The sequence below is a fragment of the Microcebus murinus genome, chromosome 18 (assembly GCF_040939455.1).
Source record: "Microcebus murinus isolate Inina chromosome 18, M.murinus_Inina_mat1.0, whole genome shotgun sequence".
NCBI lineage: Eukaryota > Metazoa > Chordata > Mammalia > Primates > Cheirogaleidae > Microcebus > Microcebus murinus.
This window is the reverse complement of record NC_134121.1, coordinates 38,023,741-38,093,512: the sequence shown is the minus strand read 5'-3', so window position 1 is coordinate 38,093,512 and position 69,772 is coordinate 38,023,741. Positions and strand designations below refer to the sequence as shown.

General features: G+C 48.7%; 2 protein-coding genes and 1 long non-coding RNA gene across 4 annotated transcripts; 1 reads left to right on the top strand and 2 right to left on the bottom strand.

Annotated features, from left to right (window-relative positions):
• The first annotated feature begins 11,367 nt into the window (after positions 1–11,367).
• Positions 11,368–44,434, top strand: ABCC3 (ATP binding cassette subfamily C member 3). Its single transcript, XM_012789789.3, has 30 exons — positions 11,368–11,623; positions 11,986–12,111; positions 12,287–12,424; positions 13,301–13,426; positions 13,632–13,693; positions 14,388–14,519; positions 15,497–15,688; positions 18,887–19,064; positions 19,158–19,319; positions 20,383–20,475; positions 21,672–21,875; positions 21,997–22,143; positions 22,536–22,623; positions 22,903–22,969; positions 23,191–23,317; positions 23,403–23,579; positions 27,488–27,655; positions 27,976–28,165; positions 29,492–29,606; positions 29,778–29,922; positions 30,022–30,229; positions 30,401–30,711; positions 31,695–31,894; positions 32,045–32,171; positions 33,239–33,340; positions 36,917–37,063; positions 37,246–37,404; positions 38,006–38,172; positions 41,115–41,309; positions 43,831–44,434. Exons 1-30 carry the CDS (start codon positions 11,387–11,389, stop codon positions 43,937–43,939), a joined length of 4,599 nt encoding a protein of 1,532 aa, XP_012645243.3. The 5' UTR covers positions 11,368–11,386; the 3' UTR covers positions 43,940–44,434.
• LOC105885124 (uncharacterized) lies at positions 19,034–26,832 on the bottom strand. The gene is made up of 3 exons (XR_001160496.2): positions 26,687–26,832; positions 20,992–21,402; positions 19,034–19,194 (listed from the first exon to the last, which is right to left on the bottom strand). It is a non-coding gene; the product is annotated as an uncharacterized LOC105885124 (long non-coding RNA).
• Positions 44,435–46,477: 2,043 nt separating the features above from the next.
• Positions 46,478–60,772, bottom strand: ANKRD40 (ankyrin repeat domain 40). Of its 2 annotated transcripts, XR_012913069.1 has the most exons (6): positions 60,385–60,772; positions 54,208–54,356; positions 52,947–53,432; positions 49,904–50,085; positions 48,625–49,219; positions 46,478–47,717 (listed from the first exon to the last, which is right to left on the bottom strand). XR_012913069.1 is itself a non-coding variant. In XM_012789794.2 (5 exons), exons 1-5 carry the CDS (start codon positions 60,516–60,518, stop codon positions 49,073–49,075), a joined length of 1,098 nt encoding a protein of 365 aa, XP_012645248.1. In that variant the 5' UTR covers positions 60,519–60,772; the 3' UTR covers positions 46,478–49,072. The 2 variants fall into 2 exon arrangements, 1 of the variants encoding a protein (XP_012645248.1); XM_012789794.2 differs by having other exon boundaries at positions 46,478–49,219.
• Positions 60,773–69,772: the final 9,000 nt, after the last annotated feature.

Genomic DNA, 69,772 nt, shown 5'->3' with positions numbered 1-69,772 from the left:
GAGCTGCTGATCTGGATTTGGTGCTCCTCAGCACAATTTGTGAGCAACGATAAGAGACAGAGCCAAGGCCCAAGGTCAGAACTTGGGGGCTAGGGCCTGTGTCCACAGGCTGATACTAGGAGGAAGGAAAGGAGACAGCAAAGAATGTTTGCCAAGACACCAGGAAGACCAGGAAAGAGTAGTTTCTGAGGGATGAGGAAACTGTTGCAGGGAGGTCCTGCATAAAGGCTGAAAGGGGCCCATTTAATTTGCAGATGAAGGGAATTATGGTTCTATCGGGTGGACTGAGCATGAGACTTTATCCCACAACTTCCTGATTTTCTACTGAAATGACAGTAAGGAATAAAAGACACAAACCTACAAGGACAAACAGAAGAAGAGACAACAACAGACAAGATATCAACACATTTTTGGAAGGTGGAAAACAGGTGGAGGAATAATCACTGACACAGGAGAGGGAAGACAGCTGAAACCAAAGGCCATTTGGAGTCTGGACAAGGAGCTGGAGGGCTGCAGAAGGCAGGGGGAGGGGCAGGGCTGAGAGCAGGGGCTGACTGGGAGAGTGTGTAAGGAAAGGCTACTTCCCCATCCCCTCTCAAAGCCAGGCAGAGCCCAGCCGCCCCCACAGAAGACAAGCAGATCATTCTATGGCCTTATCTCCCAATGTTACCCTGAAAGAAAACAAGGCCCAGAGAGGTGAGAGATCAAGTACTTTGCCAAGGTCACATAGTTTAAAAGAGGTGAAGCCAGGACTCAAACTCCAGTTTTCCAGCTGCTCTACCTCTACCAAGAATCAACAGGACCTTTGTCCTTGTGGCTATCAGGGTGGCTGGGAGAAGGGTAGTGCCCTTGGCAGAGGCAGGCAAGGCCAGGGAGGGGCTGGTCCTGGCAGGGGGTAGAGGAGCTTAGTGTGAGAGGCGTTGAATCAGAGGTAGTCTGCATACTGGAGGATGGAACCCTCAGCCCTCAGCCCCACATCTGTCTCAGAGGTCTTCCCTAAAGGACCAGGTTCCTACCCGATCGCTCCAGAGTGAAGCCCAACAGCCAGCAAGCCCCACTCACCCCCAACACACGGGGCATCCAACCTTCAGCGTCTCACTCTAAAATACTGAGACAGCCAAGCCCCAAGAGTCACCACCACACATCTGAGGAGAGCTTCTGTTGAAAGAAAAGCTCTAGACAAATTAAATTTAGCAGAATGTATTTGAGCAAAGAGCAGTTCATTAATCAGGCAGCACCCTGAACCAGTAGAGGTTCAGAGAGCTCCACCCAGCGACATGGGCGGACAGTACTTACAGACAGAAAGGAAGTGACGTACAGCACTAGCTTGATCGGTTGCAGGTCGGCATTTGCCTTATTTGGGCATCACGTGATGAGGCGTGTGCTTTACGGAACGGATTCTGATCGCCTGGCAGCTTGTGGTTGGCTGAAAGCTCAGCCGCTATGTATGGCTGAGGCTCAGATACCTGTTGCAAGAATATACTCAAATTAGGTCGCTGCCTGTTTACATATCAAGTTCGGTTACAGCTCTCTATGCCTGGAGGCAGCTTTAGGCCAGATTTAATTTAACTTAATGATTCCCCCCTTTTGGTCAATCTGGCAGCATTTCTATCACCATCATAATGGACTTGTTTGGTCTCATGATGAAATTCACAATGTCAAATTAGTTGGATGATTCTTTATGCTTTCTTCATATTTTTGTTATTCTAACTGTAATGAGACCGGTCCATGTTCAAAGGACGGCCACACACAAGCATTTAGGACTCTTAAGGGGATACAACACACCAGGGAGACTGTCATGATAGCTATCAGTAGGATACTACCAAGAACCTGAAGTACACCCCTTAACAGGGTGTATGAACCAAACTCATCAAAATCAAACTATTCAAAGTTCAGGCAATAAGGACAGTTCAACATAGTTCATCACAGTTTTTGTTTGGGACATGACGGTGATTAAGGACCACAGTTTGCCATGAAATGGACTGATTTAAAGAGGTGTCTGCTTTTATAGTTAGCCTAGTAACAAGTCATAGTATCCTGGAGACCCACTAAAAGAAACATAAAGATTAGAAAATCCTGGACTGGCCAAGCTTGCCGTCCACCGTGCAGGATGCCTGCAAACCAGCTGTTAGCTGCTCTTGTAAGCACACCATGTGTTCCTTTCCCCTGAGAAATCACTTTAGTGTATTCATTGGCATTGTTTAGAGAAATAGCAGTATCAGCCATCTTTTTAATTAAGCTTTCTGTAGTAGTAAAATCAGGAGAAAAATAAGCGCAGCGTTCAGTTTTGTTTGGCACCCTAGACAAGCCCCCGAGATGGGCAAAAAGGAGATCGGAAGCTGCTTGGTGCTCCGTTAAGTGTTTTTGTTGAACACAAACATTCTCATCTGCCTTTCAGGGGGTGGCTTCTACCGTCTGAACCCCTGGGAGGTCCGATTGGCTCCAAAATCCAAGATTTTCCCCGATTTACAGATCAGCTTCAAATTCCACACAACCAGCACCCCACTTCCACCAAGAATAAATCCCCAGGAACCCCGTTGAAACCTTTTCTCAATGAAAACTAACTTATCTTCATGTATTTCAAGGGTTGTACTAATTTTGGTTATGGCCCACTTTGGCCTCTAGTTATGGGATGTTTTATGGGAACGTTCAGGAAAAGCTATTCAAATGGCAGGAGTGAGCCAGGCCCAGTAGCAAGACCCAAACCAGCAAGGAGGCAGAACAGAGTATGCAATTCTCCCAGGATAGGCCCTGGGGGGTGGGGAGGGGTGGAAAAGAGGGCCACATAATGGGCATTGGAGCAGAGGAGAACTAAATTTATTCATCCATAAGTCTATATAGTCCTGAACATGGTCCAGTGGTCAACTTATTTTTTTCTGGTTGTTTTATAGCATACTGTAAGGCTGTATAACCACATTAAGTGGAAAGGGACCTTACTGGATTTAATCCAGTGGCATCATACAAGCAATTACTCGTACCCACGTAGGTAGTCCCCAGGTCTTGGGTACACTATGTCTGGAAGCACAATATACCTTTTGCAGGCATCACTTAGATAAGTTTTCTATATTTGGTTGCTATGAGGTTATTAATTGGAAAGGTCAGGGTACTATTTCTAGCAAGTGTAGGAAAGCAAGTAGCAGTGGTGTGTAGAATATCAAGGATAGCTTTCTACTCCTCCTTTGGGGTTAAAATGTGACTCTAATTGGGAACACAGGCAATGGCATTAGTGAAACTGTTTCCTGATTTGGGGGCATTAGCCCACATAACAATCTCTGTGATTTCTTGCTAAACTGTAGGTTTTTGCTAAAGCCATCACAGATTATGGTCTCATAAGTCTTTCTATAAAGGAAGGGATGGGATTAGGGCAGCAGAAAATAAGGAATAAGATAAGGTTGTCATGAGGGCAGAGAAGTCTTGATCTGTAATCTTGGCCAAGCTGTCCATGTCTAGGAGGCCGTCTGCTTCTAGGAAAAAACTTCCCTGGTCAGCTTTACCGTAAGGTCTCCAGCAAGTGTACAGTTCCAGGAGCCTGGAGGGACCCTTTTGAGTTGGAAGCTGTAGAGCCAAGAGGCCCTGATGTTTTGCTGCAGAGAGGAACTTGGAATGGTCCCTTCCAATGAAGTTCAAGGACTGTCATTCTCTTCTGTCATTTCCAAAAGATTAAATCACCAGGTACCAGATCATGAAAGGTCTGGTTGTCATCAGTTGGTGGGTCATGAAGGACTTCTTTTACCTTGTGAAGATATTCTTTAGCATAATGCATTAAAGCTTTGCACTATAGAGTCAGGTTATGCAGGAGTCCTCAAACTACAGCCCGAGGGCCACAGGTGCCCCCCGAGGACATGTATCCGGCCTGCTGGGTGTTGTTGCCGCCGCTGCCTGTCCTGCTTAGCAGCCGACTCGTCCTGGGCCCACAGTGCGCATGTGTGGAATGTGCGCCGCACTCTCCAACGGCCCTCCAATGGTCTGAGGGACAGTGAACTGGCCCCCTGTTTAAAAAGTTTGAGGACCCCTGGTTAGAGCTTATAATGATGGGAGATAGGTGATGTTCTATTAGTATGGTATAGGCCTGCCAGTAACTATTTCATAAGGGGTCAAACTGTGTTTTCCAGTGGGAATGAATCTGGTGGCCATCCACTGGTGATACCTTTGACCAAGGCAACCCAGACGATTCAGTTAGCTTTGGCTAACACCACTGTGTTTGTAATACTTCTTTAACTACTTCACAACTTGTCCAATAAAACGAGTACCTCACTGGCTATTTCTCTAGGAACGCCCCACAAGGGAAACACAGTTTCTAATAACTACTGTTATAGCATCAGCCTTCCTACATGGGAAAGCTTCTATACAACTAGAACATGTGCACTAAAGGTGGCAATAGAATGAAATTGATCTGTAAGGGTTTAAATGACCCAGCAGGCACTGCAAATGTATCACCTGAGGTTTTTATGGTCTAACCAGACTTATGGGTTTGACAAACCAAACATTGGTTATGAACCATTTGAGCAATTTCAGAACTGTAGCCCCACCAATATTTTTCCATAGTTTGGATCATTTTATCTCTTACATGATGAGTCATGGAGTGCAGAACTTTTAATATTGGAAGCTTAAAGGACTCGAGAAGAAAACCAGGCAGCCATCCAGGCTCTCCATGAGTTCATGCTTAACATTGGATTTACATCGTCTCAATAAAACCAATTTTGTTCCAATTTGGGTACATAGCACTGTTTATTATTAAATAAATAGGTTATCTTAGTTTATTTAATTTGAATCAATCTTTTGGAGTTCATTCAAATTGCTTACCTTGATAATTCAGTACTGGCTGACTTAGCATCAAATCTGCCAAATCATTGCCTTGGTATTTAGTTAATTCTTGTTCTGTTTGTTGTTGGTTAGCAGTTTTCTAAACAAGTCAGTTTCTTCATTAGAGTTCTGGAAATTCCTACTCTAATTAATGGCATGTTTTAAGGTTATCAGAAACCTGTACTTGCCAGTGTTCTTTCCAGGAATCTTCTTGTAGATGAAACGCTTTGGGCTTTTTGTTATTTAGGAAACTACCAGAGTAAATAATTGTCTGTGAATGACAACACTTAAAACGGTCATGGTCTGATGAGAGTTCACTATAATAGTGACATAATTGACAAGGAGCTTGGCTATTTCTGTTGCATACAACATTTTAAGATAATAACTAGGATTATGACTGATAGCATTATACCAGGACTATCAGATTTCTCTGAATTTTATGTAATTTCTAAAACACATGTTGATAACACATCCATACAAATGTCGCACAAAGAAAGTTTAGCATTATTTATTATCTGATAATGCTTTCTGCATAATTTAATATATCAAATAAGCCCAGTTACTTTAATATCTCTCTTTTTATAAAGAGAATTATCCTTTAGAGATGTTCCAGGGTCTCATGTGGAAAAATTCTAAAGTTAATTCAAGGTCAAGAAAAAAGATTTAATTTAGAATTTGATTTGGGGAAGTTCTCCAAAAATATCAAAAGCTTAAAACACCTGATCAAAATAGGATCACAGTTCCCTGTGAACAACAGTCATTCGTTTAACTGAAGTGATAATTAAAAGACTTTGGGGGCAAATACAGGAAGATACATAGTTGTAGAAAAACCTTAGCCCTTTTAATAGAGTACTCAGCTTTCTTAAATAATCAAAAACCTAATAAGGACAACATGAAGCACAGGAAATTTTTTTGATAAAACACAAAATCTTTATATGTTTAGGCCAATTACCTAAAGATAAAGAAAAATCTTTTGCAATTTCCTATTAAGACCAGACCAATAACCTAAGAAAACCTTGTTGTTTAACAGAGAGGACTAAATTCTAGTTTTGTATCAGTATAATTTTGATATTAATGCTCAATTAAAAAAAACTTATAAATAATTCCCTTCTAATCATAGCCAACTTGATAACACATAACATGCCTTTCACAAGATTCTTCTTCCAAAAACTTTCTACAGCTCTCTTGTCCATTCATTTTTTTGTCCTATACTTTTCCTCTTATCATTTTGTAACAATTAGTCATTCTACTTTAAAATAAAAATTATTCTCTTTTTTCCTTAACATAACAAAATATCCTCACACCTTATAGCTTTTCCTTGCCAAAAGCACATCTTACCATCCTTGTATATTTGCATATAGAGTTTTTCCCTTATGGTTTCTAATAATTTTAGTTACACACATTAATTAGAATTGTTAACCCTTAGTAATCTTAATTTCTAGTGGACACTAAACTGCAAGCAATTGTCAACTGTTTGTCACAGCAACAATCTATAGATTGGCAAATCTGTGAATGATAATTTCTAGAATTATATGCTTTCTTGTAGTAAAATGTGTCAGTGTGGCATAAAACATACTTATTTATGGCCCCAAATAGCTTTAGTCTCCCTGTAATAAGAAATTGCAGAGGAGGGGCTGGGCATGGAGGCTTCTGCCTAGAATCCCAGCACTTTGGGAGGCTGAGGCAGGAAGATTGCTTGAACCCAGGAGTTTGAGCCCAAGCTGGCAAGATGGTGAGACCCTGTCTCTACAAAAAAAAAAAACATTTTTTTTTAATTAGCTGGGCATAGTGGCATGCACTTGTAGTCCTAGCTACTCAGGAGGCTGAGGCAGGAGGATTGCTTGACCCCAGAAGTTGGAGGCTGTAGTGAGCTATAATCATGCTACTATACTCCAGCCTAGGTGACAGAATGAGACCCTGTCTCAATAAATAAATAAATAAACTGTAGAGGAGGCAAAGTTTTATTTCTATCCTCGGGTTTTTGTTTTGTTTTGTTTTTGCTAGGCTTGAGGATTATTTTTTGTAGAGATAGAGTCTTGCTATGTTGCCCAGGCTGGTCTCAAACTCCTAGACTCAAGCCATCCTCCTACCTCAGCCTCCCAAAGTGCTGAGATTACAAGCGTGAGCCACTGCACCTGGCCAAGGCCTGAGAATTAAATTGTTTGTATAGATACCCTCAGCCTCAACTTTCTATTCTTGATAAGAATGTTACAATCTTTCAGTGTAAGAAAGACATCTTTTATATGGGAATTTTACCTTACAGCCATTTAACTCACTTATTTTTAACAATTATGCGTGGGTTTGTTATGAAGGTAAGATATTAAACAGCTAGCCATCATCTTAAGTTGTTTTTCTTGCTGACAAATTTTGTCATATAGACATAACATAAGCTTATTTTACCAGTAAACTTAAGTAGGAAGTCATGCATTTGTATTATGTTTTATCCCGACAACTTTGAAGACATGCCTGTTTAAATCAAGCCAACAATGTTGTTTGCCAAAGATCACTCAAGTCATATGAACTTGAAAAGCATTTGGGTTGTTTTTTGAGAGAATACTTCATTTATATAAGCAATTATTTTTCTTAAAGCCCATTAAATAGAGCCCTTTGCAAGTTAATTTGGTGATATCATAGGATATAGAAAAGTATCAAACATATATATCATACATACAGGCATGTATCAACATATAAACAGAAATAGACCTTATAGCTTTCATTTACAAATTTTAGCCATGTACCAGGAACAATGATACAAAACTCACCAATTTTTTGTTTGTTTGTTTGCCCAGGCTAGAGTGCCGTAGCGTCAACCTAGCTCACAGCAACCTCAAACTCCTGGGCTCAAGCGATCCTCCTGCCTCAGCCTCCCGAGTAGCTGGGACCACAGGCATGTGCCACCATGCCTGGCTAATTTTTTCTATATATATTAGTTGGACAATTAATTTCTTTCTATTTTAGTAGAGATGGGGTCTCACTCTTGCTCAGGCTGGTTTCGAACTCCTGACCTTGAGCAATCCACCTGCCTCAGCCTCCCAGAGTGCTAGGATTACAGGCGTGAGCCACCACGCTCGGCCCCAAACTCACCAATTTATTAAAGCATATATGGATTCAAATTGTTTTTCTGGCTAATGAAACAAGATTTCCTGACCAGATGGCTAAAACTTTTGAATAATATTTGCGAAAAAGACTTTCCAGTTTTTTTATTTGCTTTCTGTAAAGGAACCTTATAAAGAGGCAACTTTTGATTCATTGACTCTTTTAGATGCCTCTGTGTACCAATTAAAGAATACATCCCATTGCTTTTATGGCATTTTGGATTCTTTCTTTTCTAATGTGCCTCACAAGTGAACAATTTTATCTAGGTCAGAACTTCCCCACTGTGGCCACTGTCATTCTAAGTTGTCCTTAATAAGGTTAACCCTTTTTTCCAAAAATACACAGGTTCTGGGCCCATAATTTTTGTGCACAGTTAGCCAGAGTCCCAGACTCCTCAGATTTGGAGGAACCCATTTTCAAAAGGTAATTCCTGAGGCTCCTAATTGAATTCATTTCAGTTAATTAGTAAATCTGATTTAATCCTAGACCAAATCCTGTCCAAGAATTGCTCAAATAAATGTAGAAAACTCAAAACACAAATTTGTGTAGCTTGGAATGCAAGAGCAAACTTATCCACAATCTGGCAGGTACCTTCACTTGCTTACTCAATGCTTCTGAGGATTTCTGGATTTCTACTTCAGATCTCACTTCTGACACCAAATTTAACAGAGTTTATTTGAGCAAAAAAAAAAAACGATTCATGAATTGAGCAGCAGCCTGAACTGATAAAGGTTCAGAGAGCTCTACCCAGTTATATGGGCAAGCAGTATTTATAGAAAGAAAAAGAAACTGATATACAGAAATAGCCAGATTAATTACAACTTGGTGTTTGCCTTATTTGGACATATCTGAGCAGTTTTCAGCCAGTGATTGGTTGAAAGCTCAGCTGTTATCATTGGCTGAGATTCGTCTACTTGATACAAGAATCTACTCTCAAGTCAGGTTGCAGTTGGTTTACATTGTAGGTTACAGTTTGCTACATAAGAAGGCAGGTTCAGGCCAAATTCAATTCAATTTAGTACCTCCAATTTGAAAGTCAGAAACCAAAGAAAACCACTTGAGAAACAAAAAAAGGAAAATCTGAATATTTGTGTGCATGCATAACTTTGATAAAAGTAAAAATGATAATTTTTTTTTTTTGAGACAAAGTCTCACTCTGTTGCTCCAGGTAGAGTGCAATGGTGTCATCATAGCTCACTGCAGATTAAAACTCCTGGGCTCAAGTGATTCTCTTACCTCAGCCTCCCGAGTAGCTGGCACTACAGCCATGTGCCAAAATGCCTGGCCAATTTTTCTATTTTTAGTAGATTTTTGGTAGAAAGGTCTTGCTCTTGCTCAAGCTGGTCTCAAATTCCTGACCTCAGCTGATCCACCTACCTAGGCCTCCCAGAATGCTAGGAGTACAGGCCTGAGCCACCTCACCTGGCCAAAAGCAATAGTCTTTCAGATTGGCAATTAGAAGGTAGGTAATATAACCTCAGATAACAGTTGTCTCTAGGGGAATGGGATTGTGGGTGGTTTTTCTTATTGTTTATATTTTCTGAGCTTTCTGGTAAAAAAAAAAAACAAAAAACAACTTTTAATGCTTTGCAAGAAGGATAAAATAAGATTAGTATGTTGGTAGCCTTGGAGGAAACAATCTCAGTAAAACATGTGTTTGTTAATGAATTAATTCCCCATCTATTTCCAAAAAAAATTCTAGGTATAATTATAGGCAAAGGTAAGAGACAGTCCTGTCAGATGCCAGTAGAGTAACCAAGCATCCTGGTTTGTCCAAGACTAAGCAGTTTCCCATGACACTGGACTTTCAGTACTAAAACCAGAGCAGCCCTGTCCAAACCGGGGGATAGTTGGTCATCCTAGCCTGTGTAATTTGCTAAGATCTCCCCATATTGCCTTATCCCTGAGTCTCACACCCACCCAGTGGGTTAGGTGGGCCACTCCCATTTCAAAGGAGAGGCACTAAGGCTCAGGGAAGCTCCTTCTCCCTTATCCTTAGGAGAGGCCTTAAGAGGAAGGGGGCTTTTAAACTATGTGCATAATATATTACTTTGATAAAAATTTAAAAAAACATTTTTTTAGGGCTGGGCGCAGTGGCTCACGCCTGTAATCCTAGCACTCTGGGAGGCCAAGGTGGGCGGATCGCTCAAGGTCAGGAGTTTGAAACCAGCCTGACCAAGAGTGAGACCCCGTCTCTAGTAAAAATAGAAAGAAATTAATTTACCAACTAAAAATATATAGAAAAAATTAGTCAGGCATGGTGGCATGTGCCTGTAGTCTCAGCTACTCGGGTGGCTGAGGCAGAAGGATTGCTTGGGCCCAGGAATCTGAGGTGGCTGTGAGCTAGGCTGTTGCCACGGCACTCTAGCCCAGGCAACAGAGTGAGACTCTGTCTAAAAAAAAAAACAAAAAAAAACTTTTTTTAAAAGAGTGGGAATGTAGAATGATAGAGAGCAGATGAGCCTGGGAGGAACAGGTGCAAAGGAGGACAAGGGGACTTGTAGAATGGTGGAAATCTTCTTTCTATATCTTTATTGTGGCAATGGCTTTGCAGGTGTATACAACTGTCAAATCAGCCTCCTGTATACATAATGATCTTTCAAGACATCTTTCTCAGATTATATATGAAAATAGCTTGATGTGTGAATATGTAACTAAAAAGATAACTATTACATTATATACATATTTTTCTGTGCATTATGATGTTTTGACATCTTTAACAAACAAAAACAAAACAAACAACTCAAGCTTTCTGGCTGGGGAGACATTGCTTCTCCTGGGGCTAGTCAATTTGCAGAGATAATAAACGGCTCAGCCAGGGGCGTGACCTTGATATATAAACTAACTAATCCAGAATTATACCTCCTCTATCTGGCTCATGTACCATAGGAGGCAATATTTCTCTGTCTTAAACTGTCAAAACTCATTGAATTGCACGCTTTAAATGGGTGCAGTTTTATTGCTCTTAAATTATACATCATTGAGAGAGAGAAAATGTGAAGAAATGGAGGCAGCCATGGCCTCCTTGGAGAACTCACACTCAGGACAGCACCTGCTCATTTGCATACTTAGGCTCCCTCCTCCTCACCTGCCTTCCACCTCACTCCTATCTTTTTTTTTTTTTGAGACAGAGTCTCGCTTTGTTGCCCAGGCTAGAGTGAGTGCCATGGTGTCAGCCTAGCTCACAGCAACCTCAAACTCCTGGGCTCAGGCAATCCTGCCGCCTCAGCCTCCCGAGTAGCTGGGACTACAGGCATGCGCCACCATGCCCGGCTAATTTTTTCTATATATATTAGTTGGCCAATTAATTTCTTTCTATTTATAGTAGAGACAGGATCTCGCTCTTGCTCATGCTGGTTTTGAACTCCTGACCTCGAGCAATCCACCCGCCTAGGCCTCCCAGAGTGCTAGGATTACAGGCGTGAGCCACCGCGCCTGGCCCTCACTCCTATCTTGGATGGAGCATTTCTCTGACCCACCCAGAGAGATGCTGTCAAGGAACAGCCCAATTCTAGAGGCTGCCACTGAATTGTCCTCTCTGTCCCAGGATTCCAACCTGTCTGTGCACACGGACAACCCGGACCTCACTCCCTGCTTCCAGAACTCCCTGCTCGCCTGGATCCCCTGCATCTACCTGTGGGTTGCTCTGCCCTGCTACCTGTACTACCTGCGGCACCACCATCATGGCTACATCATCCTCTCCCACCTGTCCAGGCTCAAGACGGTCAGGGGCTCAGGGCTCTGCTATGGGTTGGGCTGGGACTAGAGGATTCTGCTTTTAATGAGCCCCTCTCCCACCCATCCACTCCTCGGCTGGACTTTGTTCCCCAGCCTCACCTGGCCTGCAGCCTGGGGCATGGCAGCCAGCCAACTGGGTCTACAGCCAGCTGAGATATTCCTGGTTTGGGAAAGTTCAAGCAAGTTCAGCAATGTTCTCCCCACTCCCAAGAAGCTTCTGGCCAACACCCTTCCCAGCCCTCAGGGCCAGGCCCAAGCAGGTCTGGTGGCTTCAGGTGCAAAGACACCACCCCAGCAGGACTGTCTCTGTCTCTGGGGATGGGGGTCCAACCTGTTCCCTGTTCATAGGTCCTGGGCGTCCTGCTGTGGTGTGTCTCCTGGGCGGAACTTTTCTACTCTTTCCACGGCCTGATCCATGGCTGGGCCCCTGCCCCCATCTTCTTTGTCACCCCCCTGGTTGTGGGGGTCACCATGGTCAGTGTGGGGCCCAGGATGCTGGGTGGGGCTATGGGTTGTGATGGGAGAACCCCGGGCTCTGTGGAGAAGGCTGGACGCCGGGAGTGGGAAGAGGATGGGGGTGGACGGGGAGAAAGGAGGCAGGTCCAGATGTGTGTGCTCTGCCCGAGCCTCTCCTGCCCTCCCTGCACAGCTGTTGGCCACTCTGCTGATCCAGTATGAGCGGCTGCAGGGCGTGCAGTCCTCGGGGGTCCTCATCATCTTCTGGTTCCTGTGTGTGTTATGCGCCATCGTTCCCTTCCGCTCCAAGATCCTTTCAGCCAAGGCAGAGGTAAGGGGGGAGGGTGGGGAGAGAGGGAACCTGCCAGGTCCAGCCCTGTCTAGGAGGGTGACCTCAGAGCTCAAGGTCACTGATGGGTCCCAGGCCCCTTCCTGCTGTCCCCAGGACCTTGTGTGCAATCCGTGTTCCCTCGCTGCATCTCTGCCTGGAAGCAGGCTGGGGAGGGGGCACTGGTGTAACACACGGGAATGGGGCAAAGATGCTGCCGTTGTTGATGGTCGTGGGAGTGCAGAGGGCTGTCCGCCTCCCCCCCCCCGCCCCCCCGTCCCCACCCCCTGCACCCGCAGCAGCACCAAGTGCAATGTCTGATGTGGGTGTCAGTCAGCGTCTGGGTAATGAAGACATGTGTAAAGTTCTGTCTTACCTAGAAGTCCCATTAGCACATTGTGCCCCTCTCTTCCCACCTTCCTTGGTCCCTGGCCTTCCTCTTGACCTTGGATGGAGGTGGTGTTGGGTGGTGGATGGAACCCTGGCAGTCCTCTAGTGCCTCCCGTTTCTCCATCTCGTTGGGACGCAGTCAAGGAGAGTGGCCGGGAGCACAGGCTCTGGACGATCCACTTACTCCCTATGTGATCTCAGGCCTGTTCCTTAGCCCTTTGGGGCCTCACTCATTCCCTCACCTGCAATAGGAGTCTTGAGATTTCCGGCCTGTAGGCTGTTGTCCCGGTTAGACGAAGGTCAAGTGCTGGCACAGTGTCTGGCCTGGGGCAAGTCCTCACTGAACCCCAGCCCTGTGGTCCTTCCCTCTCCCCAGAATCCTGCAGGTTCTACCTCCCACCCCAGAGGGCTGCCGCCCGGCTCTCCCCAGGGCAGGGCTGCAGGCCCAGGCTCCCCTGGTGCTTCTGACACCCCCTCCCTCTCCCCCAGGGCAGGATCTCAGACCCCTTTCGCTTCACCACCTTCTACATCTATTTTGCCCTGGTGTTGTCTGCGCTCATCCTGTCCTGCTTCAGGGAGAAACCACCGCTTTTCTCCCAAAAGAATGTCGAACCTGTGAGTTTGCCGCAGAGGGTGTGGGGGTGCCGCAGCTCACAACTCAGCCCTTGCAAGCAGCCCCCAAAGGGGGAGAGATGTCACCTCCACAGTCTGTGTGCTGGGGCTTGGAGCAGGAAGCAGAGAGGGGATCCCCCCTCCTCTCCCCTGCTTTGAGAGGGTGGTGGGCATTTCTTGATTCCACCATCCCATTCGCACCTTCTAGAACCCCTGTCCAGAGGCCAGTGCTGGCTTTCTCTCCCGCCTGTCTTTCTGGTGGTTCACAAAGTAAGTTGGCTCTTTGCTCAGCCTGGGCCAGAGGGAGGGAGGGGGAGAGATTGGAGGTGAGGTTGGGGAAAGGGAGCAGGTCAGAAGTTCAGGGTCCTGGCTGGCCCTGGGGCAGGTGACAGTGGGGAAGAGTGTCTGGGCTGCGTGGCTTGGTGCAGAGGCCTGGCCTGGCCCAGCTCTGCTCCCAGGCTGCCGGCCAGCCCTGCACCTGGCAGGCCCGGGGACAAGCCCAGGGGGCTGGAAGGAGACTGTAATTAGTTCCCAGCGCTTCCGTCTGGGATAAACCTGCAGCTTGTCATCTTCTTGGCTGTCCCTCAGAATGGCTTGGGCAGGATAATTGTGTCTGTGACCTGGGTGACAGCTCATTAACCTGCCGCACTGAGGAAGCACCTGAGGCCAGGGCTGACTCCACCAAGCGTGTCCTCACGCAGGGCCCAAGCCAGCTCGGACTTCATCCCCAGGGCCTGGGGGAGATGGGGCATGTGGGCAGGACGAGGAGCAGGCTAGGGGTAGGACCTTGGGAGGGGGATGCAAAGACCTCCAGCCTGTTCACCATGGGAATGGAGACACCTCCCTTGGTCACACACCCAAGGGAGACCCTGGGGCCCTGGAGACACTGGCCCCCAGCTCGAGGCTGCCAAATTCTGACCCTATGTGGGGCTGCCTGCCTCCTCCACCCTCACCCCCCATCCAGGATGGCCATCCTCGGCTACCGGCGTCCCCTGGAGGAGCAGGACCTCTGGTCCCTCAATGAGGAGGACAAATCCTACAAGGTGGTGCAGCGGCTGCTGGAGGCGTGGAGGAAGCAGGAAAAGCAGGCACCAGGGTGAGGCCCGCCCTGTGTCCCCGCGCCCCCCCCCCCAGCCCCTCACATACCCAGGTCCCCTGCAGATGACGCTAGTGGGCCTGGGATGGTCACATGGGATGGCGGACAGAGCAGGTGCAGGTGATTTTTTGGTGGCCTCACAGCCATTATGTGGGAAGCTTATGCCTGGACAGGGCTAGTTCTCTCCAGCAAGGCAGGAGAACGGCTGGCTCTTCCCTACACTACCTGCTAGCCAGGCCCCGTCCTAAGAGATTAACTCATTTAACCTCTCAGCAGCCCTACAGCATGGGTTCTGTTGTCCCCATGTTACAGATGGGGACAAATAGGCCCAAGGTCCCCTAGTTGACGGTGGCAGAGCTGGACTCCACACCCAGCTCTCTGGCCCCAGAAGTCCAGCACTCGCCACTGCACTACACTGCCTGACTTACAGGGTAGATTCCAGAGACTTCCTCCAGGACGGGAAGGAGCTAGCACACCCCCAACCCAGCCCGGCCTCCTGTTTCTGTCTCTGGCCAACTGCCCGGCCAAGAGAGCTGGGCTCAGCGTCATCCTTCCCCAGCCACTTCTGCCCCCAGGACTGACCCTCTTTCCTCCCACTCGTGCCCTCAGAGTTCAGTGCTCAGTCAGCCCAGGCTCCTGGTTGCCACTAGCTGCTCAGCTGCCCACTGCCTGGGCCACTAGTCTTCCTTGCCCTCATCTCCCCTTCGCTCCAGCGTCCGCTCTGGAGCCAGCCCTGGGGCGCTAGGGAGAGGCCAGGGGCTGGGAAGAGTGAGGCCGCAATCTGTCCCCGCTGGGGCCCTCTAGCACCTGAAGACAGAGGCACCCACACAGTACTCACGTTCTCTGTCCCCTCTCAGTTCTGAGAGCCAAAATCCAGCTCCCTCCTCCCCCTCCTCGCTCCCAGCCAGCCCAGCCTGGCCCCTGGCTCCATGGGGCCCCGAGCCCATTCCACCCACTGCTCCTTCCTCCCGGACCAGACGCCAGGCTGCGGCGGCGTCTGGGAAGAGCGGCTCCGGTGAAGATGAGGCGCTGCTGCAGGCGCGGCCCAGGCCCGGGGGGCCCTCGTTCCTGTGGGCCATGCTGGCCACCTTTGGCCCCAGCTTCCTCATTGGTGCCTGCTTCAAGCTCGTCCAGGATCTGCTGTCCTTCATCAACCCGCAGCTGCTCAGGTGTCCGCTCCCTCTTGGCAGGGGCCTGCGGGGGGGGGGGGGGGAGGGGGGCTGGGCCCCGAGGAGGGAACGACTCACAGTGAAGAGAACCCCAGGATCGGGAGGGGCTATCTCCACTTCCTGTGTGACCCTTGGCAAGTGTCGCAGCTCCCGTGCGCTTTTCACCACCATCGGGCTCTGCCATCTGTCACAGCAGTGGCTCGGACTGGAAGGAGCTCTCAGATGAGGGGCAGGGAGGGAGAGCTGCCTAGCAGCCGAGCCCGGAGCCCCTCCAGGTGTGTATTCATTTGTTCCATGAACATTTGTTGAGCCTCCAGGGTACCACGATGGTGCTAGTCGCTAGGGACACAGAGATAAACAAGATATGGTCTTGAGGGCCAGGCACAGAGGCTCACACCTGTAATCCTAGCACTCTGGAAGGCCGAGGTGGGCGGATTGCTTGAGGTCAGGAGTTCAAGACCAGCCTGAGCAAGAGCAAGACCCCTGTCTCTACTAAAAATAGAAAGAAATTAATTGGCCAACTAAAAATACATAGAAAAAATTAGCCGGGCATGGTGGCACATTCCTATAGTTCCTACTTGGGAGGCTACTTGGGAGGCTGAGGCAGGAGGATCCCTTGAGCCCAGGAGTTTGAGGTTGCTGTGAGCTAGGCTGACACCATAGCACTCACTGTAGCCCAGGCAAGAAAGTAAGACTCTGTCTCAAAAAAAAAAAAAAAAAAGATATGGTCTTGAGGTCTGCAGGAGAAACCAGCATGTACATCAGTTGGAATAAGTGGGGGCAGAGCTGTACTCGGGTGTCTGGAAAGGCCTGGGAGGCCAAGCAAGCCAGCCTGGGACAAAGCGGGGATGCCAACTCAGGAAGTCACAGGTTTGGAGGAACAAGTAGGCGGAGATAGAGGGGAAAGTTCAGCCTAAGCTAGTCACAAAGGCCTGAAACAGCATGACTCAGGGATTCCAGGTGTTTCTGAGTTTAGAGGCTCTCCTGCCAGCAGGGCGGGGAGGCAGGGCAGGGCTGGTGGATGGAAGTGGGCCAACCTGTCAGATCCAGGCCAGGCATGAGAGAAGCCTCCCTGGGAGCTGTTCCAGAGCTGGGTGTGTGGCCAAGGAGAGGGGGAAGGCAGGGGCTACCTGGGCTCTGGCCTGGGGGACTGGAGGATGATGGACCTCTTGCTGAGATGCTGGGCCCAAGCAGGAGTGAGGTGGCCGTGTTGGGTGGGCGGTGCTGATGGGCCATCTGGGATTGGGAGGGTGCCCAGCTAGCTGGAGGTCACATTATCAGGGCCAGCACTGGAAGCCCACAGTCCCACCTGTGTGGCTCAGCACTCCCAGAGAGCCCATGCAGGGGACAATGGCGGAGCACCTCCGCAGAGTGACAGGAGCACAGGGCAGACTGGAGGGGCCAGAGCTGAGAAAAGAAAAGAACCTGGAATGAGAAGTGAAGTGCAGAAAGTGCTTCCGGGGGTGGGGGGATGAGGGGAGTAACCTCCAGTGAAGAAAGCTGGCCAGTAAAATAGAGCCTGTGGGAGGCACCATGGAGTTGGTAATTGACTTTGCAAAAATAGAGGCTGGGACAGAGCGGAAGGGCCTGAGAGCAGGGGCTGCAGGCCTAGAAACTTGCTGTAAAGAAAGGGGTATTGGCCAGTGGCTCACGCCTATAATCCTGGTACCCTGGGAGGCCGAGGCTGGAGAATCACTTGAGCTCAGGAGTTTGAGACCAGCCTGAGCAAAAGCGAGACCCTGTCTCTATTAAAAATAGAATAATTAGCCGGGCATGGTGGTGCATGCCTGTAGTCCCAGCTACTAAGGGGGCTGAGACAGAGGAGACTGCTTGAACCCAGGAGTTTGAAGTTGGTGTGAGCTATGATCATGCCACTGCACTCTAGCTGGGGTGACAGACAGAGACCCAATCTCAAAAAAAGAAAAAAGAAAGGGGTATTCATTTCCTAGAGCTACGGTAGCAAATCACTGCAGATTAGGTGGCTTAAAACAACAGAAATTGATTCCCTCACAGTTCTGGAGGCAAAAGCCCCAAATCAAGGTGTCGGCAGGGTTGGTTCCTTGCAGAGGATCTGGAAGAGGATCTGTCGCATGCCTCTCTCCTAGCTTCTGGTAGTGTCTGACAACCCTCGGCACTCCTGCCTAGTAGGTGCATCTCTCTGATCTCTGTCTTCACGTGGCGTTCTCGTGTGTGTGTGTGTGTGTGTGTGTGTGTGTGTGTCTGCAGTTCTCCCTCTTCTTTCTCTTATAAAGACTCCAGTCACTAGATTAGAGTCTACACTATTCCAACATGACCTCATCGCAAAGACCCTATTTCCAAATGAGGTCACATGCACAGGCAGCAGGGCTTGGGACCTGAGCTTACCTTTCAGAGAGACACGAATCAGCCTGTAACCACAGGGAGGCCGGGCTGTGACCCTGGCCGGAGGGTTCCAGGGTCCCAACCTGTCAAGAGTGAAGGGCAGAGCGGCTGGCAGAGGGGAAGACGGTGGGGACCAAGGGAAAGGGGCAGGAACGGAGTGCGTTCCGGGGGGCAGGGCCAGCAGGACAGTCGGAGGGCACTCATCTTCCGAGGCAGGAGGAAAGGAAGAGGGCGGGTGCTTGGAGGGCAGAGTGTGGGTGGCAGGGAGTCCTCGTGGGTGGCTGAGTGGGGAGACAGCTGCTGAGAGGGGCAGGGCATGGGGACAGGCCAGAAGGTAAGAAGAGAGGGGTGAAGAAGGCCCTGGAGCGGGGTGGGTTAGGGACCTGCAGAAGGTCACCGGGCAGCGCGGGAGGCCGCTGCAGTTGGGAGGATGGATTTGGGGGCGAGAGGCTGTTGTGGTCCTGTGGCGGTCTGTGGGGCCCTCGGCAGCCCGCTTTCCTGCCGCGTGGTTCAGGAGGTGAGAGAGGCTGGCAGGTGAGGCTGGTGGTGACAGCCACAGACAGAGTGGGCAGCAGGGCCCACGGGGGATAGGGAAGGAGGTGAAGGCAGCAGCCTGGCGCAAGGATGGAGGTCATGGTCTTGAGGCAGCTGGGCTGACCCTCCCGGCCTGGGGTGGGATGGGGAGTGGGGTGTGGGCACGGGCTGGCAGCCCCCACCTGAGAGGGTGCAGAGGCAGGGGCTGCTGGGGGGCTGAGTGTGGAAGCAGAGGCCGCAGAGAAGGGAGACGCTGGGACATCGGACACCCTCGCTCACCTCGTGCCTCTCTCTTCCCCACAGCGTCCTGATCAGGTTTATTTCAAACCCCTCGGCCCCCACCTGGTGGGGCTTCCTGGTGGCTGGGCTGATGTTGGTGTGCTCCGTGATGCAGACGCTGGTCTTAAATCAGTATCACCAGTGCATCTTCGTGCTGGGCTTACGGTTCCGTACGGGGATCATAGGTGTCATCTACAGGAAGGTCAGCTGGGCATGGAAGGATGGGGGCAGGCCAGCCCCGGGCAGCCCGTGAGAGGCTTGCAGCTGAGTCCCCTGCTCTGCTGTCCACCTGCAGGCTCTGGTGATCACCAGCTCGGTCAAACGTGCATCTACTGTGGGGGAAATTGTCAACCTCATGTCAGTGGATGCCCAGCGCTTCATGGACCTTGCCCCCTACCTCAACCTGGTGTGGTCGGCACCCCTGCAGATCATCCTGGCAATCTACTTCCTCTGGCAGGTAACTCAAACCCTGACCTCTGCCCCTTCCTCTGACCTTGCTGAAGAAGGGACAAGAGAGGACTGTTCTGGGGCCCAGGCACGTGCCTATAATCCCAGCTACTCAGTAGGCTAAGGCAGGAAGGTCGCTTGAGCCCAAGAGTTCAAGGCTGTAGTGTATAATGATCATACCTGTAAATAGCCACTGCAGTCCAGCCTGGGCAACACAGCAGACCCCATCTCTAAAAACAAAGAGGTCGGGTGTGGCTGCTCACGCCTGTAATCCTGGCACTCTTAGAGGCCAAAGCAGGAGGATCGCTTGAGGTCAGGAGTTTGAGATCACCCTGAGCAAGAGCGAGACACCCCCACACACACCCCCTCTCTACTAAAAATAGAAAAAAGTAGCCGGGTGTGGTAGTGAGTCGAGCCTGTAGTCCCAGCTACTCGGGAGGCTGAGGCAGTAGGATTGCTTGAGCCCAGGAGTATGAGGTTGCTGTGAGCTAGGCTGACGCCACAGCACTCTAGCCGGGCAACAAAGGGACTCTTGTCTAAAAAAGAAAAAAAAACAAGGAAGAAAGGAAGAGAGGGAGGGAGGGAGGGATGAGGGGAGAAGGGAGAAAAGTAAGGGAAAAGGAGAGAGTTATTCTGGGTGGGCAGAGAGGATGTGGATAGACACGAGAGCTTCCCTAGGTACTGGGGGCAGGGGAGGAGGAGCAGGACTTCGAGGATGCTGGTGTCTGCAGTGAATCCTTCCAACCTGCCTGTTACCCTTCGCCCAGAAGCCATGGGAGGAAAGAGGGTCTTGGAGGCAGGGTGGGTGTGACTGCTGTCATTGTCTATGTGTGCCATGCTGTGTGTCTGGACACCCTTCTATGTCTGCTGTCTGTCCCTGTGGTCATTATCTGATGACTGGCTGCTTCTGCAAATGTGTGGTCGTTCTGTCCCGATCTGTTTGCCGACCACCATCTCTGGCTTCTTGCCCAGCTCCATGTTTTGGGTCAACAGGCCTGTTTGTCTGTTAGGTTCTGTCTGTAGACTTTGGTTATTTGTTCATCTGTCTCATCTATCTGTCTGTGCCTCCTCAGAACCTGGGTCCCTCTGCCCTGGCTGGCGTTGCTGTCATAGTCTTGCTGATCCCACTCAATGGAGCTGTGGCCGTGAAGATGCGTGCTTTCCAGGTAGGCGCTACCACAGGTGCACGGGCCCTGCCTGGATCACCTGGCCAGCTGCCCGGGCAAGGCTGCTCACTAACCTGGGGGCCTCTCCACCGCCTTGCTCACTGAGTATGGACGGCTGCTAGCCATTGCACAAACCATAGCTCACTCTGCCCTCACAGCTCTGAGAGAGTTTTAGTAACATTCTCATTTTGAAGCTGAGGAACCAAGGCCCAGAGAAATTATGGCAGTCCAGAATCACACAGAGTTGGGACTCAACCTGAGTCTTCTGGTCTAATGAAATCTTTCTCCACTAATCATAAATAGCCAGTCATTCAGTCTGTTATTTGCAAACATGTGTTGAAGTCTTCAGTAGCTTCCCACTGCCTGTAGAATAAATGACAAAGTCCCTAAGACCACCCACCAGGCCCCTGCTTACCTTGCCAATCCCTCACCCCCACCCCTACCACCCAGTGCCATGGCCAAGTTTCAGCCAGCCTGGACTTCTTTCTTTTCTTCAAAGCACCAAACTCGGCATACCTCTGGGCCACCACGCATTCTGTTCCCTCTTCCTGGAATGCTCTTCACCCCTTCTCACCTGCCAGCTCCTTTCCTTCCTTTACATCTCAGCATAAATGTCACTTCCTCCAGAAGCCCATGCTGATTACTCAGTTTGTTTCCCCACCCCCACCCCATTGCTGTCTTGCAATGTTATTTTCCTCTAGAGCACACATAATGATTTCTAATTAAGCATTAATTTGGGTAATCATTTGCTCGTTATCCGCCTCCTCCATCAGACTGTCAGCTGTATCATGGTCCGGGCCTTGTCTGAATTGCTTGTCAAGACATCCTCCATGTCCAGCACATGCCCTGGCACATAGTAGGCGCTCAATAAGTAGGGGTTGAACGAATGCACTAACTGATCCGGTGTGCCAAGCCTTGGGTTAGCATCTGGAAGAACAAAGAGAAATAAACCATTCATACGTCAGGAGGCTCACAGTCTGATGGGGAAGGCTATGTGAAAGGAGTGTTATGGAACAAGAGGAAAGTGCCACATGCCTTAGAAACCCAGGGAAGGGGTCAGTGACAGTGGCGCCGAGGGTGGAGCTGGATTTGGTGAGGCAGAGGACACGGGGGAGGCAAGGGCTGGGCATTCTGGCACAGGGTGGAAGGCCGGGGAGGGCAGCGGATGTGCCACCGCGACTCTTTCCACCGTGTAGGTGCAGCAAATGAAGCTCAAGGACTCGCGCATCAAGCTGATGAGCGAGATCCTAGCTGGCATCAAGGTGCTGAAGCTGTACGCCTGGGAGCCCAGCTTCTCGGGGCAGGTGGAGGGCATCAGGCAGGGCGAGCTCCAGCTGCTGCGCAAGGCGGCCTACCTCCACGCCCTCTCCACCTTCCTCTGGACCTGCACCCCATTCATGGTAAGGCTCTCTGCCGGGGCTGGGCTCCTGCCCCCCGCTGGGCCAAACCGGGGCTCTGGGTGCCCGGGTATGGCTGGAGCCCAGCAGACTCCACCCCGACACCCGCCCGCACTCTGCCCAGGTGACCCTGATCACTCTCGGGGTGTACGTGTCCGTGGACCAGAACAATGTGCTGGACGCCGAGAAGGCCTTCGTGTCCGTGTCCTTGTTCAATATCTTAAAGAATCCCCTCCAAATGCTGCCCCAGTTAATCAGCAACCTGACTCAGGTAACCTCGCGTGGAGCTGGGGATTCCCCTGGAGTCAGGGCAGGTTGTCGGGGTCAGGGAGAGGTCACTTAGGGTCAAGGGATAATCAAGGAGAGTAGCTGGAATCAGGGAAGGGCCATTGGTGTCCTGATGAGTAGTTCAAGGTTGAATGAGGTCGCTGGGATCAGGGGTCATTTGGAGGTCGGGTGAGGTCCCCGGAGACAGCCTCCTCTTACCAGCCTGGACTTGACCTTTGAGTGGTGGGAGCCTTGGGAGACTCAGTCATGGAAGGGCCCAGGTGTTATTGTCTGGGCCCTCTGGGGCCCTGCCTAGCGCAGGAAGCTGGGGAAAGGGCAGGGGTAGGAGGAGGGGTGGAAAAGCACAGTCTCCAGGGCTGACTCCCCCTCCTGCAGACCAGTGTGTCTCTGAAACGGATCCAGCATTTCCTGAGCCAGGATGAACTTGACCTCCAGTGTGTGGAAAGGAAGACCATTGCTCCAGGTCCAGAGACCCCTCTCCTGGGCTGTTCACCCCAGTCCTGGCTCCGGAAAATCCTCTGCTCCAAGCTTTCTCATTGTCCTGTCGCAACCCTCCTCTTCTTCCTCTTCACATCTGCTTTAACTCTGTGACCCCCTCCTCTTCTGCCCCCCAGGGCTCTCTGTACCTCTCCCTCCCTTCCTCCCCACAAGGGTTCCCCTCCCCTGGCCCAGGCTTTCCTCCCCTCTTCTCTGTCCTCTTCCCCCCACCCCTCCCTGACCCTGTTCACCTTGGTCCTCCCAGGCTATGCCATCACCATACACTGTGGCACCTTCACCTGGGCTCGGGACCTGGCCCCCATCCTGCTCAGGTACCAGCTTCTCCCGTCCCTTCTCTGACACCCACAGTGGGCTGAAGATCAGATCAATAGCAGCCCACAGCCCCCACCCCAGGGTCTTTGGATGCCGGAAGAGCCTCAGCTGGCCAGGGTGGTGTCTGCAAGGGCGGAGGGCTTGAGTCTCCAGGTGGAAGACTGGAGACCAAAACCCTGGTCCCCACGTCTGACTGGACTCCTGGGTTCCTTGCCCCTAGGCTAGACATCCAGGTCCCCAAAGGGGCACTGGTGGCTGTGGTGGGGCCTGTGGGCTGTGGGAAGTCCTCCCTGGTGTCTGCCCTGCTGGGAGAAATGGAGAAGCTGGAAGGCACAGTGCACATGAAGGTGAGAGGGACAGGGGCTCCTGGGCAGGGCATGGGGCTCAGCCACAGCTTGGGCAGGCCCCAACGTAACCTCCTCCCGTGGCCAGGGCTCCGTGGCCTACGTGCCCCAGCAGGCGTGGATCCAGAACTGCACTCTTCAGGAAAATGTGCTGTTTGGCCAAGCACTGGACCCCAAGCGCTACCAGCGGGCGCTGGAGGCCTGTGCCCTGCTAGCTGACCTGGAGATGCTGCCTGGTGGGGACCAGACAGAGATTGGAGAGAAGGTACAGGGTCCCCTCCCATCCCTGAGGAGCAAGCACATACAACTGTCCTCAACCCAGCCCAGGTCCATATATTCATTCACTCATGTAATCATTCATTCACACATTTATGTAACATCATGCCCAGCTCTGCCAGGCACTAGGGGGAAAGGTCTATCACCTGTTTAACGTGTGAACAGGTAAGGGCTATAGAATGCCCTGGGGCCTGGCGGAAGCCTGTGCAGGATACAAGGAGAGCACTGGGGGGATCTTGCACAAGGAAGCAAATTTTGAGCTGAATCTTAACAACTGAGGAAAAGGAGCTCATCATCCATCTAGTCATTCATTCACCTGATTTTCATTAAGCACATACTATATGCCAGGCAATAGTCTACACCAGGCTAAAATCTCCGCCTTCATATAGGTTACATCCTAGTGGGAGAAAGAGACAATAAGCAAGATAATTAAGTAAAACACATATTAGATAAATGCTCAGTGGAAGAAATAAAGCAGGGAAAGAATACAGGAATACAGGCAGGGCTAAATTGTCAGGGTAGCTTGGAAAAGACCCGCTAAGAATCAGAGACCCAAACAAAGAGCAGGGCTGGGCACTGTGGCTCACATCTGTAATCCTAGCACTTTGGGAGGAGGAGGCTGGAGTATCACTTGAGGCCATGAGTTCAAGGCTGAGTTTGTGCCACTGCACTCCAGCCTGGGTGACAGAGTGAGATTCTGCCATAAATAAATAAATAAATAAATAAATAAAACAAAACACCAAATCAAAACAACAGCTAGAGTGAGCCCTGTCTGGGCCACAGAGCCCCACTGGGAGGCACAAAGCCCCCCATCTGCGGGCTGTGGAACCCTGTCTGAGGGCAGGCCACCAGAGACAGGAAGAGCAAGCAGTGCAGAGCCTTGGGGGCAGGAGTGTGACTGGGAGTTGGAGGACCAGCAAGGAGGTGAGTGTGGCTGAAACGAATTGAGCAGGAGGCTCCAGAGTGGTGACCAGGTAGCCAGGTCATTTGGGTTCCATGGGTCACTCAAAGGACCATGGCTTTTCCTCAGAGTGATGAAAGCCATTGGAGGGTGTGAGCCCAGGAACAGTAGGTGGACCTGGATGGGCATTCTGGTGCCCCTTAGTGTTACTGGAGGTTAGGAAGTAGAAGGAGGGTTCAGAGTGAGGCAGATCCTTACTGACATTGGTTAAGAGTTTGGACTTTAAAAAACATGAGACATTGGTGAAAGGTTTTGGGTTTTAATTAATTAATTTTTAACTGTGGTAAGATACACATAACATAAAATGTAACTTGTTAACCTTTTTTGGGGTGGGAGTGGACAGAGTCTCACTCTGTCACCTTGGGTAGAGTGCCCCAGTGTCACTGTAGCTCATTGCAACCTCAAACTCCTGGGTTCAAGCCATCCTCCTGACTCTGAGTAGCCTTCTGAGTAGCTGGGACTACATGCATGCACCACCATGCCCACCTATTTTTTTCTATTTTATAAAGTACAGACAGGTTCTAACTCTTATTCAGGCTGGTTACAAATTCATAACCTTTTTTTTTTTTTTTTGAGACAGAGTCTCACTCTGTTGCCCAGGCTAAAGTGCTGTGGTGTCAGCCTAGCTCACAGCAACCTCAAACTCCTGTGCTCAAGTGATCCTCCTGCCTCAGCTTCCTGAGTAGCTGGGACTATAGGCATGCACCACCATGCCCGGCTAATTTTTTCTATATAGTTTTAGTTGTCCAGCTAATTTCTTTCTATTTTTAGTAGAGATGGGGTCTCGCTCTTGCCCAGACTGGCAGGAGTGTGAGTGGGAGTTGGAGGACCAGCAAGGAGGCCAGTGTGGCTGAAACAAATTGAGCAAGAGACTCCAGAGTGGTGACCAGGCAGCCAGGTCATTTGGATTCCACGGGTCACTCAAAGGACCATGGCTTTTGCTGAGAGTGATGAAAGCCATTGGAGGGTGTGAACCCAGGAACAGTAGGTGGACCTGGACAGGCTGAGCTCCTGAGCTCAAATGATCCTCCCACCTCAGCCTCTCAGAGTGCTAGGATTACAGGCATGGGCCACCGCGCCTGGTCGAATTCTTAACCATTTTTAAATGTATAGTTCAGTAGTGTCTATGCAACCAATCTCCAGAAGCTTTTCATCTTGTAAATGTGAAACTTTGTACCTGTTAACCACTTCGGGACCATGCTCACCGGCCACGAAACCTTGCTCACAGCCAGCACTCACAGGCTGATAGTGTGTGTTGTGCATTGATGAATCCGTTTTGCTCTTGAGTGATGAGGAAAGCTTTAAAGCACTGAAAGCTTGTTTTACTTTACAGGCAGCTTTACTTGTAATGTAAATCAGAATAGGTAACATATATGTTTTCATTACGTTATTTTTAAATGTTCACAATTTTATTTTGATAAATGAAAAATTAGAAAAGTCGTATCACAGCTGTCGGCTACAGCCAACGCTCACACTGAAGTGGTTAAACAATAACTACCCAGACCCCCAGCCCTTAGCAACCACCATACTGTTTCCTGTTGTTTTTTGTGTTTTTTGTGTTTTTTTTGAGACAGAGTCTCGCTTTGTTGCCCAGGCTAGAGTGAGTGCCGTGGCGTCAGCCTAGCTCACAGCAACCTCAAACTCCTGGGCTTGAGCGATCCTGCTGCCTCAGCCTCCCAGGTAGCTGCGACTACAGGAATGCGCCACCATGCCCGGCTAATTTTTCTATATATATTAGTTGGCCAATTAATTTCTTTCTATTTATAGTAGAGACAGGGCCTTGCTCTTGCTCAGGCTGGTTTTAAACTCCTGACCTTGAGCAATCCTTCCCGCCTCGGCCTCCCAGAGTGCTAGGATTACAGGCGTGAGCCAGCACGCCTGGCCTGATTTTTTCTATATATATTAGTTGGCCAATTAATTTCTTTCTATTTATAGTAGAGACAGGGTCTCGCTCTTGCTCAGGCTAGTTTCCAACTCCTGACCTTGAGCAATCCTCCCACCTCAGCCTCCCAGAGTGCTAGGATTACAGGCATGAGCCACCATACCCAGCCTGTCTCCTGTTTTTAGGAATCCGACTATTCTAGTGTCTTAGTCCATTTTCTGTTGCTCATAAAGAAAAAGAATTTATTTCTTACAGTTCTGGAGGCTGGGCAGTCCCAGGTTGATGGGGTGCACCTGGTGAGGGCCTTCTTGCTAGTGGGGACTCTCTGCAGAGTCCTGAGGCCGCGCAGGGCGTTGCATGGTGAGGGGCTGTGTGTGCTAGCTCAGGTCCTTCTTCTTCCCGTTCCACTCCCGTGATAACCTATTAATCCATTAACTCAATAATCCACGAATGGATTAACCATTCATGAGGGTGCACTTCTTAAAGGCGCTATCTCCCAATATGGCCCCATTGGGGATTAAATTTCAACATAAGTTTGGGAGTTTTAATATTCAAACCATATTATCTAGGCATCTTGCGTGAGTGGAATCGTACATACAGTATTTGTGTCTTATTTCATCAGTATAACGTTGTAGCATGTGTTAGAATTTCCTCACTTTTTGAGGCTGAGTGATATTCCATTTTATGTGAATATCACATTTTGTTTATCCACTCATCTGTCAATGGGCACTTGGGTTGGGCAGGAAACCGGCTGGGCAGGGTGGTAGAGTAAGGGAGGAGGATGGCCTCATCTGCCCCAGGAGGACTCTGAGAGCCACTGCCCCTTCCTCTGTGGCTTTTCAACTTTGCAAGGACAGCCTCCTTCTCCACAGACCCCAAAGGGAAGTTTTTCTTGTTGTGTAACCCAAGTCTTTCTCGTTGCCCTTTCACTGCCTGTGAAATGTAGGTTCAGAGGCCTGCCTTGCTGAATGACAGTGGACAGGCCTTTGTCCCCCTGGGCCTGTCAGACCCCCTTCCACTGAGCCCCCACCTCCCATCACCCTCCTCCTTCCAGGGCATTAACTTGTCTGGGGGCCAGCGGCAGAGGGTCAGTCTGGCTCGAGCTGTCTACAGTGATGCTGACATTGTTCTGCTGGATGACCCGCTGTCAGCAGTGGACTCCCATGTGGCCAAGCATATCTTCGACCAAGTCATCGGGCCAGAAGGTGTGCTGGCAGGCAAGGTGAGGCCTGCCAGGGGCTAAGGGGGCTAAAGTGAAATCTAGGGCCCGTGGAGAGAACTGGTGGGAGGCTGGAGGTTTAGGGGAGACCTGGAGGTGTAGGGGCCTAAGAAACAGGCACATGGGTTGGGTGGCAGGGGACACCCATGGAGACACACACCCCTGAGGCACTAAGCAGGCTGTAGCTAGCACGGAGTAAGCCGCCCATGTGCCTGTCCAGCTCCCTGGCACACGGCACCTCGCACTCACTCTGTGTCTCCATGCCTGTGCCAGGGGTGTGTGCTGAGGCCAGTGGGGGTGACAGCCTGCTGCCTTCTCCCCAGACTCGGGTGCTGGTGACACATGGCATCAGCTTCCTGCCCCAGACAGACTTCATCATAGTGCTCGCTGACGGACAGGTGTCTGAGATGGGCCCCTACCCAGCCCTGCTGCAGCGCGACGGCTACTTTGCTAACTTCCTCCGCAACTATGCACCTGATGAGGACCAGGAACACCTGGAGGACAGCAGGACTGGTACCGCCATCCCTGGCCCTCTGATCCCCATGGCCTCCCGGGATCTTCCCTGCCTGGGAAGTCTCTGAGTGTCTCAGGACTGGCTCAGTGTTGCAGCAGGGAGGTTTTGGGAAACTTGGGCCATCTGTGTGACAGCCACCAGAAGGAAAGTATGCTGGACATAGTCAAGTCCTACCTCCTCCCGTTCCCTAACTCTGGGACCTTGGAACAGCAGCTCAGGTCTTGAAGCCTCAGTTTTCCTATTTGTCAAAAGGGTATAAGAGCCCAGGCCCAGCTTGTGTGGCGAGGCTGTTTCATGGATAAATTGACAGTCGTGCAAGAGCTTGGTGAAGTCATTTACTTATCAACCAAGATTTACTGAGCAATTACTATGTCCAGGCACTGTTCTAGGCACTGACACATAGCTGTGAGCAAACAGAAAAATCCCTATCTCATAGAACCAACTGAAGTCTCTGGGCTCACAAGGCACCCCCGCCCCCACCCTCTTGTTGCCTGGTCCCAGCCCTCCAGCCCCAAACTCTGGATCGGCTGGCAGACCTCTTCCCGGACCTTCTGCCTGCTGCCATATAATCGGCAAACATGCCTCGAGCATTTCCAAGTGCTGAGCCCCTTGCTCAGCATCTGACGTGTTTCCCTTTAACCCTCACGATGGTGCAATGAAGTAGATACTCTCACCCGCTTTTTACATGCCTGCCTAAGGGGGCACAGCAAGGGAGTGGGCTTTAAGCTCAGCCAGTCTGACTCCCAAGCCCAAGTTCCCAACCCTTATATTGGAGTCTCCTCCATAGTCCTTGAAGGGAAGTGTTTCTTGTTGTCTAACCCAAGTCTTTCTTTTTTTTTTTTTTTTTTTTTTTTTTTGAGACAGAGTCTCGCTTTGTTGCCCAGGCTAGAGTGAGTGCCGTGGCGTCAGCCTAGCTCACAGCAACCTCACACTCCTGGGCTCGAGCGATCCTTCTGCCTCAGCCTCCCGAGTAGCTGGGACTACAGGCATGAGCCACCATGCCCGGCTAATTTTTTTTTATATACATATCAGTTGGCCAATTAATTTATTTCTATTTATAGTAGAGACGGGGTCTGGCTCTTGCTCAGGCTGGTTTTGAACTCCTGACCTTGAGCAATCCGCCCGCCTCGGCCTCCCAGAGAGCTAGGATTACAAGCGTGAGCCACCGCGCCCGGCCCCAAGTCTTTCTTGTTGCCCTTTCAATCCCTCACTGTTTCTCATGCTTGTCCATTCGGGCCCTTTCATTGGAGTGGGGATTGGCGGGTTCCAGGGGCTTGCAGGGAGGGCCAGCCAGACTCTGGCTACTTCCTCCCACCCCACCACAGCCTTGGAAGGCGCAGAGGCCAAGGAGGTGCTGCTGCTGGAAGACACGCTCAGCAACCACACAGACCTGATGGATAATGAGCCAGTCATGTACGAGGTCCAGAAGCAGTTTATGAGGTGAGCTCCTGAGAGCTCCCAGCACCCCCAGAGAGGCTGCAGCAGGGCTCCCCAAGCCCTGCCAGGTGGGCTGCAGGCAGGTCTTTCCCTGACACTCATACCCTGGGCCTGTGTCCTGGGGTGGCAAGGGTTGGGGGCCTTCTCCCTGGGCCTGACCAGTTGCCTCCCCAGACAGATGAGTGCCATGTCCTCTGAAGGAGAGGACCAGGGTGAGCCTGTGCCCCGGAGATGCCTCATTCCATCACAGAAGGTGCAGGTGACAGAGGCGAAGGCTAACGGGGTACTGATCCAGGAGGAGAAAGCGGAGATTGGCACTGTGAGTAGGGTGGACCAGAGAGGCTGGAGAGGATGGACAGGCCCTCCAGCATCCCCCGGACTCATAGAGTCCTCTGTCCCCGACTGCCACTCCCTACAGGTGAAGCTGAGTGTGTTCTGGGATTATGCCAAGGCAGTGGGGCTCTGGACCTCGCTGGCCATCTTTCTCCTACATGTGGGTCAAAGCGCGGCCGCCATCGGGGCCAGCGTGTGGCTCAGTGCCTGGGCCAATGATGCCACGATGGACAGCAGACAGAACACCACTTCCCTGAGGCTGGGCGTCTATGCAGGCTTGGGAATTCTGCAAGGTGAACTGCGGGGGTGCCCCAAACGGGCTCCCACGTCCCTTCCTCGCCTCTAGGCTGCCATGTTCCTGCCTTGGAGCCTCCCTAACCCGCTCTGGCCAAGCCAGGTCCGTGAATCTGCCCCCCATGCCCGCCCCTGGCCCAGGGAAGCTAGCCATCCTCTCCCTCCAACAGGGCTCCTGGTGATGCTGGCGGCCCTGACCATGGCCGTGGGCGGCATGCAGGCTGCGCGCTTGCTGCACCAGGCACTGCTGCACAACAAGATGCGCTCGCCACAGTCCTTCTTCGACACAACGCCCTCTGGCCGCATCCTCAACCGCTTCTCCAAGGACATCTATGTCATTGATGAGGTTCTGGCCTCCACCGCCCTCATGCTCCTGGGTTCCTTCTTCAACTGCATCTCCACTATGGTGGTCATCGTGTCCAGCACGCCGATCTTCATTGTGGTCATCCTGCCTCTAGGGGCGCTCTACATCTACGTGCAGGTGCGTGGGCAGGTGGGCGTGGCTCTGATGTGGGCGGGGCGTCCGCGTGGGTGGGGCAGACAGGGGCGGGGCGCTTCAGGCCCCCAGCATTGCAACTGGGTTTTGCTACTTCATCTCTTTGTAACTCATTTTCCTCACCTATAAGATAGACTTGAACAGGCATCCTCAAACTACAACCCGCGAGCCACATGCGGGTGTTTTTATTTTTTACTTCAAAGTAAGATATGTGCAGTGTGCATAGGAATTTGTTCATAGTTTTTTTAAAACTGTAGTCTAGCCCTCCAACGGTCTGAGGGACAGTGAACTGGCCCCCTATTTAAAAAGTTTGAGGATCCCTGGACTTGAACCTACCTCATAGCATTGGTGTGAGGATAAATAAAGTGAGATAAACTGTGACTGGCCCTGGGGCTCCTTCCTGTTGGCTATTTTTTTAATAAAACATTCTTAATGGCTTGGGACACATTGTCCTTCCCTTCTTTTTCTACCTATCTGAACATATGTGTGTTTGTATGTGTTCAACATGAATGAATTGATAATGTTCAGATACAGATACAGCCTAACTGTAAAAGGCTTTTGCAGATGCTAAGCTCCTGTTCTGCAATGAATTAACCGTAGCAGAAGCTCGGCCCCTGGTACAGAAACCGTGATCTGGGCTGTGCTCTGTGCTGGGCCGGGGGAGCCTCAGAAACACATGCTGCGTGGTCCTGGCCGTCTTGGGCCCACCGGGGAGAGGATGGAAAGTGGGGACAGACCATGTTTTTGTGGGGCTGGAGCAGAGATGAGCAGAGGGGAAGAAGGGTAAATGACAGACGCGCCAAGGCCCCAAGCCTTGGGTCTTTGGAGGCAGGGGCAGGCAGCAAGGTCTCAGGGTAGGAGCAAGGCTGGCTGGGAGGAGGCCAGGGGAAACGGATGGGTTCAGAGACAGGCAGGACTGAGTTGGGGGTTCCCGGGGCCTGACCGCACTCTTTCCCCATCCCCGTCAGCGCTTCTACGTGGCCACATCACGGCAACTGAAGCGGCTGGAATCGGTCAGCCGCTCGCCCGTCTACTCCCACTTTTCGGAGACGATGACTGGCACCAGCGTCATCCGGGCTTACAACCGTGGCCAGGACTTCCAGGTCATCAGTGATACTAAGGTGGACATCAACCAGAGGAGCTGCTACCCCTACATCATCTCCAACCGGTAAGGAGCCGCCTCCCCCACCTTCTGCTCCTCTAGGAGTTCCCACTAGACTCTCTGGCACTCAGGGTCCTGGCCCTCCCTTTCCCCGAAACAGGAAACTGGCCCCTTCCTCCACCGGGCCCCGTTTCCTCCTTGTGTGACCCCCGACAGGTGGCTGAGCATCCGAGTGGAGTTTGTGGGCAGCTGTGCTGTGTTCTTTGCTGCATTATTTGCCGTGATTGGGAGAAGCAGCCTGAATCCAGGGCTGGTGGGCCTTTCTGTGTCCTATGCCCTGCAGGTACGGAGGGACCTAGGCTCCAAGGTGACCTAGGGCCACCCCTGGGGCAGAGGTCACATAGGCACCACAGGCATCTCCTGAGTGCCCCTCTCTGCTAAAGGTGGGGACTAGCCACCTAGAGGTTTTGCTCTCAAGGACTGCGACTTCACAGCCAAGCATGGAGAGACATCAGCTTGGGATTGTGATTTCAAGCTGAGCAGGTCTTTGTGGCTGGAAAAACAATATGTTTCAAAAGCCTGGAGGAGTTTCCCTGCTCTGGGGTGTTAGAGAAATGATCCTGGAGTTTGGCCCCAAAGGACAAACAGAATTTGTCCTATCTGTGGGCAAGATGACATGCAGGAGGTTCAAGGGCAGGAATACACCTGTTCACAGGCTGCAGAGAAAGTACGCAGGTTAGGTAACTAAAGCCTTGGCTGGAGCTTAGGCAAGTCACTCTGATACCAGTCTGAATTGTCAAAGAGTGATCTGACTGCAAATGGAAGTTTTGTAAAGCAGAGCATATTTTTAATACCTCAGGTGGCTCAAATCTTGAATGCATTGGTAAACAAAGGGCAAGCCAGAAAGGCCAGTTTTCTTAAACTTGCATGTGCATATGCATCACCTGGAGATCTTGTTAGAATGCACATTCTGATTCAGCAGGCCTAGGATGGGGCTCAGGATTCTTCATTTTGATCAAGACTCCTTGGTATGCAAAGTGTGGTCCCTGGGCCAATTGCATCAACATCTTTTGGGAGCTTGTTAGAAATGAAGAACCTCAGGTTCCAGGTCCTACCTCCAACCTACTGAATCTGAAGCTGCATTTTAACAAGATTCTCTAGGAAGTCTTATACATATTAAAGTCTGAGGAACGCCGGGTGAGGCAGTCCATAGGTAAGTCTGCATTGTCACTGTTTGAAGTACAGTCAATTAGAGCCCTGGTTGGCACAACTGTGGGTTTGCCTAGGCACACCTGGGTCATAGGTGGGCTAGGCTGTCATTAATGGGAGCATGATCTCTGGACTCTTCCCAAAGCCATTGCGGCGGGGAGGGGGAGATCACCCTATCCATAACACAGTCCCTTTGGCCAGGTGACATTTGCTCTGAACTGGATGATCCGAATGATGTCAGATCTGGAGTCTAATATTGTGGCGGTGGAGAGGGTGAAGGAGTACTCCATGACGGAGACAGAGGTGGGTGCTGGGATGCGCCTGGGACAAGGGGATCTGAAATGGCTGGGAAAGAACACTGGGTGGCCTGCCACCCCTAAAACTTAAGGCCATCTGCCTAGGTGGCTCTTCATGCATTCATTTATCCATCCAAACCTTACTGTGCATCAAATAGGGGTCTATGCCAGGAGGTATAAAGGGTTCAGAGTTGAGTAAAACAGGGTCTTCCCTCAAGTAGATTTGGATTTAGTGGGAGGGGTAAGACATATTGCATGGCTCTGCAGTGGGTGACAAGAGCCCAGCATGGTGCACCCCAGGAGGGCAGATAAGGGAGGTCGTTCAGCTGGGGTGATCAGGGGAGGTGAGCTTAGATTTGAAGAACGGGCAGGTTTTGCTAGACCAGGTAAGATAGCAGGGTGGGCAGTGGGAAGGTGAGCATTCCAGCCAAAGAGACCAGCCTGGGCAAAGGAGCAGAGGTGGGGCAATGTGCCCTTTGTTGGGGAAAAGGAGTTGTTCTCTAGGGGGGTGTCCAGACTTTTCTCCACCACCCCCTCCCATGCTCACAGCCCAGACCTCTTCATGCCCAGAAGCTATGCCATCTCCTCGATCTCAGTGTCAAGCATCCCACTGTTAGACCACCCTGCCGTCCTTCTCAGCCCACTTGTTCCAAGTCTTCCACGGTCATAGCACTTTGTCCTCATTGGGTCCCCAGTCCCGTGACCTGCCTTTGTCTCTGTCTACCAGCTCCTCTGGCATCCCTTTGTGGCTGCCCAACCCGGTTCGTTTGCCTGCTGCACAGAGAATGTGCTGAGACAGTCGGGGTTGCAATGGAGGAAGAGTTTTATTCTGCAGAGCGCTAAGCAGGGAGATGGGAGAAAGTTTCTGAAATCTGCCTCCTCAAGAATTTGGGAGACAGGGTTTTTAAGGATAGTTTGGCAAGGCAGGCAAGGGGTCAGGCAATTAGGTTTGTTCATTGGGGCAAAATTATTGGGATATAGAAGTCATCTTCTTGCATTACTCCAGTCCCTGGGGTCATAATTCCAGTTGAGTCGGTTTCTCGGTATGGGCTAGTGGTCCACTGGGTGGGTCAACCAGCCCTCTGGCATGCGGGGCCTGGGAGATGTGTTAGAAACTCCCTTTAGGTTTCAAAAAGGTGATGTTACCTATGGAGAAAGTTAAGAATCTGTATGGACGCCAGCTATGGGGAGAAGTTAAAAAGCTTTATGGCCACCAGTTGTGTGGCTCTGGAGTGGCAATTATAGAGAAGCAAACAGAGGGACAGTGGCTAATTATTATCATTACTTATAGCTAGGCCCTTACCACAGTTCTCACCTTGCACCTTGTTTTATTAATGTGTAAGGGCGGTTTCAACTTCCCTCCATGGCTAGGCTGGAGTCTGTGCTCTGCCAACACACATGCTCTCAGCCCCCTCGCCCTTCTCCCTCTCTTAAGTGGTACCCGCCTACAAACCCGCAGCCCAGGTCAACCCACCTATCTACCTCCCTTATACCTGCACTGAGCACCTAAAACCTTGCCGGAGAAAATGGCTGATTTCACTTCAAGTTTAAAACCACACACCACTGCCGGGTTTTCCTACTTTGCTTCCCCAAGAAGCACGTGTTCCCACTTTCAGAAAGATTTCTCTCAAACATTCTCCCTCTGCAAACCCCACGTCTCCTCTGTTGTGCTCAGGGGTCGGCCTTGCCTGACACTCCCATGGGAAAATAGGTTATAAGACAGGAATGTCCTCCAGCTGCCCCCCTCCGGACCGTTAAACCTGCCTGTGTCTCCTTCATCTTCTTGCTTTCTCTGTTAGCAGGACTTATGCCCGTTTGTTGCAAAATCCAGCCCCTCTGCTCCTTCTCGTGGTGCCCGGGGACTTGACGTCCTCGGTCTGTCCCCCCATCTCCTATGCTGTCCGTCTTGCTCCCTCTGTCGGATGTTTCCCATCCGCACGCGCATCTTCCCTTGCAGACACGCACGGCACGAGCCCTCCCTTCCCGCTGCGTTCTCCGACCCCATTTCTCTGCTCTCCTTTGGCGTGAAACTTGTTTTAAAGTTACGGTCCGCACGTGCTCTCGCCACTTCCCCGGCACCCTTTATCTCATCTGCCCCCGCAGTCTGCTGTCTGGCCCTGTCACTCCGCTGAGATGCTCACCAGGGACCTCGCTGCGTTCAAATCTAAGGGACACTTTTCTGTTCTCATCTAATTCAACCTCTCAGTGACGCTCGGATGAAATGACACCTCCCTTCTTGGGCTCCTCCCGGATTCTGTGACCCTCACCCTATCAGTCTGTCTCTGCTGAGCGCCCACCCCAGCCGGCCCTCCTCCTCCCAGCCTGGCCTCTCCTGCCCCTGCCTTCTCCAGGCTTCACCCGCCAGCCCCTCTCGCATGGTCCCGTCTCCCTATTCCCCTCCTAGCAGCCAGAGAGAGCCTTTAAAAACACATCAAATGACATCATTCCTTTGTGTACGGCCCTCTCATAACTTTGCATCTTGCTCAGAGTAAAAAAGCATAGTTCTTAACATGGCTAGGCCCTCTGTGATGGGGCTGCCCACTGCCTCAGCCTCCTACCTCTCATCTTTGTCACTGTGTTCCAGAACATACCTGGAGGTATTTGCACTTGCTATTCCCTCTGCCTGGCCTGCTCTTCCCCCAGATATCCACTTGGCTTGTTCCCCCAACTCCCTCAGGTCTTTACTATCACCTCCTCCAGGAAGCCTTCCCTGACCACCCTGTACGGAGCAGCAACACTGAGCACTTCTTGGCCCCTAGCACTCATCACTTCTTATATTAAGATTTGCTATATGGGTGCAGTAGCTCACACCTGTAATCCTAGCACTCTGGGAGGCCGAGGCAGGAGGATCGCTCAAGGTCAGGAGTTCAAGACCAATCTGAGCAAGAGTGAGACCCCCGTCTCTACTAAAAATAGAAAGAAATTAATTGGCCAACTAAAAATATGTAGAAAAAATTATCCAGGCATGGTGGCGCATGCCTGTAGTCCCAGCCACCCGGGAGGCTGAGGCAGGAGGATCCCTTGAGCCCAGGAGTTTGAGGTTGCTGTGAGCTAGGCTGATACCATGGCACTCTAGCCCAGATGACAGAGTGAGACTCTGTCTCAAAAAAATAAAAAATAAAATAAGATTTGCTTATTTGTTGGTTGTATGCCTTCCTGTACTAGAATGCAAGCCTCAGGAGGGCAAGGACTTTGTCTCATGGTGGTGTCTCTGTGGTGTCCCCACTGCCTGGCACGGGGTAGCCACTCAGTAATCACGAATGGGTAAAGGCTATGGGAGGGGATGGAGGGCAGGCATGGAGGGCACCTCAAGGAACATGGGGCACAAGGAGAGATGGGGAGCAGGCAGGAAGGGGAGTTTTAGGATGGCTCAGCAGAGAATAAAGCGAGAGGGATACAGAAACCATCGAACTACAAAGTTGAGCCACAGGGGTGCTAGCAAACCCACCCCCCCCCCCCCGTCCTGCAGGACCATGGTGGGTGAGGGTCGAGGGGCCTTGGGAGAAAGAGACTGAAAATGAGGGGGAGGGCCAGGCTGGGGAGGTGGTGCCATCCTATGACACCCATTTGGACCTTCCACCAGGCGCCCTGGGTCGTGGAGGGCAGGCGCCCTCCCGAAGGCTGGCCCCAGCGTGGGGACGTGCAGTTCCAGAATTACTCCGTGCGCTACCGGCCGGGCCTGGACCTGGTGCTGAGAAACCTGAGCCTGCACGTGCGCGGTGGCGAGAAGGTACCCTGCGGAGGGTGGGTCCTGGGTGTGTCCGTGCCTGGGCACGTGGCCACAGCCTTGGGGCGGAGCGTGGGTCTTGGAGGGAGCAGGTGCTCTGGCCAGACGTCTGCTTGGCCTCCAGGGGAGTCCCCGAGATGCCCGTGAGCTCTCAGCACCCCCTGACAGCCCTGCCACCCCTGCAGGTGGGGATCGTGGGCCGCACTGGGGCTGGCAAATCGTCCATGACCCTGAGCCTGTTCCGCATCCTGGAGGCAGCAGAGGGTGAAATCCGCATCGACGGCCTCAACGTGGCAGACATTGGCCTCCATGACCTGCGTTCTCAGCTGACCATCATCCCCCAGGTACGAGCCTGGCATGGACTGGCCACACTGACCAACAGCCCCGGGGCAGGCCTCACGCCTGTTCTGAGGATGGGGACTGGGACCTCGGTCTTGCGGCTGGGGGTGGGGGTCGGGGGTGCCTGGATGGCAGGGAGCAGAGCCACCAAGGAACCAACCCAGTCACAGGTCCGGAAGGGTCAGACATCCCTGCCCAATTAGGCCCTGCCCTTTGCCCTCCTGGACCAGCAGATGGGGAGGGACCACAGGACCCCTCCAATGCCCCATCTCCTGAGACGAGCTGTCCTGGTCTCCTGTTGTACAGCTTGAAACACATTTCAGTTTTTCTGGCTCCTCTAGACTCTAGAGTGTATTTTTCTGCCGACTGGACACTTTGGAGTCAGCTTAGTGGCTCCGATTCCTGCGTTAGCAGAGCGCTTGGTGACTGGCAAAGCCGAGCGTTATCATCCCCGCAGGCTGCTGTCTCCCCGCTGCTGCCTCCCTCCTGGAGGACTGGGGCGGCGCGGGAACGCTGCCACCCTAATCCCTCTTTTTCCCTGGTCCTGGGCCCATGGCTCCTTTGGGGCCCGAGCCACCTCTCCATGAGGCCATGTTGTGCCCCCAGGACCCCATCCTGTTTTCGGGGACCCTGCGTATGAACCTGGACCCCTTTGGCAGTTACTCGGATGACGACATTTGGCAGGCCTTGGAGCTGTCCCACCTGCACGCGTTCGTGAGCTCCCAGCCGGCAGGCCTGGACTTCCAGTGCTCTGAGGGCGGGGAGAACCTCAGGTAACAAGGCTGGGTATGGACAGGTCGGGAGCAGCAGTCCCCTCTGGGGACCCTGTGGGGGCACCGCGTGACACAGAGTCGAGACCAGCCAGGGTGCACAGAGGGGCGTTACTTTGTATTGAGCATATTCCGTGTGCCAGGCATGGTGAGCCACCTCGCTGACCCCTCACACGGCACCAGAGGTGGTCCATCATCCCACTTCACAGGTGAGGAAACTGAGGCTCAGAGAGGGTAAGCGGCTTGGCCAAAGTTATGCAGTGAGGAGAAGGCATGCCTGGGATTTGAACCATCTCTGAGAGATTCCAAAACCTTCCTCAGGCATGTTGTGTGAGGTTGTCAATGCTGTGCGTGGGCTGGGGAGGGCGGCTCTGGGTGGAACCGTGGAGCAGGTGAGAGGAAGCCTTCTCCCCTCCAGAGCTTTTTTACAGCCCCAGACTCTATATCCCCAGCCACTGAGCATCAGGAAGGGCCAGGAGTCACCTCTTAGAGTCCAGAGGCTTAACACACTCATACCTGTGTTAGGCCGGGCGCAGTGGCTCACGCCTGTAATCCTAGCACTCTGGGAGGCCGAGGCGGGTGGATTCTCAAGGTCAGGAGTTCAAAACCATACCTGTGTTAGCTGTGTGGTTTGGGACAAGTGCTTAACATCTCTGTGCCTCATTTGCTTTCACTGTAAAATGGGGATAGTAACAGTCCATACCTCTTCACATCACACTGCCCAACAAAAATATAATGCAAGCCACATGTATGTAATTAACCATTTTTTTAAAAAGGAAAAAGAGGTGATGTGGTGGTGCATGCCTGTCACCCCAGCTACTCGGGAGGCTGAGGCAGGAGGATTGCTTGAGCCCAGGAATTTGAGGCTGCAGTGAGCTATGATGATGCCACTGCATTTCAGCCAGGGCAACAGAGCAAGACCCTGTCTCAAAAAAATAAAAAAAGAAAGAAAAAGAAAAAGAAACAATTTTAGATACATTGGGCTAAGTAAAATATATTATTAAAATTTATTTCATACATTATTTGCATTTTTTCATACAAGTTTGAAATACAGTGTCTATTTTACATTTACAGTGCATCTCGATTGGGCCTAGCCACCTGGGGCCAGTGGTTACCCTTTGCGTGGAGCAGTTTTAGGGCCAGCGTGGTGAAATGGAAAGCACTTAGCTCGGATATGCTTCCGTGAAACATCAGCTGTTCCCTTCCTCCTCTCCTCCCCCTTCCTCTCCCTTCCCTCTCCTTCCTCTTCTCCCTCCTTCTTATTTTCATTTTTATACTCAGTGCATGCTCGTGGCCCCTCCCCAGACCTTGAAAACAAAACCAAACATCTTTACGTTTGCCTGGCACGTCAGTGTTCAAAACACTTTGGCCTCCACTATCTCATTTCATCTTTACCACAGTCCCGTGGGCGGAAGTGAGGCTTACACGCTATGAAATCATTTGCTCAAAGCTGCTTAGCTAGTGAGGGGCAGGGCAGGGACTCGGGGAAGGGGGCTACTTTTGTCCCCAAACTTTCCTTGCTGCACCTCCTCACCCAGATGACCCGTGGGACTCACCCACCACCCAGGCGGCTCTTAGGACTCAATGAGCATCTTAGCTGAGTTCACGTGCAGAACCACCTTGGGGGCAGCTGGCAGACAAGCATGGCTCTCTGGGCCCGTGCCCGGTGGCTGTGTCTTGGTCCGTTCTCCAATCCTGCTTGCTGTCAGCACTTCCCCCAGCACACGCATGCACACACGCGCACGCACGATCAGAGGCAGAAATCCGCTCCCCTCCCCCCTCCTCCTTGTAGCCACTTGAAGTATAGCCTGTGTCCTGTGCCAGTCCCACCATAAATCAGCCCTGAGTTCTATCGGGCGGCTCATTCTGCTGCCAAAACCTTCATTAGTTGCAGGAATGGGCCAGGGAGAGAGCCTGGCCTTGTCCGGCTGTGGTGACTCACCCCTTTGGGAAGGGCTGAGGTATTTGTCCTTGGATGTGGGGGTGCTGTGGCCTCTGTGGTTGGGAACACAGCCTCGCTTTGTCCGCTGGCTCTGGCCTCCAAGGAAGGAGGTTGAAGGTATGCATCTGGCCCCACCTTCAGCTCCCTGGTGACCAGATACAGGCAGCCCTTAGGTTCCCCCCTGCTTTGCCCCTTCCTTGTCCCCAGAGCCCTGGCCTGTATTCCCTGTGGTGTGGGAGATGACTGCCTGAATTGTGTAGCATTAGGCTCAGCAAGATGGCATAGTGTGGATTATATGCAAATACCAAGGAAAAGAAATGCAAGTGTGTTCTTACTAAGGTGTAAATGACTGATAGAGCGAAGCAGAGAAACATCACGGCACTGGATGAGAAGCGAGGATAGGGAAGAAAGCATAGAAAGAGGAGGCTGGGGGTGCTGAGAACAGACCAGGGATTTCACAATGCTCTTTAGCCTGGCTCTGTCCCTAAGGTCCCTTGTTATCCTGTGATGCCCAGTCCTCTACTCCGTTCCAGGAGGACAGGGCTGTGGCAGAAATGGGAGAGGTTAGACGGAAAGCCAGTCCAGGCCGCTAAGAAGTAGAGACAGAAACAGGGCTGGAGGCCAGGCGCGGTGGCTCACGCCTGTAATCCTAGCTCTCTGGGAGGCCGAGGCGGGCGGATTGCTCGAGGTCAGGAGTTCGAAACCAGCCTGAGCAAGAGCGAGACCCCGTCTCTACTATAAATAGAAAGAAATTAATTGGCCAACTAATATATATATACAAAAAATTAGCCGGGCATGGTGGCACATGCCTGTAGTCCCAGCTACTTGGGAGGCTGAGGCAGGAGGATTGCTTGAGCCAGGAGATTGAGGTTGCTGTGAGCTAGGCTGACGCCACGGCACTCACTCTAGCCTGGGCAACAAAGCGAGACTCTGTCTCAAAAAAAAAAGAAACAGGGCTGGAAGCGAGGCCCCACCTGGTAATGCCTGCCTTCCCCATTCGCAGTGTGGGCCAGAGGCAGCTCGTGTGCCTGGCCCGAGCCCTGCTCCGCAAGAGCCGCGTCCTGGTTTTAGATGAGGCCACGGCCGCCATTGACCTGGAGACTGACGACCTCATCCAGGCTACCATCCGCACCCAGTTTGATGCCTGCACCGTCCTGACCATCGCACACCGGCTTAACACCATCATGGACTACACCAGGTGGGACACGGAAACTGGAACAAGGGGGCCCTGGTGGGGCCCAGGGCATCAGGACGGGGCCGGGCAGATTAGGGTTATCTGGGCATCGAATGCTCCTGGGGAATGGGGGGCAGAACAGTTTCCCAAGATACAGGTAAGGGGCAGATGAGAGTGCAGGTACCTGGGTGCAGGGGTGGGGCACACAGTGACATTTTCCAAGACACATGGGGCAGGGACACAGTGGGGATCCCCAGGCATTGTGAATTGTGCACAGTTCACCTCCATCCTGCTCCTGTGGATGATATGAGGTGAGGGGAACCAGATCCTTCACGCCAGTCCCATCACTTCCGGAGCAACTGTGGACAGAGTGTGTGCATGTCCCTCACTTCATTTGCGCCTCACTGCCATCCTATGAGATCAGGCAATTACACCCGTTCACCTGGGTGAGGACGCAGCTCAAGGAAAGTGTGATGCCTGGGTCCCTGCCTGGGTCCCTGCCAGCATGTGAGGAGGTGATGCCTCCCGGTGAGAGCTCTGTATCTGAGTCAGAGGGCTGAGTCCCAGGCAGCTGTGTGACCTTGGGCGATTTACAAAGTCTTTCCAATGGAAACGATAATGTCTCTGGGGACTGTCGAGAGGAGTCAGTGAAATGTGCTTAAACTGCAGGTGATCCTGTGGAACCTCAGGGTCCTCCCCAGTCCCTGCGGTCCCCTCCTGCAATTCTCCCTAGCACTAGTCCCTCAAAGGATTAGGGGAGGGTCCCTGCCCTCAGTATCTTGTGGCTTCCTTGGAAAGGCAGGCCACTCAGCCACAGGAAAAACTGGGACCAACTCCCTCATTGTGTCAATTGTCAAGGTGTGGTGCTGGAGGTCAAAGGCATGGGCCGAGTGACTCAGAGTCCTGGCAGGCTGGGCTCTTTAGAGACTTGAGGGGGTGGGAATGCTGAGAGGGGGGAGGCAGGAGGCTCAGACAGGCCTCTGCTGAAGGAGTATGGTGGGAATACATCAAGAGGCCTTCATTCACTCAACACACGCACCTACTGGTAGGGGAGGGGAGGTGGGCAGGGTGCCATGGGCAGGATGTTGGGTCAGACCTTGTCTTTCTCCCCCTGAGGCCTACAGGGTCCTGGGGGCCAGACTGAGAATGCCTGATGCTGCCCTCTGTCCCATCTCTACCCCAGCCCCAACACCCACTCCTATTCAGGACCCCACTGGGAGGAGGAAGGGAGGGTGGACCTGGGTCAGGAGGAGGGTCTGAGAGGATCTGTCCCCCAGCCTAACCAGAAATGCTGCATTCACCAGCAGCCCTAGGGTGGGAGGCTCAGATCGACCTTGGGTGTTGGGAATTCATTCATTCTAATGGGACAGGCAGAAATGAATCAAATAATCAGGCTCCAGAATGTGTAATTAGAGCCTGCAAGAAGGAAGCAGGGGTGTGTGTGCAGGTCAGGGGAAGCTGCTCCACGCAGGCAGCCGGGGCACTTGCTCTCCTAAGGAAGGGGAGCACCAGCCAGGCCCGATGAGTGCGAGTTGTGGGGTGGAGGTGAGGAAATGAAGTAGAAGGGGAGCTGAGAATTTCAGGCAGAGGATGTACCACGTGCCCTTAGGCAGGAGGGTGGAGTGCAGAGGAGGGAGGAGTGCAGAGGAGGGAGGAGTGCAGAGGAGGGAGGAGTGCAGAGGAGGGAGGCAGCGGAACCAAGATGAGGGAAGAGAACAGGCTCCACTATGCTGAACTTTGGGGACCACGGGAAAGCCCTGCAGACCTTACCCTAAAAGCAACGAGAAGCCACTGAAGACTTTGACTGTGGGGACGGGGCAGGCTCCTGGGCTCCAATTTGGCAGTGGCCAGGCAGTGATGTTCACAGAAACACTCCTTTCCAGGACAAGTTTCTGGGAGCCCAGTGCATGGGGTATCCGAGTGCCCCCTCCCATGGAGGAGCACCTCTCCCGGGCTTGGGAGAGCCCTTTCCCCTCCACCTGGTGGAGCCAGCCTGTTGGCCTCATGCCAGGTGCACCTTGTGCCTGGTTGATGGGGCAGTCTACGCCCAGGCCCAGGCCTGACTGCGTGTGGGGGTGGGGGACATCAACAGCAGCAGCCAGATTTGAAGCCCAAGTCCCAGATTCCAGCGTCAGGTTTACTGCGGCCAGTTTCCTGCTGTGTGCCTTTGAGAGCCGGCACAAAGCGGATGGACGTGCCCAGGGCCCAGCACACAGGCCCATGGCTCCCTGTGCACAGCCTGCTGAAATCCTGTGACCCCGGCCAGGGGAAAGGCTCATTAGGGAAGGTTTTCAGAGCCCTGACTAGAAGAGATGAATAGGACCTTGCGTTTGATCCTAGAAACCGCTCCACTTGCCAGGAGAACTAACAGAATGGCTAAAATAACCAGGCTTGCAAGCATGTGCATGTGGTATAGCGGCTGTCGGGTGGATTGCCTGAAGTGGGTGGGTTGGTGTGTCACCGCGGGCCTGAGCAGTACCCAGAAGGGCAGGGTTGGACTATGTGGCTGGGTCTGGGCTGACCACTGCTTTTATTTTTTGGCTAGGGTCCTGGTCCTGGACAAAGGGGAAGTAGCTGAATTTGATTCTCCAACCAACCTTATTGCAGCTAGAGGCATCTTCTACGGGATGGCCAAAGATGCTGGACTTGCCTAAAATATATTCCTGGAATTTCCTCCTGGCCTTTCCTAGTTTCATCAGGAAGGGAAATGACACCAAATGTGTCCACAGAATGGACTGATGGCAAACAGTGGGGGCACTGATTAGATTTTGCACCTGTGAAGTGCCTCACAGAACAACCTCATCTCAAATGGTTGACATGAGGAAGTGAGGCCCAGAGATGAAAGACATTCCTGAGGTCACAGCCTGTTTGGGACAGAGCCCAGACTAGTCCCTGCTCAACTGACTCCCAGTCTAGTGTTATTTCCACATTGCACTGTTTTCAAACAATCATTTCATGAAATGACCTCCCTCGTCCCTCTGATTTTTCATATTTTCTAAAGTATTTTTTTTTTAAATAAAAAGCTTTTTCTTCCTGGAACAGTCTGCTGGGTCAGGCCATCCCTAGGAACTGAGTCCTGTATTTGGGGGTGCTGCCTGAATCCATTAAAAATGGAATACTGATGAAATAAAACTATGCGCTCAACAATATGTACACCTCAATGTAGTTTTTTCCTGCCTGTTCACAAGGCTTGGGGATTAGAGCCTTTGCAGGAGGCTGGGAGGAAGGGGGAAGAGGCTGCGTTATCTGAACTTCAGGCCTAAGAGCTTTTGGCTGAAAATATTGTCTTCCCAGCCAAAATTCGCTGGGTAATTGCCAGTAGTTCCTGCTCTACTATGCAGATACCGTAAAAAGGTGAGAAATGAAAGCCCTGAAATCTGACCCGAAGCCTCTGGGGAAAGCTGCTGTGAACACCTCCATGTTATGTTATCCCTCATCCTTCCCAGCCTGTTTCTCTAGGGGCTGAGAAGCGTGTGGTGCATTATTTCCCAGCTCCTTTAGAAGTCTGTTCCAGACAGTTCCGATTGCCAGTGAGGCCTCCGACTCATTCAATTTCCTCAGTCTGGCTGAAGCTGAAATGTGTGAGCACAGAGAAGCCCAGCAGCTGCCCCTGCCTTGACAGTCCCAAGCTGGAAACAAGATAGGAAGGGGTGAATTGTCTGCTTTCTTGAGGAAGCCAATATAAAGTTGATTTTCTGTGGGTCAGGGCCCACCTGGCACAGGCCTTATATTTGGAATGGATCTCTTCTCTTTGTTACCTTACTACTGTGGTCCCCAACCCATGGACTATGGACTGGTACCGGTCTATGGCCTATGAGGAACCAGGCCGCACAGCAGGAAGTGAGTGGTGGGTGGGTGAGTGAGTGAAGCTTCATCTGTATTTACAGCTACTCTCCATCACTCGCATCACTGTCAGATCAGCAGTGGCATTACATTCTCATAGGAGCATGAACCCTGTTGCAAACTCTGCATGCGGGGGATCTAGGTCGCGTGTTCCTTACGAGAATCTAATGCCTGATGATCTGAGGTGGTGCTGATCTGAGGTGGAGCTGAGGCGGTGATGCTAGCGCTGGGGAGCGGGTACACATACAGATTATCAGTAGCAGAGAGGTTTGACTGCACAGAGACCATAATAAATCAATTGCTTGCAGACTCATATCAAAACCCTATCAGTGAGTGGCAAGTGACAATGTAATAATAATAGAAATAAAGTGCACAATAAATATAATGTGCTTGAACCATCCCAAAACCATCCTCCTCACTCCGAGGTCTGTGGAAAACTTGTCTTCCATGAAACCAGTCCCTGGTACCAAAAAGGTTGGAGATGCTGCCGTACTAAATATTCTGGTCTCCTTGGTCTCACTCCTATTCCCTGAATCTTTACTCTGGGTGTGATGTCAGTGACTGCGGGTAATTGTTGTTTCCCACCCTAAACAGTTTGCAGTAAATACAGAGATGGCTCCTTTGATCAGGTTTTTCTATATGCCCTGGGTCAGCCTGTGCTGCAGGACTATTTGTTAAAGGTTAATCACATTTTTTTTTGGCAGGTTGTTTCTGCCTGGGATGTTTATGACTATATGGAAGATGACTTCCATCTTTGTGATAAAACAAGTATGAAAGCACAAATGCCCAAATTATTCTGCCTCTCCTTGGTGCTAAGAAAAGGTCTCTGCTATGCTCTCTGATTTATTAGGCCAATTTGGCATGACGTCTGCTTTGTGAGGTGCTAGCTGGCCTGAACCAACAGAAAAGCAGATTCATTCAGCATTATTCTCAGCTAAAGATCTGGAGGTGTAAGGCTGTATTTCCTCTCCTGTCTTGGGAGTTTGCTGCTGAGCTCATTGAGGCCCTGACAGGTGCTGACAGCCCAAAGGAGAGGCTCAGTTGTGTAAATAGGATAATCAAAAAATGTGGTTAATAGGGGCTGACCTCCATCTAGCTGGCTCAACTACTCCAGGGAAATGAAGCCGACTGCTGTGAACTGGGAAAGACGCCGCACAAAATATCTGTCTCCTGGTGCCGCTGACAGGGCATGAGCGCTGCAGCAAAGTGGGCTGGAGGAGGCGCAGGTGGAAAGCGGGCCCTTCTATTCTTTCTCCAGAGCATCTGGTCCCTGGGACTGTCCAACAATTTGAACAGCCTGTGATTGTAAGTATAGTGCTGTTTACGAGGCCAAAATTAAGGAGTGTTGGCTTGTTCAGTTAATATTTAATATTAATTAATATTTGTTATGTTTGAACAGTCAGCGATGCACAAAGAAAAAATTCTTTAGTGAATGTTTACACACAGTGTGAACACATGCTTTAAATATGCAGTGGAGGAGGAGGGGTGAATTCACAGTTAACAAAGCTAAAAAAAAATCCTTGTTATAAATTACACAAAGCATATAAAAATATTTCTCTGAATGCATAGATTAAGACTTTAAACTCACCTACCAGCAACTGTGCAGTCTTATCCCACTGCCACACCCAGGAGTCAGTTGACCACAGAGGATTTTATAAAGGAGAAGAGAGACCAGCATAGGGCAGAGCCTCCTCAGACCCATCTCTCACCAAGACACCAAAACCCTTGCTCCCCTCTGTTTCTAAGCCTAGGAAGCCCTGGAGCTACTCCTCTGTGGGCCACCTTGCAGCCAGCAGCCTCCAGTCTATAACCTGGGTGGCTGAAAGAGTTAAATCCAGTAATTTGGACATGAACGAATACTGAGTTTATTTCCTCCAGTAAAGAATCAGACTTGGGCTGGACGCGGTGGCTCACGCCTGTAATCCTAGCACTCTGGGAGGCCGAGGCGGGCGAATTACTCAAGGTCAGGAGTTTGAAAACAGCCTGAGCAAGAGCGAGATCCCGTTTCTACCATAAATAGAAATTAATTGGCCAACTAATATATATAGAAAAAAAATTAGCTGGGCATGGTGGCGCATGCCTGTAGTCCCAGCTACTTGGGAGGCTGAGGCAGCAGGATTGCCTGAGCCCAGCAGTTTGAGGTTGCTGTGAACTAGGCTGACGCCAGGGCACTCACTTTAGCCTGGGCAACAAAGTGAGACTCTGTCTCAAAAAAAAAAAAAAAAAAAAAAAAGAATCAGACTTAATTGTATCAGTAAATTGTAACTTTTTTCAAAGCAAAAGGAAAAAAAAGGTTAAACTAGCTTCTGATTGGTTGAAACACAAGGGAGGTTTCTTCCTTAAAGCACTTGAGAGAAAGAGGGTAGGTAATAAGTAACCTTCACTCTGCTACTCAAACACTGTACAAGGGTGAGTAAGTCACCAGCAGTAATTGGTAAAATACAAGTCAGTCACTAAACAGAGTGTCTTCATGAAGTTGGCCTTGAAAATCATCTCAACCTCATTTCAGCATTTAGGCAGCAGCAGGAGGCCATTATCACAACATTTTCTTCCATTGACATCTGCACGTTCTCACTCAATTGTAGTGTTCTAATAAAATTAAGTTAACACAGTTAGGAAGTTAAGTTTCTTTGGAAACTATAGGCACTATGGGGGGAAAGCTTCTTAAGACAGCAGGGATGCTCTTCAACAGCTGGCTTCAAACCCCTGCTCTCCTGTTTGTCTAAGTGTGCTAGTTCTTATTTCTAAAGTTAAGGTGTTTATTCCAAGAAGACAGTGGCTTTTCTTATCACATTAATGACAATGAAGGAAAGAAAAAGAATCTTTGAATGCATTCTTTAAAAAAATTCTTATGCCATGCTCAAGAGTTTAATTAGATGTTTTGTTTTTGTTTTTCAGAACAAAGTCTGGTAGACTCACAACTGACTTTGTTAAGTGAATTGGGGGGGGATCCCTTAAGATCAAACAATTCGTTTACAAAAGCAACGGATTTCAGAGTTGTGTAAAAATCCTAAGAATTTCAAAATAACCTTTATCTTTGATACAAAAATAAAGATGCTAACTCCTTTAGCTCAGATTCCCACGATAACCTTTAAAATAGCAACAGATTCAGTCTTAAAAATTGCTTTTCATTTCTAGTGGAAAATGAAAGTGGAGAACATGGAACAGCAATGTTTGTGCTCTTCTCATACAATGCAATAAAACACATAGATGACAGGAATTGCTTCAGAGTAAAAAGCAGTTGCTCTTTTAGAAGGCATCAGAGAGCCCTCTAGTGACCATGAGGGGAGCTAATGCAGAGATGACTGTGAAGACAGAGAAGCAGTTATGAGTGCCTACAAAGGAAAACGTGGGGGAGGGGAAGCTCTTTTGGTTAACAGCGTATTTACAATTAGGTAACTGTATTCTTAAATACTTTTAACCTGAGTAACATTTATAAATATGTTATATGAAACCTCACAGTCACAAGTCACACTAAAATTCATTTGTTCAGTACCTGTGCTTTCCCCAATCTTCCTCTCTAGTCAGTTCAGGACGTCAGGAGAGTTGTGAGCATGCAACACCAAGAAAAGCGCATCCCGGCCCTTCAGGTGCACTGTCAACAGGAGTGGCGAGAAATAGGCTCCGCTCTCTCTCAGATTCTGCTTAGACAACTCTCTTACATTCTGCACATAAAACACACTGGATATAGAACCTTCGGTTTCTGCCTCTCCAGACCACTTCTCAGCTGTTCAAAGCTTCAAGCAATAGGTTTATTGTGCACCAAGAGGCTTGGAAGAGTGGCACCGCTGCTTGGGGGTCAGGGGCTTCCTACCTTGGCAGAACAATGTTAGTGTATACTACGCAGTGGCACCAGGGGCCCTCCCGGGCATCCAAGGAATTTAAATCAATGGCTTGTCCTTGGCCCAGAGGTGACACAAACTGTCACAAAAGTCCCTGTTGCATTAGTAAGTCAGTTTTGAAGCTCTCCTGTTATAGCAAGGCCTTTCAGTCAGTGTGGATGCAGCATTTCTGAACAGAAAATTATTTTCACTTATCATTAGAACCAGTTCCAGCTCTTGGAAATCTTGGAGTCGAGCAACATCTTTGTCCTAAAACAAAAATAGGTTGAATAGATTAAGAGGAGCCACTTGTCTCCATATGTTTGGTATGCTATATTGATACAAGTATCTTGGCTTATTTCAAAACCTAGAAGGAAAATAAAAAATCCCTGTGACAGGCTGAGTCAGTGAAAGTGCAATTAAATCCCCAGGGGCATGAGTTGAGTTGGAACGGTAGAAGCCTTAAAAGCAGCTTAGCAACTGCTACAGGATGAACACACACCTTGAAGGCAGAGGCCATGTATGGATCACTTTTCCTGGGTGCCCTGAGATGCCAAAAGCCTGATGTTCAAGAACCCAGAGATGTTAGAAGATACATACACACGTATGTATCTGTGTGAGTTTGCCCTGTATTTTAACTTGGTTCTTAACTTGTAAAATACAAGGCATATCTAATATTGCACTAAGTTAATCCTTACAGATCACTATAGAAACAACCAAAAATAGGTATATATGAATGGTAATTCAGAAAATGCTCTCTGGTATCTTACAACTTTCAAAACTGCCAGTGTCTCCACAGACTCAGTAATGCTTAATGATTACATTTGGAAAACTACTCTGCTCCTTTTCTATTCTCTGTTCATTTCTTCAACTATGACTCATATAACCAAGGAGGAAGCTAGGTATTTTCCAAATGCAAAAGGCAACCATTCATGCTTAATAGACTTTTCTTACCTTTCTTAAGAGAGTATTGGGTAACTTTCTGATCTTCTCCACTTGATCTGGATTAACGCCCAGCTCACAGCAACTCACTCTGAGCAATTCTTGGTAGGTAAGCTCCTGTCGGTCCAGTTCAATTTCAATGAAATCATTTTCTCGAAGAGATGGGTTCTGAATTCTCACCTTGAGTACCAGCTCTAGAAAAAAAGAGGGAGGAATGTTAATGAATGGTTCAGCATAGTACAGCCCATATAATTTAAGATGTTTTCCAGAAGATAGTTACACTTAATCATGCCTTGTGCCAAAGGTTTGTGCCACCTAATGAGAAAACCAAGCACAGTTATCATCGTGGTTTGCTTGGGCCCAATTTTGGCTCTGCTGAGGCAGTTTCCTATATTGTCTTCCCTACATGTAAGACTATGGTTCATAGAGTAAAAGGGGGGCCGAGGCAACCATCCCAGTTGGATAGAAGGATAATTTACTTCTGCCATGGGAGCTAAGGAGGCAAAAGACTTAAGAATGAGGTTGAGTATGAAACTACATACGAGCAGGGGAAGGGAAAGGAGAGTTGGAAAGAAGGCATGGCTAAGATATAGTACATGAGTTACTCTGAAGAGGTTTAACAATTATGGACTTAAAGGTATTTATGAAATCTGAAACTCCTTACAATAAAGGCAGTAAAAGAGCCAAAAGACAAGCTAGGAAAAAAATCTAAAGTATAGCTATGATTTGAATAAAGTACACCTTAATAAGGAAGGGGTCTTGGCTTATTATTCATGTGTCTAGGATCTAATCGGTCTGCCTCTATATTCTGAGCCTGGCTGCCAGATGGCCCAAGCCAAGCACCCATGTACATTTGGCAGTTCTGCTTTGCTCCTTATGTATGAATCCCTCATAGCACCCATGGGGCACTATTATTAGCACCTGTAGTAATCAGTCCTCAGAAAGAAGAATTAAGGGAGTTACTTATAGGGAAAAAGAAAGGTTGGACTAGACTGTACCCTGTGGTATTCAACTGGAATTAGAAATATCAGGATGAACTTATGGTTTTTAATAGATATGTATATGTGAATATATGAATGTATACGTGTTTGTCTGTTTGCTTGCTTTTCTTTCTTTCTTTCCTAGCTCTGATCTCTGAATAGGCCTAAAAGAAATGACATACCTATAGCAATGAGGACATCTAGTGCCCACATCCTGGTTCCTAAGTACCATCCTCCAGCAAAAAGAACCAGGGATCCTTAGAGAAATGGCTGATTCCAGGGTTAGAGCAGAGAAAGTTACACTCTGAACCTGGACATCTTGCTGCACCAGAAAGTAAGGAAGTACTCTAAGAATGATGGGGACATGTCCAAGGCAAACAAAAACTAGTTTCAGGGACTCTCCCTGGACAAATCTGGAATAATTTGAATATTTAAAAAATGTTAATAATAGACTATAATCCATTGAATAAAATAAGAATGCATGAGTTCATACTGGTAGAAATGAGGGAGAAGGGGAAGTGAGGGAGAAGTATATCTTTACAGTGATATACCAACTAATAAACAGAGGAAGAATGAAAGAAAATCCTATGCTACAAAAATAACTGGCCTGGACTCTTCAAAAATATCAAGATCAAAATGATAAAGAAAGAGTTAAGGTTGGGAGGAGATGAAAGAGTTAAGAAATGCTCCAGATTAAAGGAGACTAAAATGACATGATAACTAAACACAATATGTGATCATGGGCAGGGGGAAGGGGTGGGCAGAGTAAAGATAGCTACAAAAAGCATTGTTCAGACAACTGACAAAATTTAAGTATGGGCCAGGTGTGATGGCTCACGCCTGTAATCCTAGCACTCTGGGAGGCCGAGGCAGGTGGATTGCTCGAGGTCAGGAGTTCAAAACCAGTCTGAGCAAGAGTGAGACCCTGTCTCTACTATAAATAGGAAGAAATTAATTGGCCAACTAATATATATAGAAAAAATTAGCCGGGCATGGTGGCGCATGCATGTAATCCCAGCTACTCAGGAGGCTGAGGCAGAAGGATTGCCTGAGCCCAGGAGTTTGAGGTTGCTGTGAGCTAGGCTGACGCCACGGCACTCACTCTAGCCTGGGCAACAAAGCGAGACTCTGTCTCAAAAAAAAAAAAAAAAAAATTTAAGTATGGGCCACGGATTACAGAACAGTATTACATCAAGGTTACATTGCCTTTTTTGTGTGTATGTGAGAAAGAGTCTCACTCTGTTGCCAGGGCTGGAGTGCAATGGCATCATAGCTCACTGCAACCTCAGACTCCTGGGCCCAAGCGATCCTCCCACCTCAGCTTCCCAAGTATCTAAGACTACCAGTGTGGCACAAGCCCCCACATCCAGCTAATTTTTCTTTTTTTTTTTTGAGACAGAGTCTCACTGTGTTGCCCAGGCTAGAGTGCCATGGCATCAGCCTAGCTCACAGCAACCTCAAACTCCTGGGCTCAAGCAATCCTTCTGCCTCAGCCTCCCAAGTAGCTGGGACTACAGGCATGTGCCACCATGCCCAGCTAATTTTTTCTATATATTTTTAGTTGGCCAATTAATTTCTTTCTATTTTTAGTAGAGACAAGGTCTTGCTCTTGCTCAGGCTGGTTTTGAACTCCTGACCTTGAGCGATTCTCCCTCCTCGGCCTCCTAATTTTTCTATTTTTTTGTATAAAATGAGATCTTACTATGTGGCTCAGGATGGTTTCAAACTCCTGGTCTCAAGAGATCCTCCCACATCAGCCTCCCAAAGTGCTAGAGTTACAGGTGTAAGCCACTGTGCCTGGCCAAGGTTACATTTCTTAAATTTGATCATTGTGTTTTGGCTATATAAGAGAATATCCTTGTTCTTAAGACAGATATGATAGGAATAATACTTAAGCATATCAGGGTAAAAGAGCAAAAGGTAAATAATCTGTGAATCTGAGTAAAGGGAATTCCTTATACTAGTCTCACAACTTTTCTGGAAGTTCATAATTATACCCAAAATATAAAAAGGAACCCCACCCCTCTGGACATTGACTCCCCTGTTGCAGAGGCTGTTTAATGATGAGGGGTTACCTTGCATATTAAACGGAAATGCTCCTGTGAAGAAAAATGGCTGGAATGCTGGCGCGGGTCCTGTATATGTCCCATTTTGAGGCTCCAGAGACACTGGTGGCTTGGATGGGACAGAAGAGAATAGGGAGCGGCTTTGACTCACTGGTGGCTGACAAACAGGGCCCGGTTTTGTGCTTTCTGGTGTTCGGAGTATGGCAGAGGGGGCAGACACATCACCATTCTGAACCAGTGCCAAAGAGGTACGGTCCCGGGGAAAGGCCCCCAGCAGGGGAGGTTCCCCAGGGGGAAGCAATGAAGGCGAGCCATCTGCAGGGGGTGATGCCGGAGGCGTGGAGGGGCCCCCATTCTGCAGCTGGGCTGAATCCTCTGCTGTGGGGGTGTAGATAAAAGGGAAGGCTGGGTTGGCCAAATAGTTGGGAACAAAGGGCAGTTCTGACTCCTTCTTCAGCTGAGGGAGGGTGTCATCGTCATCATCATCATCTTCCACTTAAAAAGAAGAAAATAGAACATTTACACAACCCTTTAAAAATTACCAAGAAATCCTCTGCTGTACACAGAGTAAACCCTGTATACAGGGGGTTTTTTTGTTTTGTTTTTGTTTTTGAGGCAGAGTCTCACTCTGTTGCCCTGGCTAGAGTGCTGTGGCATCAGCCTACCTAAAAGCAATCTCAAACTCCTGGGCTCAAGCAATTCTCCTGCCTCAGCCTCCTGAGCAGCTGGGACTACAGGTATGTGCTATGATGCCCGGCTAATTTTTTCTATCTATTTTTAATTGGCCAATTAATTTCTTTCTATTTATGGTAGAGACGGGTCTTGCTCTTGCTCAGGCTAGTTTTGAACTCCTGACCCTGAGTGATCCTCCCGCCTCGGCCTCCCAGAGTGCTAGGATTACAGGCATGAGCCACGGTGCCCAGCCTACACTGATGTTTAAAAAAAAGATACCAAGGAAAAAAGTGTCTTTTGGAAGCTAGTGACAGTGACAAATATTTTGGTCAGTGTTTACTGCCTCCTCAGGTCAGAAAAAAATATTTCATTAGGTTTATAATTACCATTTTAAATCACTGTCTTAAATTTTACAAATAAAAAAAAAATAAAACCTTACAATGCTGATCTCCCCAGAAACGACATGGAATTACTATCTTGGCACGGGCATTAGCTTTCAGAAATAGACCAGCTGTTTGACCAGCATCAAGAACGCAGCCAATAATACAACTCTTAAATTAGTTTGGCCAAATCAAAAGTTTGCCCAAAACAAACTTACCCCCCATAATCTTCCTGATTTCTCTCCTTGATGTTAATTGGACTGGCATTTCTCCTTTTGTAGTAAGAATCTCTTTGTCAGCTCCTGATTTTAACAGGTAAGAGACCACCTGACCATGGTTGCGTTTACATGCCCAGTGTAAACAAGTCCTGTTCCAAAGAAAAGAAAATAAGAATTATTTAAAAAGAGGAGAGTGTTACTCTATCAGTATCACTCATCAGATATATCAGTCTCTTTACAATATATTTTTATATTGCCACATTCCTTTTCAGGGACTATAGAAACTTGCTTCATATGCATCAAATGCCACTTGAAGATCAAATATTATTCAGGCCAATAACCCTCTCCTATCTGCAGCTTGCTTTGCCACTTAAATGATTATTACTATAGCAGTTATTCCTGTCTGAATTTCAGTTGATCATTCTCTCTTCCTCTTTTCTTTCCTTCACATGTATACAGTGGATTTCCAAATTTCCATTTTTTATAAAAGTTGACTTTTTCTAGTTCTCTCCAGAAGGCTACAAACATCTCATCTGCATAAATGTAAGGCACTGCACACATACTTTAATTCCTGAGGTACTTAAAAATGAAACATCGACAACCAAAATTTTTCAAGAACAGACTCTTCTAACATATCAGACTCATTTAGGAAAACTAATCATTTAATATTGTACACACAGGAAGCAATTCTGTGTACTCTGAAGGGCTATTATTTTAACACTGCATAGAAATGTAATTAGCATGCCAGCAAAAACTCTATCTTAACAGAAATTAAAGGATTCAGAGCTGCTAAATCCATCCCCAGGTGCCAAAGCTGAATGCATATCATGGAAGGAAAATAATTTTTTCCCTTCTGTTTTGAAATGTCTCCCTTCACCAACTTTCTAATTGAACTGAGATAAATACCTTCAGAGCTTATAGCCAAAAACAGATATGAAGAATAGAACATATATTCAATAACAGTGAGGGTTAGGTCACTAACCTACGAAGTATAATTATCTGGACAGTTGATTTGGTTTCAGGAGAAAGCTGATTTGTCTTTAGCACCTTAACATTAGTAATCTACAGGAAGTTGGCTTATCTATCTGTCTGGGGGCAATACCATTGATGTTTCACAGTGACATTCTACATTATTATTCATTAGAATTAGATTATCCAGGTGCCTTTAAAGTATACTCTCTGACAAAATGACTGCCAATTTGGGAAAAAAAAGGGAAGAGTCTTGATACAGACTTCTAAATCATTAGCTCTGTAGAGATAAGGAAATGGGGCGGGTGCAGTGACTCACGCCTGTAATGCCTGTAACTCTGGGAGGCCAAGGCAGGAGGATCACTTGAGGTCAGGAGTTCAAGATCAATCCGAGCAAGACTGAAACCCCATCTCTACAAAAAATTAAAAAATTAGCCAGGCATGGTGGTGCATGCCTATAGTCCCAGCTGCTCAGGAGGCTGAGGCAAGAGGATCGTTTGAGCCCAGGAGTTTGAAGTTACAGTGAGCTATGATGATACTACTGCACTCCAGCTTGGCAGACAGAGCAAGACTGTTTCAAAAAAAAAAAAAGGAAATGTCTGCTTGGCACATGTTGGTGCTTAATTAATATTTGCTGAACAAGTGAACCACGGATAAGGTAGACATTGCTTAGAGTAGTAGGATCCAATATATTGTTGATTCTGGGCAAACTGCGGCCTCAAGTGAGTTTGTGTGTGATTGCCTGTGGCGTAGGCTTGGAACGTGAACAATTATAATGATAAGTGAGTCCTCAAAAATGAATGGAGCATGATGAGAAAAATATGCTCCCTTTTGGAAATAAAATGCTCACTTGCTAGTAGTAAATCACTTTTTCATTGCAAGCTTGAGAGTGAAGGAGGTAATTTACTGCCAGTGGATCTGAGAGACTCTGAGACAAATCAACTAGCTAAAACATCACCATGTAAAGTGGAGTTAAGTCAACACAGCATGCCCCCAAAAGCCCTGTGCTCTTCAGTGATCATCGTGTACAGCCCAGAGTTGTGTGGCTCTGGGCAGCTGTAACTCAGAGCCATTGCAGCCAGGCAGTATTTTCAACTTCTTCATGAGCCATTTATACTTGTTCCTTAAAACCAAGGGATATTCATGACACTTGAATTACAATTGATGTGGGAACTCTATCTTTGAACTTCAACTCTAAGCTTTACATTTGCAGTCAGAACATCCTATTAGTGCTCGGAACTATTTCAGACCAGAGGCACTGGACATCATTCATCAACTGGGCATCATTCGTCATTGCTGAAATTGTGGTTACTGAGCAACCAAGACTTGAAAGCAGTCACCATGCTGCTTTCCTCTGCTAGAGAGTAAGTTTTTTTAGGGTAACGTTATATTCCATTACCCAGCACATTGCTACACAATAAGAAAATAATAACAATAGTTAACACAGATATAATGTTTTACATGTTGGACATTGTTCTAAATGTTTTACATATATTATCTTTATTTAATCCTCAAAACAAACCCATAGGGCCAGGCATTGTGGCTCCCACCTATTATCTCAGCACCATGGGAGGCTAGGAGTTTGAGACCAGCCTGGGCAACATAGCAAGACTCCATCTCTACATTAAAAGAAAACCCATGAGCCGGGCGGGGTGGCTCACGCCTGTAATCCTAGCACTCTGGGAGGCTGAGGCTGGCAGATCACTCAAGGTCAGGATTTAGAAACCAGCCTGAGCAAGAGCAAGACTCTGTCTCTACTAAAAAAAAAAAAAAAAAAAAAAGCACAAAGAAATTAATTGGCCAACTAATATATATAGAAAAACTTAGCCCGGCATGGTGGCACATGCCTGTAGTCCCAGCTACTCAGGAGGCTGAGGCAGAAGGATTGCTTGAGCCTGGGAATTTGAGGTTGCTGTGAGCTAGGCTGTTTCCACGGCACTCTAGCTACAGCAACTGAGACTCTGTCTCAAAAAAAAAAAAAAAAAAAGAGGCTGGGCGAGGTGGCTCACGCCTGTAATTCTAGCACTCTGGGAGGCCCAGGCGGGTGGATCCCTCACGGTCAGGAGTTCGAAACCAGCCTGAGCAAGAGCAAGACCCCGTCTCTACTATAAATAGAAAGAAATTAATTGGCCAACTAATATATATAGAAAAAATCAGCCAGGCATGGTGGCTCATGCCTGTAGTCCCAGCTACTCGGGAGGCTGAGGCAGTAGGATCACTTGAGCCCAGGAGTTTGAGGTTGCTGTGAGCTAGGCTGATGCCCGGCACTCACTCTGGCCTAGACAACAAGGCGAGATTCTGTCTCAGAAAAAAAAGAAAAAGAAAACCCATAGGGTAAATTCTACTGCCAAGATTCCCCCTATCTTACAGAAGAGGAAACAGAGGCATCTGTGCCTCTGTTCTACAGATCAAGTTCAAAAAAACCTATTTACATTATGCTTTCATGTCTTTATATGCTCACATCACTCTTCTAACGTGGAAATGAAGCAAAAAATAAGCAGAGCATGTAATATGCTAGGCAATAAGTAAGTGTTACAGGGATGATAGAGCAGGGGAAGGGATTAAGGGATGCCAGCGGTTGAAGAGGGCACTGTGCAATTTTAAATTAGGGCCAAGGAAAGGCTTCACCAAGGAGACATCTAAACTAAGATCTGAAGGAGGTGAGGGAGCAAACCATGTGGTTTCTGGGGGAAAGCATGTGAGACAGAGGGAAGACAAAATACAAGGGTCTTGAATCCGGACTATGCTTGGTACTCTAGGAAAAGCAAGGAGGCCAAGGGAGAAAGAAAGGGACAAAGGAGAGAAAGAAAGCAAAGGGGCAAACCCCAAGACATAAGGCACAGAGGTGAGGAGGAAGGGAGGACAGGGCAATGGGAGGACCCTACAGGCTTTTACTCAGTAAAATGGGAGCTATTAGAGGGTTTAGAGCAGAGTGACTATAAGGTTCCCCTCAAAAAACTTACTTTCTGGCATAGACAAACAGAATGGTGACTGACTTATGTTTTTAATCAGGATTTTACTGGCCACTGTGTTGAAAAGACTATAGGGTATGAGTGTATTCCATGCAAGGAGACTAGTTAGGAGGCTACTGCAATAATCTAGACAAGAGAACCGATGGTGGCTTTGTGCCAGAGGTGCAGTGGTCAGGCTAGTGAGAAGTAATCAGATTTTGACTATGTCTGAAGGTGCAGCTGGCAGAATAGGCTGACTGATTGGATGTGGGGTGCGAGGGGAACACAGGAAGCATGGAGGGCACCAAGGATTCTGGCCTGAGCCCCTGGAGGCTGAGATGAGAAGCAGGCTTGGGGTAGTAGGGGGATAATAGAATTCTAAGAATTCAATCTTGGACATGTTGAGTTTGAGGTGCCTATTAGAAATCTTCCCCAATTAAGTCTGTGAGAAGCCTCTTCAGGCTACTTTAGATTCATTTTACATTTACTAAACACCTGCTACATGGCAGGCATTGTGTTTAGGAGGGTAGGGTCTAGAGTCAGATGCCAGGTTTGCTTTCTTTTTCTTTTTTTTTTTTTTTAAGACAGAGTCTCGCCCTGTCGCCCGGGCTAGAATGCAGCGGCGTCAGCCTAGCTCCCAGCAACGTCCAACCTGGGCTTAAGTGATCTTTCTGCCTCAGGCTCCTGCGTACCTGGGACTACAGGTGCGTGCCACCATACCCAGGTTTGCTTTCTAGCTCTACTAGTTACTGTCAATTCTATGACCTAGGGAAGGAGCGCTATGCAAACTGGGGAAATTATTTAGCTTTTCTGGGTCTCAGTTTCTTCATCTGTAGAGAGAATAACAATAGCTATGTCCCCAAAAAGTTGTGAATGAGCTATTAATAACACATGTAAAGTGCTTAGCATCGCATCTGTGCTACAGAGCAAGTTGAATGAATATTAGCTATTTATATTATGCTTCATCTTATTAAATGCTCACAACACTCTTCTGGAATAAGTAAAAACTGAAGCAACTGAGGTTGCATAGTTAGGCAGTTACGGAGAAGAACCTGCAGGAAAGACCAGGCTCATTCTTCTACACAACACTGCCTCCCAGTGTCAAAACGGTAATTCACAACTTTGAACCACAGAGCAATGCTCGGGAAAGGTACAGACAGACACAACAGTAAGTTCGCAAACTTTTAAGCAAAACAAAAAGGTAGTATCCATTGTTTCTTGGCTTTCTGGACAGCTATCCAGGCTGTTTTCTTTGGGGAAAGGAGGTAAACAGATTTTTGAGGCAGCCGGGAAATCTTGGTTCTGGTCCTATCATATTAATAATCGTGTGGCCTAGGGCAAGTCCTTTTCTGGGGTTGAACTTAATCTCCACTGTCACAGTTCCAAAAGGAAGGATTCCATTCCACCTTAAAAAAAAATAAAATAAAACATTTGCAAACTCACTTTCACTGTAAACTAGCAAAATAGGCTGGCTAAACACTAACTGGATCAAATAAAATTAAAAATTTTAAATGCAAAGAGAGTAGAATAGCACATTCAATAACTTAAAACTAAATATTTGACCACTAACAACATCTTAAAATGAGACTGCTCATTTCATTGAGAAGGACTCAGTCTGCAGGCAGACATCCAAAGCCTTGGAAGAAATTTGATATCTGAAATTATAGTATGAAAACAAAGCAAAATACTATATAGGATAAACAAATGAGTCTCCCCTCAACAGGCAATTGTAGGCAGCAGCAGCAGCAAATCACTGTTGCAGTGAGACAACAAAGCTGCATAATAGCGATGTAAATGTTTTGTTTTGTTTTCTTAGTCTTGGCTAAAGAAATCGTGCCAGTTAATAAGATTCATATTTGCTCAGTTGCTTATGCTTTTATCTGCACGATGTGTTCTTCAGAAGGACCTTAGACAAAATAATTCAACACTTGAACGGGGTCGTGTGCTCCAGCGCATAGTCGCTGAGAATCACACACAGCCTCTGGCACCGTTCTGGCCAAGTTAGCCAGAGGACGCGGGGAACCGCGGGGGCGCCACGCTCCGAGTGGGCGCTGCCCGGGTGGACCACGTGGGCCGGAATTGGGGCAGGACCCGCTCCTGACTGCAAGAGGCAGGGGGGCCTGGGCTGGCCTCAGGAGAGCACAACCTCCGAGGCGCGAGGCGGCAGGCCTCGCCTTAGCCCTGCGTCCAGGAGCAGGGCAGGGCCCAGGTCGCGGCCGGGTGCCCTGACCCTAGGCCTCCCCCGCTCCCCACTTACCAGCCGTTGACCTCATTTTGGGAGTTCACATCCACCCCGCTCTCCACCAGTTTCTGCACCTCCCGAATGTCCCCCAAGGCCGCGGCCTCCCGCAGCCTCTCCTGCTGCTCCTTCTGCTCTAGGAGGGCGCTCATCTTCCCCTCGGCCCCAGGCCCCCGCCCGGGCCTGCCTGCCCCGCCCTGCCCGGGGGCTGTCAGCGCCTCCGCCGTCGCCGCGGCCCGCTCCCGGCCATGGGGAGGGAGCTCGGAGGTCGCCCGCCCTGCTCGCGCCGCCGCCCGCGCCCGTCCCGGGACTTCTGCTCCCTCCCGCTGGCCGCCCGCGGCTCCCCTGCTGCTCCCCGCCCACAGGCCCAGGCCACCTCCCCGGCCGCACTTCCCGAAGGCCGGCTCCGGGGGACCCTATTCAGTGTGACAACCCTGACCCAGATATTTTCCGTTCCGACCCACGGCCCCGGCGCCGGGCCGGCTGTTTATGTAACTACTGCACATTATTGTCTGCCATGATTCATTGACTATTTTTAGACCTCCCCACCCCACACTTTCAAGGGAGGAGGACAGACACATGAAAAGAGAAAAAAGCATATTTGTGAGCCAGAAAAACCTTATCCTCTGGTGCAGACTGTTTACCAGGCATCAAAAATAATTGGTAGGTTCTTTTCTGTTGGGTTTTGTGTTTTTGTTTTCGCTCCCCCCCCCCAGTTCGGTTGGCTCATTTTCCTTATCTGAGCCAATTTTTGCCCAGCAGGATGGGGGAATGGGCTGAAAACGAACCTACTATAATACGCCCATTATTGTAGAGATAGATTACACTGTTCTTTCTTCTTTTTGACAGTGCTTGGGACAATTCAGTTAGAATGTTTATTTCAATTGTTGTTGTTTTACATCTCATTTTAGACAGAGATTTCTTCTAACTTGGCTTTCAGGAAAAATATTTATACTGTGCTTACAGTTTATAAACTGTAATTACTGCCTATAAATCATAAGTAATTACTCTTCATGTAGGCCATATTAGGAAATAAAAAAGAAAGGAAGAACACCAAAAGTGTTCTGGAGGTATCCTGGTGCTGATCCCAGGTACCGGGGTAAAGTCTCTGGGGTGCACATAAACATCATTTTGCCTGACTTTTTCCCTAATCTGTCCAATGAGGCTCAGAGCCTGAGTGGCATTGTTTTTATACCTACTGGGAAAAAAGAGAAAATATTGTTTTGCTGAGCCCAGGTTCCTGGAAGAGGTCCTCCTATGTGGCACAGAATAGAACTTTGCAGATGGGGTCAGAAGGATTAAGGAAATAGCCCTGGGGAGGAGGGAGGAAGGCCTGAACAAAGAGAGGAGATGAAATAGGAAGGGATAAATTTAGGCATGGAGTTTTTCATTTCCGTCTCTTGGGGCTGCCAAGATCCCCACAGCAAGCGTTTTTCTCCTTACCAAGAAAAACCAATGTCTGTTTGTTTATTATGATACAGTAATTCACAGTACACAGTGCACACCAGGTGGTGCTGAATATAAACTGACTACACACTTAAATTGACCCCCATGGCAAATTGATACTCTGTTTCAGTTTACAGTTTTATTTGCTTGCCCAATTTAAATTTTAATTCTCAGATCCAGCATGATACTCCATCTGAAGCTGACATACATGGCCCTTGGAGTTGGGTCCTTTAACACATTCAAGTGACATGGGAATAGGTAGTGGCCTCTTCAAAAAAAAAAGGAGTTTAAAATAATATTAATGACTGCACTCCAAAGTCTATGAGTTCTCATTATATAAGTTATTTGTAAAATGTCCCTTCCTTAAGAAAATTAAAGTATGTACCCTACAATAACTGTTGAATCAGTGAATATTAATATCTTCTTCTTTTTTTTTTTTTTTTTGAGAAAGAGTCTCGCTTTGTTGCCCAGACTAGAGTGAGTGCTGTGGCATCAGCCTAGCTCACAGCAACCTCAATCTCCTGGGCTCAAGCAATCCTACTGCCTCAGCCTCCCGAGTAGCTGGGACTACAGGCATGCGCCACCATGCCCGGCTAATTTTTTTCTATATATATTAGTTGGCCAATTAATTTCTTTCTATTTACAGTAGAGACGGGGTCTCGCTCTTGCTCAGGCTGGTTTCGAACTCCTGACCTTGAGCAATCTGCCCGCCTTGGCCTCCCAGAGTGCTAGGATTATAGGCATGAGCCACCATGCCTGGCCTTATTAATATCTTCTTAAACTCAACTTCTGTTTTGGTCTGACTGCAGTCTTCTGTTTGTTATCCTCAGATAAAAAACAAAAATTTCCTCCACCAACAAAACTTCTGATCTTGGATATAACTGAATATAACCTGGTGACTATTCTAGTACTACTTCCATTTATTTATACTTTGTCTTATCTCCAGGGAATTACCTAACTCACTGGGTATATTAAGCATGCATTGTTTGTCAGGCTCTATTCTAGGCACTGAGGATGCTACTGCCAACAAATGAGTCCCTGACTTCCAAGAACACACAGTCTAGCAGGGCAGACAAGGCAAACAATAGAATGTGCTATGCATTACAACAGAAGTGACATGGGGAATGGCATAACACTTGTAGGCATGGAGATAGAAGCCATTACCGGGGTTTGTATGCCAGCTTTGCCAATCATATAAACTTGGATGAGTTACTAAGACTTTCAGTGCTTCAAATTCTGCATCTGTGAAATAAGGACATTAATAGCACCTGCTTTGCAGGATTGTTTTGTGGGTTGAATAGATGAATTTGTATACAGAAAGCCTGGTTATGTCAGGAAAGAGCCCTGATAGAATGGTAGGACAGTGGTGGTCAGGAAACAAGGATAACACATAGAGATCTGAGTGATTAGCTAGGGGTTCCATTTACTGAGATTTGGGACCAGGGATGAATAGAAGGCTTGAAGTGCAGTCATAAATTCACTTTTGAACTGTTAAATGAGCTTTCTGAGGACATTTAATGACTACTACTCTCTATTGTCTACTACTATCAACTCATTGCCAGGCACTATGGTAAGTGCTATACAAGAATTAATTATCTCATTTAATCCTGACAATAACCCTGGGAGTTAGGACCATCATTACTGCTTAAGGCTCAGAGGGGTAATTAACTTGTCCAATGCCCTGCAGCTTAGTGATAGGGCAAAGCTTTGAACTCAAGTTCAACTCCAGAGCCTATGTTTTCTTTTCTGATTTTCACTTAAGTAGAGATGTCTAGTAAGCAGTTGTGTGCATGAGTATTGTGTTTAGGAAGGAGGTCTGGGCTGGTGATTTGTATTTGGCAGTCATCAGCAAAAGGGGCTAGCTGAAGTCATGGGAATAGAAGAGATAGTCCCAAGAGAGTCTGTGCCTACTAAGAGCAGACAACCAAAGGCAGAACACTGAAGAAAACAGATGGTTCCCAACTTCCAATGATCTGATTTAGAATTTTTTGACTAGGGTGCAAAAACAAAACACTTTCATAAAAACTATACTTCAAGTACCCATACAACCATTCTGTTTTTCACTTTCAGTATAGCAGTCAATAAATTACATGAATATTCAGCTTCAGCACTTTATAATAGAATAGGCTTTGTGTTAGATTATTTTCTCCAAGTGTAGGCTAATGTAAGTGTTCTGAGCACATTTAAGGTAGGCTAGGCTAAGCTGTTATATTTAGTAGGTTAGGTGTAGTAAATGCATTTTTGAGTTACGATATTTTCCACTTACAATGGGTTTATAGGGATGTAATTCCTTCATAAGTTGAGGAGCATCTGTACTCAACATTTTCATGATGGACAGAAGAGGAGAAATCCTCAAGTCAGAATGAAGAAAAGTAGCTGGAATAGTAGGAGGAAAAGCAAAGTAGTGGAAGGGTTTGGAGACAGGAAGTGGTCCACAGGTCAAGTGCTGCAGAAAGGACAAGAGAGAAAGAACTGAGTGATGGAGATGGAAACCAGACTGTCTTAATCCACTAGAGCTGCTATAACAAAATTTCATAAACCAGGTGGGTTAGAAACAACAGAAATTTATCTCTCACACTTCTGGAGGCTGAAAGTCCAAGATTGGGAGCCAGCATGGTTGGGTTGTGATGAGGGCCCTCTTTGGAATTGCAGACACCTGACGTCTCACTGTGTCCAAAGATGCCATGGTGGGAGGAGCAAAGGAGCTCTCTGGGGTCTCTTTTAGGAATGACACTAATCCCATTGCTGAGGGCTCTGTCCTCAAGACCTAATCACACCCTCCAAAGTCCCACCTCCTAATACTTTGGGGGTTAGGGTTTCAACATATGAATTTTGAGGAGACACAAACATTCACACCATAGCATAGACTAATGGGGTTCAGAGTGAACAGGAGCTACCTCCTACATGTTATATACAGTGCTAGAATCCAGGAATACAATGACGAATAAAACATGGCACCCGATCTCGAAAAAACTTTTATCCTAGCTGGGCATGGTGGCTCACGCCTGTAATCCTAGCACTCTGGGAGGCCGAGGCAGGCGGATCACTCAAGGCCAGGAGTTCGAAACCAGCTCTGAGCAAGAGCAAGACCCTGTCTCTACTAAAAATAGAAAGAAATTAATTGGCCAACTAAAAATATATAGAAAAAATTAGCCAGGCATGGTGGCACGTGCCTGTAGTCCCAGCTACTCGGGAGGCTGAGGCAGGAGGATCGCTTGAGCCCAGGAGTTTGAGGTTGCTGTGAGCTAGCCTGAGGCCACGGCACCCTAACCCAGGCAACAGACTGAGACTCTGTCTCAAAAAGAAAAAAAAAACAAAACTTTTATTCTAAAGGAAAAGATTGATGTTTACAATATTGCATGGCAAATCCCCAAATACACAAGGATGCTTAAGACAAGATGGTGGCACAAAGAAGAGGGCGATCAGTTGTGTGTGGCAGGCAGAGGACGAGACCAGGTTGGCTTCATGGAGCTGCTGAAACTTGGGCTGTGTGCTGAAAGATGGGTAGCAGGCACTGGGTGCTGGGCTATGGGAAGAGCTTTCCATGCCTGGAGTAACGTAGATGTGTAGTGTAGGAAGCAAGGTCGTTAGAGTGTGGGGAGCAGTAGCAGATGAAGTTGGAGAAGCAGGTCTGATTATAGGTCACCTTGTGGTGCTAGAACTTTAGAGTGGACCTATTCAACATAGGGCATAGGAAAAAGAGAAGAGACTTAGAGTGTAGATGATGGGGAGCCTTTGAAGGGTCTTAAGCAGGGAAGAGATGCAACCATATTTACATATAGAAAGATAACTAGCCAGGTGCAGTGAGTCACAATCCTACTGACTCTGGAGGCTGAGCTGCAAGGTGGCTTGAGGCCAGGAGTTTGAGACCAGCCTGGGCAACATAGCGAGACCCTGTCAAAAAAGAAGAAGAAGAAAGATGACTGAGGCAGCAAGATAGATGGAGGATGAAGTCATTGAGGTCACACTGGAGGCTGGGCCAGCAAGCAGTTAGAAGACTTGTAGTGATTGTGGCTTCCTTTCTATATTAGTTTGCTAGGGTTGCTATAACAAAATACCACTGACCAGGTAGCTTAAATAAGACAGTTTCATTTTCTTTCTTTTTTTTCTTTTCTTTTTTGAGACAGAGTCTCGCTTTGTTGCTCAGGCTAGAGTGAGTGCTGTGGCATCAGCCTAGCTCACAGCAACCTCAATCTTGTGGGCTCAAGCGATCCTTCTGCTTCAGCCTCCCGAGTAGCTGGGACTACAGGCATGTGCCACCATGCCCAGCTAATTTATTGTATATGTATTTTTAGTTCGTCAATTAATTCCTTTCTATTTATAGTAGAGGCGGGGGGGGGGGTCTCGCTCTTGCTCAGGCTGGTTTCTAACTCCTGACCTCAAACGATCCTTCCACCTGGGCCTCCCAGAGTGCTAGGATTATAGGCGTGAGCCACCGCACCTGGCCTCAGTTTCATTTTCTCACAGTTCTAAAGGCTAGAAGTCCAAGATCTGGGTGTCGGCAGGTTTGGTTTCTCCTGAGGCTTTTGTCCGTGACTTGTGGATGGCCACCTTATCACTGTGTCCTCACATGGCCTTTCCTCTGTGCAATCACACCCCTGGTGTCTCGTGTGTCCAAATCTGATTTCAGCCTACGCTAATGACCTCATTTGAACTTATCACCTCTTCAAAGGCACTATCTCGAAACATAGTCACATTCTGAGGTTCTGGGGGTTAGGCCTTCAACATATGAATTTGGGGGTGAGGGGAACGCAAATCAGCCGATACCATTTTGTATTCATAACAGATATGGATGGAATGGGGTATGAAGACCACTGGGCTGATAAGATCAAGGTGTGGGCCGGGCCTGGTGGCTCACACCTGTAATCCTAGCACTCTGGGAGGCCGAGGCGGGCAGATCGCACAAGGTCAGGAGTTTGAAACCAGCCTGAGCAAGAGTGAGACCTTGTCTCTACTAAAAATAGAAAGAAATTAATTGGCCAACTAAAAATATATAGAAAAAAATTAGCCGGGCATGGTGACACATGCCTGTAGTCCCAGCTCCTTGGGAGGCTGAGGCAGGAGGATCGCTTGAGCCCAGGAGTTTGAGGTTGCTGTGAGCTAGGCTGATGCCACGGCACTCTAGCCTGGGCAACAGAGTGAGACTCTGTCTCAAAAAATAAACAAATAAAAAAGATCAAGGTGTTTCGCATCCCACCATTAGGAAACAACCAACTCATATAATCCATCAAAATTATCTGCAAACTAGGCATTGCGATTCTGTTAATAATGACTACTTTTACCTCTGGATTCTGTGGCCCAGAGAGAGTTTGATAAAGATGACATTGGAGCTATTTGAATTAAGGAAGGATGAATGAGGGAGTTTGTTATCTGCAGTGGTAATACACACTGAAATGTGTGGCTGCCCCTACACTCTAAGAAGAGGAGAGTCGTAGTGAAAAATTTATCTGATATGTGATTGGATCAGGAGCTCTCACCTCTGTGATCCAAAAGCATTCAGTATTTTCATTTAAGACCGAATTATAGTTATTGTTACATTTTTGTCTCCCGTAGTTTAGAAGCTAAGAACCAGGTTTTATACATCTATCTTTGCATTCCCAGACAGTAACACAGGTGTTGGCATAGAGCATGTGCTCCATTATAGTTTGTGGAATGAACAAGATAATAAGATTTAAAATTTTAGTAGGCAGAAGAACTTTGCAATCAGTTTGTATATGTCCTGTTTGTTTGTGGTTCATGATTTATACATTTTTTTTTTTAAGATAGCGTCTTGCTGTGTTTCCCAGGCTAGAGTGCAGTAGTGTCATCGTAGCTTACTATAACCTCAAAGGGTTAAGCCATCTTAACCTGGGTTCAAGCCATCTTCATGCCTCAGCCTCCCTAATAGCTGCAACTACAGGGGTATGCCACCACGTCCAGCTAATTAAAAAAATTTTTTTTGTGTAGAGATAAGTTCTGCCTATGTCACTCAGACTGGCCTTGAAACTCCTGGCCTGAAGTGATCCTCCCACCTTGGCCTCCTAAAATGCTAGGATTCTGGCATGAGCCACCATGCTTGGCTTTTTTTCCTTTTTGGTAGTAGAGGCAGTGGGAAATCTTTAATTTTTTTATTTTAATTTCTAAATTTTTTTTTTTTTTTTTTTTTTTTAGACAAGAGTCTCACTCTGTTGCCCAGGCTAGAGTGCCATGGCATCAGCCTAACTCATAGCAACCTCAAACTCCTGGGCTCAAGCGATCCTCCTGCCGCAGCCTCCTGAGTAGCTGGGACTACAGACATGTGCCACCACGCTCGGCTAATTTTTTCTATATATTTTAGTTGGCCAATTAATTTCTTTCTATTTTTAGTAGAGACGAGGTCTCACTCTTGCTCAGGCTGGTTTCAAACTCCTGACCTTGAGCAATCCTCCTGCCTCGGCTTCCCAGAGTGCTAGGATTACAGGTGTGAGCCACCACGCTCAGACAGAATCTTTAAAAAGTGCTTTATTGAGAAAACAGTAGCCAACAGTGAGAACTCCCTCCTCTTACTGCTAAATCTACAAACTGATTTGTATATTTTTCTCCTTTCTTGTTTCAGTGGAAAAAGGTCCTTTCTCATAGTCTCCTGGAGACTAGGCCCTCCCCTTCTCAAGAACTTAAAGTTTTAGCCATCTTTTTCTTTTACCTTCCACCTCTTCATTGGATTCTTCCCAATGTTAAACATACTCTAATTTTCTATCTTTAAAAAGCCCCCCATATCCCATACTTCTCACTCTATTTTGCTGCTTTCCTTCTTTTTTTTATTTTTAATTTTTGAGATGGAGCCTCACTCTGTTGCCCCAGCTAGAGTGCTGTGGCATCAGCCTACCTCACAGCAACCTCAAACTCCTGCGTTCAAGCGTTCCTCCTGCTCAGCCTCCCAAGTAGCTGGGACCACAGGTACAGGCCACCATGTCTGGCTAATTTTTTCTATGTGTTTTTGGTTGTCCAGCTAATTTCTTTCTATTTTTTTTTTTCTTTTTTTGTAGTAGAGATGGGGTCTCGCTCTTGCTCAGGCTGGTCTCAAACTCCCGATCTTGAGCGATCCTCCCGCCTCAGCCTCCCAGAGTGCTAGGATTACAGGCGTGAGCCACCATGCTCAACCCAACTGCTTTTCTTCTTAAAAAAGAGCTGCCCAACCACCATCTTACTTCCTTATGCCCCTTTCACTCTTCAACCCACTCTAGTCTGACTTCCAACTGCGGGACCCCGTGAATACTTTCCAGTCCTCTCCTGCCAGGCTTGCAGCAGTTTTCTACAATATTGATTACTTTCATCTTCTTGAAACATTTTCTCTTTTTTTGCTTTCCTTGACTGTAACCTCTTGAGATTTTCCTTTAATCTCTGTGGCTTCTCCTTCACAGTATCCTTTGCTGGTCCCTTCTCTACCCAAGTCTAAAATAGCATCTCTCACTGGGCGTGGTGGCTCATGCCTATAATCCTAGCACTCTGGGAGACCGAGGCAGGAGGATCGCTCAAGGTTAGGAGTTCCAGACCAGCCTGAGCAAGAGCGAGATTCTGTCTCTACTAAAAATAGAAAGAAATTAATTGGCCAACTAAAAATATATAGAAAAAATTAGCCGGGCATGGTGGCACATGCCTATAGTTCCAGCTACTCTGGAGGCTGAGGCAGAAAGATTGCTTAAGCCCAGGAGTTTGAGGTTGCTGTAAGCTAGGCTGATACCACAGCACTCTAGTCCAGACAACAGAGTGAGACTCTGTCTCAAAAAAAAAAAAAAAAAAAAAAAGCAGCATCTCTCAAGTGTTTCTCAATCTCAGGCCATTTAATGAGCATCCTGCATACCCAGGATCACCAGTTTAGGTATATTTAAAATAATAATGAACATTGTTTCCTATGAGATGACTTTTGTGAATTCTTTTTTGTTCACTTTGCTTGGCTGGATCCTTATCATCTCTTAGGTCTTAAGTCATTTCCACAGAAATG

Excerpts from the sequence above, each read along its gene's own strand:
- ANKRD40 (XM_012789794.2), bottom strand. The coding sequence starts at position 60,518 with ATGAGCGCCCTCCTAGAGCAGAAGGAGCAGCAGGAGAGGCTGCGGGAG. Across the intron at positions 53,433-54,207 it reads AATCAGGAAGATTATGGGGG|TGGAAGATGATGATGATGAC; the intron begins GTAAGTTTGTTT and ends CTTCTTTTTAAG. Across the intron at positions 50,086-52,946 it reads ATTTCCGTTTAATATGCAAG|AGCTGGTACTCAAGGTGAGA; the intron begins GTAACCCCTCAT and ends CTTTTTTTCTAG.
- ABCC3 (XM_012789789.3), top strand. The coding sequence starts at position 11,387 with ATGCTGTCAAGGAACAGCCCAATTCTAGAGGCTGCCACTGAATTGTCC. Across the intron at positions 19,065-19,157 it reads TAGGTGTCATCTACAGGAAG|GCTCTGGTGATCACCAGCTC; the intron begins GTCAGCTGGGCA and ends GTCCACCTGCAG. Across the intron at positions 22,970-23,190 it reads CTGGCCCCCATCCTGCTCAG|GCTAGACATCCAGGTCCCCA; the intron begins GTACCAGCTTCT and ends CCTTGCCCCTAG.